This window comes from Panulirus ornatus, chromosome 12, assembly GCF_036320965.1.
Source record: "Panulirus ornatus isolate Po-2019 chromosome 12, ASM3632096v1, whole genome shotgun sequence".
NCBI classification, from domain to species: domain Eukaryota; kingdom Metazoa; phylum Arthropoda; class Malacostraca; order Decapoda; family Palinuridae; genus Panulirus; species Panulirus ornatus.
The window spans coordinates 16,242,855-16,314,943 of NC_092235.1; the positions used below are offsets into that span (position 1 = coordinate 16,242,855).

At 39.9% G+C, this 72,089-nt stretch overlaps 1 protein-coding gene across 1 annotated transcript; it reads left to right on the forward strand.

The window, feature by feature from the left end:
- The first annotated feature begins 27,311 nt into the window (after positions 1-27,311).
- LOC139751798 (uncharacterized) lies at positions 27,312-31,147 on the forward strand. Its single transcript, XM_071667346.1, has 2 exons — positions 27,312-27,411; positions 29,125-31,147. The coding sequence occupies exons 1-2, from the start codon at positions 27,400-27,402 to the stop codon at positions 30,862-30,864; spliced, it is 1,752 nt and encodes a 583-aa protein (XP_071523447.1). The 5' UTR covers positions 27,312-27,399; the 3' UTR covers positions 30,865-31,147.
- The last annotated feature ends 40,942 nt before the right edge of the window (positions 31,148-72,089 follow it).

Sequence of the window (72,089 nt, forward strand, 5' to 3'; positions counted from 1 at the left end):
ATATTGGGTTACAAAAATATCATCCGATTTTTCAAGGATGGGTTAAACTCTGACGAGTGACAGTACATGACAAGTAATGGATTACAATATTTCTATATACTTCAAGGATGGGTTGTGAGAGAAACAATCTTTGGTTAACTGTTATATCCTCATTAAAAAAAAAATTAAAACTAGGCTACGCCCACACACACACACACAACAGCGTCATATTGCTATAATTCTTGTCGAAGTGCAGCCAGACGAACAGCTGATGAATCAAGCTGCAACTATAAGAAGAATGTGGGTACAACGTGCAAGGGGCGTCCATGCTTTTTAGTTGGCTGTTTACTTGGGCTCAAACCCTATCGACTGCCAGGGTCATTAAAGCCGTCAACGTCAAGTTTTAATGAAGCGAAAAATCTTGAACGCCTTTTTACGTTCCAGATAATTCTAAGAAAATACATTCTCTCAAAGAACATACGTCCCTTTTTATGACTCTAATTTCTTAGTTTTTTACGAATGGCATGAATTCTGCCTAAATAGCCTTTAGCTGTAAAGTACGACCACATTTAACACCATATGTTCTACACACGATCACTAACAGAAAGGAGGGAACAATTGCTTGAATCTCAAACACACAAAAGTAGGTTAGGTTGCGTTAAAGCTTCGAAACAGGAAGACGAATTGAAATACGGCTTACGTAAGATTGGTGAACTCAACGCATTCGGTGAGTGAAGCTGCCTCCTTCACGACCTACAAGTTGCGCTCTACAAATGGCTAGGCTACATCCCCACACACACACATATAGACGGGGAACTGGATTCGTTGTGACTAAGCAGGAAGGCAGCTCCGGTTGCGTAAAAGCTTCATCTACAAACACACACACAAACATATATGGCAGGACTTCCGTCCACACAACAGGTGGGTTAAGGACTGCCCAAGAGGGTAAGCCACACACTAGACGAAGGTTATCAATTCGACAAAATGCTGGTATAATGCAGTCAAGTAGCCAATGAAATTTTATAAAGGGAGTGTAAACCTAAAGGTTGGACTATAAGAACTTGTTCCACTAATCATGCTTGACAGAAAAAAGATAACATTGTGAATTACCGTTCCAATATTTCGTTGCATAACAAAAATGCCTCGGAAATCCCAAATATCATTTGAACAGTGCTTGTGGCTGACAGAAAACGTGAGTATTTTCGAAAACGGCTTTGTTTAGAGAAAGGTGCAGAAGACAACGTTGGCTGCCGAGTGCTGAATGTCGTCAGCTCTTAATGTGCAAGTAAAACATAAAGCACAGAGATATATTTTGTCGCCTGCGTCTCTTGAGCCGTACCACGTATAACCTTTATCCTTAAGTACGTTTTAACCTTCTTATCCCCTTAACAACAACGTTGCCGCCCTAAAATTTTGCCCCCCACGGATGGGGTTTTTTTTAAAACTTTTATGGGACGTTTACTAAAAGTCTTAAATCAATAAATCAAAAAGGGATTTATATCAGATTAGCATGGAGGAATATCGAACACCACCACTTAATTTAAATCATAGGTTTGCATTTTAAATTTTTCTCTCAATTTCAACAATACTCGTACTACGAAACAATGTATTCTTAGTATTTCCATATGGCTGTCATAATTTATTGTACTCACTGTTTACCCCTTCCTCTTGTTCGTCCCTTAAAAAAAGTACGTAATATCTATCAGTGAAAAATAAAAAATTTTTAAAACTAAAATTTAGAAAAAAGGCTAGTTTAGTATACAAAAGAAATAGTACAACAAAACAAGAATCATGACGATAACCAGCGAACAAACCCTTCGTTAAAAAGAATATTGCACTTAGTAAACAATGACAGAAAGGGAACACCCACCTGGGGAACCACTGTTCTTGCCCCTTTTCCGCTGGGGGTTAGGTGACCCCCGGGGCTTAGAGCAAATCCCCACCCCGGTGCAGGGTTGTGCACCTAGCAATCCACCCCTGTCCAGGCAAACTAAAACCTATACAATATTAACAATGACTACTGCCCTTTTTTCATGTACCCAAAAATTTTTGCGCTCTCCTATAAGTTAAAAGATCTGTTATTCATGATCCCTTTTTAAACTCAATGCTGCTCCTTAGATCTTTGGCCCAAATTTTTTTTTTTTTTTACGAAACATTTTTTCCCCCCCTGAAGCCTCACGGCTGACAACACACGTGAAAGTTCAAGGCCAAATTTTTTTTCTGAAAAATAAATACCCTGGTATAAACCGCCTTTATCAAGTATTGTAAATCACAATCAAGCCAGTTGTCTTGGGGTTTTGATACTGAGCGATGTGGGGGACACCGCCGTTACAAAGGTTCGGCGGGTCTTCTTCTTCATAAGCCCCCTTCTCCCACGACTTTTTACGTCAACATCTCCCACGGTACTATATATACCCATCCCAATCCAACAGTGCTGGAAGCGTGATGTCTTGTGTGACAAATACACTCTAGAACTTGACTATCTACTCTTTCTGTGTCAGTAACAACAACTTAACCTTCTTAAGTATTCGGTCTTCTTAAGATGAAATTATCAAACACTCCTGGGTAATAACTAATATCAGTATGTCTTCCATACATCGCTCAATCACTCCTAATGTTCCTGCACCTTTCGAATGCTCCCTGGAGGAGTAGTCTCCAATACTTTTTCTACAGTGTATCTCTACTTCCCTTCCCTACTGACATCTATAAATCCTTCTTTTTCAGCTCCAGTATCCTTTTCTTGACCTCCTACTGTTTCCTGTTGAACAACTCACAATTACTCACACTTCTTTCCTGCAGCTATTATCAATGAATCCCTCTTTTCTCTCTAACAAGCAATTCAACTTCGTCTCAACAACCTACTACCTACCTCCCACCTTCCTTATACCACAAACTTCACCCGCACACATAAGCACTACTTCCCTACATGCCCTCCACCCTTCTTATTTAATCACATCCTATGCCACTCTTCAGGCACTCAATCTTGGTATATATGCAAACACGCCTCTTTTTCATTTTTTTTTTTTTTGCTTTGTCGCTGTCTCCCGCGTTTGCGAGGTAGCGCAAGGAAACAGACGAAAGAAATGGCCCAACCCACCCCCATACACATGTATATACATACGTCCACACACGCAAATATACATACCTACACAGCTTTCCATGGTTTACCCCAGACGCTTCACATGCCTTGATTCAATCCACTGACAGCACGTCAACCCCGGTATACCACATCGCTCCAATTCACTCTATTCCTTGCCCTCCTTTCACCCTCCTGCATGTTCAGGCCCCGATCACACAAAATCTTTTTCACTCCATCTTTCCACCTCCAATTTGGTCTCCCTCTTCTCCTCGTTCCCTCCACCTCCGACACATATATCCTCTTGGTCAATCTTTCCTCACTCATTCTCTCCATGTGCCCAAACCATTTCAAAACACCCTCTTCTGCTCTCTCAACCATGCCTTTTTATTTCCCACATCTCTCTTACCCTTACGTTACTTACCGATAAAACCACTCAACCACACATTGTCCTCAAACATCTCATTTCCAGCACATACCCCTCCTGCGAAAACTCCCCATAGCCACGCCTCGAAACCCATAAACATGTTGGAACCATTTTTCCTTTCAAAACATACCCTTTTTGCTTTCCGAATAATGTTCTCGACTTCCCCCAATTTTTCAAGGCTCCAGAATTTTCGCCCCCTCCCCCCCCCTATGACCCACTTCCGCTTCCATGGTTCCATCCGCTGCCAGATCCACTCCCAAATCTAAAACACTTCACTTCCTCCAGTTTTTTTCCATTCAAACTCACCTCCCAATTGACTTGACCCTAACCCTACGTACAAATACCTTCTTTATTCCATTTACTCTTAATTTCTTCATTCCCCCTTTTACCAAACTCAGTCCCCCCTCTGAGTTTTCACATGAATCAGCCCCACGCTGTATCATCAGCGAAAAAACTCTCACTCCCAAGCTTTCCACCCCCAAAGACTTCTACTTGCCCCTCTTTCCAAAACTCTTGCTTTCCCCCCCTTAACCCCCCATCCATAAACAAATTAAAAACCGGGAACATCAACACCCCTGCCGCAAACCACATTCACTGAGAACCAATCATTTCCCTCTTCCTTTAAAAGTAACGCCTTACATCCTCATAAAACTTTTCATGTTCTAAAACTTGCCTCCCCCAAAAAAAATTTTTCTTAATATTTCCACAAGCATCCTATCAACTTACATATGCCTTCTCCGTCCAAAAAATGTAATACAAATCCATTTGCTTTTCTAAGTATTTCCACATACATTCTTCAAAGCAAACACCTGATCCACCCATTTTTCATGATTCACCACGCTCTTTCCCCCTTTTTTTCTAAAAATTCAATAAACTCTCAAACCCCTCCCCAAGAAATGACCTCTAATCCCATTCACTACTTTTATAAGGTATGTGCTTTTTTAAAATAAAGTACTCCTATCAACAATCCTGTCTTGACACATAACTCAACAAGTTTCCCTACTTTTATTCATACGAGTGAACCAAGCCCCCTCAACAGCCACACAACCAGTCTTGCAATCAGATCCCCCAGTTAGAACTAAAATCAAACCCTTTCTCAAACCCCCCCCCCCCCCCCCCCCCCCCCCCCCCCCCCCCCCCCCCCCCCCCCCCCCCCCCCCCCCCCCCCCCCCCCCCAAAAAACTAATAACAGTCCCGAATTCATCCTTTTATAATTTCCACCTGTCCTTTTTGGGGTTTTTTCCTCCCACTATCGCCGACTTTTTCCACTCGAACCTTCCCCTTCAATTGAAGTTTCCTTCACACCCAGATCTCCCGGTTTTTTTCTCACCAAAGCATTTCTCTCTCCCCTTTCCCCATCCTGGTTTATCCCCATACACTAAACGCCTGACTCTTTTATTTTTTTTTTTTTAAAAAAAAAAGGGCCCCCCCCCCCCCCCGTTGGCCACCTCTTTCACACGCAGGAAACGAGTGGATTTCTTGCTTCCCCCCCCCCCACGAATAAAGAAAAAACTGATTCAGAAAAAATAAGCGTTTGAATCATACGTTGTTAAGTGTTGCGGAAAGACGGTCAGTGTTTGTGGACTGGGCTTCAGCAACCCCGGGGTTTTGAGGCGGGATGAGAGGGGAACGTGACAACCTGTATTGGTTTACGCGCTGCTGTCACCACCCCCTTGACGCCCAGGAGAGTGTACCCTCCCTGGTCTGTGCTTGCCCGCCACCCATCGTTAATAATCATATCCAATACATGTCATTTCTACGAATTATATTATTATTAAAATATATATATAAATTTTATATATAATATATATATATAAATTATAAATCTTTCTTTTCTTTCAAACTATTTGCCATTTCCCGCGTTAGCGGGGTTTGCATTAAAAACGAGGACTGGGCCTTTGAGGGAATTCCTCCCCTGGCCCCCCCTTCTCTGTTCCTTTTTTGGAAAATAAAAAAAAAAAAAAAAAAAAAAATAGAGAGAGGGGAGGATTTCACCCCCCCCACAGTCCCCCCCCTTTTGGGTCGCCTTTTTCGACAAGCAGGGAATACGTGGGAAGTATTCTTTCCCCCTTAATCCGGGAAAATTATTTATATATAAAATTTATATATTTAATATATATATAATTTATATTTTTATATATATATATATATATATATGGTTTTGGGGAACATATCTGAGACGCTAGTATGCTTACCATACTGGGACTTCTTTTTTAATTTAATAATGTGAGATTTTTCCGGACTCCTGCTCGAGGTACACCGGGGGAGTGACACTTTTGCTCGGGTTTGGGCTGCATCTTTCAAAATTTCGGTCTAGCAGCAAAGCCTCGTGGTTTCAAAGGCATTTGAAAAAGAGCCCCCGGGTAAACCAAGAAAATTTCCCCTTTCAAAGATGTCCTGAAGAAACCATAAAAAAAATATATAACTTGGACTTTTTCTTTTTCCGAAAATTTTCCTCGATTTGTGCAATAGTTTACACTTTCTTCTGTAACTAAAAAAACCTTTGTAACAAAAAATGTTTAACAATGATTTGTTATTTGTCGGGCGTCATGAAGCACTCCAGCCCTGAATTTCCACTGCAGGGGAAAGGTGGGGCCCAAAAACCTGATGGTGTTCACATTCAAAAAAAAGGGATATGTGGTTGCTGCAACATTAGTGTCATCCTCCATCAGCACACGGGGAAAACCCCTTTCTCTGCGAAAAGTTACGACCCTACAGTATGGTAAGAGGGACCTTTGGGCCCTTTTTCTTGCAGGGGTCAGGTCATAGGCCGAGGCCATCACACACACACACACACCCACCACACCACGAGGATCACAAAATTCGTGTTCAAGGTGTGAACCACTGCCCGTCCTAAAGGAAAGGGGCTTTGGTGGACACTGACGGGGTTTACAGCAGAAATTTGGGGAAAATGAACTAGGTGCTGGAGTAAATCGGGACACTACTGGCAAAACCCGGGTGTTGCAGATCACCATTTCCGTGAGTTGCGTGATCAACAAAGGCTATTTCCCAAACCCCCCTGACCGGGCCAACGCGAGATCCGTCTGGAGACAATTTGACCTCTTGGAGTTACGGGAGGAAAATATAAAGAAGTTGGGATGACGCACGTTTACCCCTGAACTTCGGAAATAACCTCCTCAAAACGCAAATGAACCTGGGGGAAAAAAAAAAAAATAAAAAAAAGGGGGTTTCTTTTCACTTTTTGGAAAAGGGGTTTGGTGGTTTGGCTGTTCTGTGCGTTCAAGTTCAAGTCAAACCATTACATTTTGAAGTCGCCTTTCCCCCACTCACACACACCCCCTTCACTCGCCCCCATGACATTTTAGTTCATTTCCCGACACTCCAAATTTAAAGGTGGGACCCACACCACCGCCAGGAGGGTACCACTACCTACGCGATTTAAAATAACTTTGGAAACTTTAGGATAACAGATGCAGTTTGGGTGAGTGTAGGGGGGAAGATACTTACCGGTGGGTCGGTTTAAATGGGTTTTACGGCCCCCCCCGCCCCAGGGGGATTCATCTATATCCACCAGCCCCTAAGAACCCTTTTAAGGGGGTTGATGATAATTTCCCTAGATCACATTTCCCCTCACAATTTTATATGGTCCGTGACGTCAGCTGGGGCCATTAAGGGAATAAATAGTTTTTTTTTAATTTATAAAGGACTTCCTTTAAACCCCTGTCTGCCACCTTTAAAAATAATTAACTCCCCCAATTGTCCAAATTTTTTGTAGGGTTTCTCCAGGTTTTTGAAGATTGTTGTTTTGGTCTTGACTCTTGTAGCATTAAAAAATTTTGTCATTCTTTTGTGATCATTTTCAAGGTAAATTTCAGAACCCCTAATGTGTGTGATGACAATGAGCCATGTTTCTATCTATACATCGTATGAGACAGAAAAGGTTGTAATTTTTTTTTACCGAAAAATTTTAAAAAGCAGTGGGAAACCGTGAAAAAATATCAACCTCTTTCAAAAGAAAACATATATGTAAAAAAAAACAAAAAACTTCAAAATATCTGTAATCAACAAATTTTCCCTTGTTTTTACGTTTTAAAATGATCTGTTTTAAGTCGCCAAATTTCTTTTTTTGTCGCATTTATTTTTTATTTCATTATTATTATTATTATTTTTATTTTTTATTATTATTATTATTTTTAAACCTTTTTTTTTAAGGGATTGGGCCCAAAAACACATTTACGCAGATAAATAGTGCTCTGGAAAAAATTTTGTAAAAAAAACTTTAGTAACAACTTCACGTTTCTGTAGCAATATGGGGAAAAAAAAAAATTGGCCCAAATTTCACACAACACACACCACAAAACACCACACACACACATATAGGACTGCCCAAGAGGGTAAGCCACACACTAGACGAAGGTTATCAATTCGACAAAATGCTGGTATAATGCAGTCAAGTAGCCAATGAAATTTTATAAAGGGAGTGTAAACCTAAAGGTTGGACTATAAGAACTTGTTCCACTAATCATGCTTGACAGAAAAAAGATAACATTGTGAATTACCGTTCCAATATTTCGTTGCATAACAAAAATGCCTCGGAAATCCCAAATATCATTTGAACAGTGCTTGTGGCTGACAGAAAACGTGAGTATTTTCGAAAACGGCTTTGTTTAGAGAAAGGTGCAGAAGACAACGTTGGCTGCCGAGTGCTGAATGTCGTCAGCTCTTAATGTGCAAGTAAAACATAAAGCACAGAGATATATTTTGTCGCCTGCGTCTCTTGAGCCGTACCACGTATAACCTTTATCCTTAAGTACGTTTTAACCTTCTTATCCCCTTAACAACAACGTTGCCTGCCCTGAACTTTTGCCTCCTCCACGAGATGAGGTTTTTGTTAACAACTTTTATGGGACGTTTACTAGAAAGATCTTAAATCAATAAATCAAAAAGAGGATTTATATCAAGATTAGCAGTGGAGGAATATACGAAGCACCACCACATTAATTTAATCATATGTTTGCACTTTAATTTCATCTACAATTTCAACAATACTCGTACTACGAAACAATGTATATCTTAGTATTTCCATATGGCTGTCATAATTTATCTGTACTCACTGTTTACCACCTTCAGCTCTTGTTCTGTCCCTTAAAAAAGTACTGTATATATCTATCAGTGAAATATCAAAAATGTATCAACTCAAATTAGAAAAAAGGCTAGTTTAGTATACACAAGAAATAGTACGAACAAAACAAGAATACATGACGATAAACCATGCGAACTAACCTTCGTTACAAAAGAACTATTGTCACTTAGTAAACAATGATCAGCAAGGTAACGAGCCCACCTGGGAACACACTGTTCTTGCCCTTTGCCTGCTGGTGGGGTTAGGTGACCCCCGGGTCTTCAGAGCAAATCCCCACACATGGTGCAGGGTTGTAGCACCTAGCAATCCACCCCATGTCCATGGCAACTAAAACCTATGACAATAATAACAATGACTACTGCCTTATCTTCATGTACCAAAATGCTGTTGACGCTCTCCTATAAGTTCAAGAGATCTGTTATTCATGATCCCTTTCAAGCTCAATGCTGACTCACTTAGATCCTATTGGCCTAAATTTCTTTTTTTCTTTTACGAAACACTTTTTCCAATAGCCTGCAGACCTCGACGGCTGACAACACACGTGTAAAGTTCAAGGCCAATTTCTTTTCTGAAAAGTAAATACTACACTGGTACTACAACCGCCTTTCATCAAGTATTGTAATCACAACTCAAGCCAGTCTGTCTTGGGTTTCGATACTGAGCGCATGTGGTGAGACACCAGCCGTTACAAGAGGTTCAGGCGGGTCTATCTTCTTCATAAGCCTCCTACTCCCACGACTTTTGACGTCATACATCTCCCACGGTACTATATATACCCATCCCAATCCAACAGTGCTGGAAGCGTGATGTCTTGTGTGACAAATACACTCTAGAACTTGACTATCTACTCTTTCTGTGTCAGTAACAACAACTTAACCTTCTTAAGTATTCGGTCTTCTTAAGATGAAATTATCAAACACTCCTGGGTAATAACTAATATCAGTATGTCTTCCATACATCGCTCAATCACTCCTAATGTTTCTGCACCTTTCGAATGCTCCCTGGAGGAGTAGTCTCCAATACTTTTTCTACAGTGTATCTCTACTTCCCTTCCCTACTGACATCTATAAATCCTTCTTTTTCAGCTCCAGTATCCTTTTCTTGACCTCCTACTGTTTCCTGTTGAACAACTCACAATTACTCACACTTCTTTCCTGCAGCTATTATCAATGAATCCCTCTTTTCTCTCTAACAAGCAATTCAACTTCGTCTCAACAACCTACTACCTACCTCCCACCTTCCTTATACCACAAACTTCACCCGCACACATAAGCACTACTTCCCTACATGCCCTCCACCCTTCTTATTTAATCACATCCTATGCCACTCTTCAGGCACTCAATCTTGGTATATATGCAAACACGCCTCTTTTTCATTTTTTTTTTTTTTTGCTTTGTCGCTGTCTCCCGCGTTTGCGAGGTAGCGCAAGGAAACAGACGAAAGAAATGGCCCAACCCACCCCCATACACATGTATATACATACGTCCACACACGCAAATATACATACCTACACAGCTTTCCATGGTTTACCCCAGACGCTTCACATGCCTTGATTCAATCCACTGACAGCACGTCAACCCCGGTATACCACATCGCTCCAATTCACTCTATTCCTTGCCCTCCTTTCACCCTCCTGCATGTTCAGGCCCCGATCACACAAAATCTTTTTCACTCCATCTTTCCACCTCCAATTTGGTCTCCCTCTTCTCCTCGTTCCCTCCACCTCCGACACATATATCCTCTTGGTCAATCTTTCCTCACTCATTCTCTCCATGTGCCCAAACCATTTCAAAACACCCTCTTCTGCTCTCTCAACCATGCTCTTTTTATTTCCACACATCTCTCTTACCCTTACGTTACTTACTCGATCAAACCATCTCACACCACACATTGTCCTCAAACATCTCATTTCCAGCACATCCATCCTCCTGCGCACAACTCTATCCATAGCCCACGCCTCGCAACCATACAACATTGTTGGAACCACTATTCCTTCAAACATACCCATTTTTGCTTTCCGAGATAATGTTCTCGACTTCCACACATTCTTCAAGGCTCCCAGAATTTTCGCCCCCTCCCCCACCCTATGATCCACTTCCGCTTCCATGGTTCCATCCGCTGCCAGATCCACTCCCAGATATCTAAAACACTTCACTTCCTCCAGTTTTTCTCCATTCAAACTCACCTCCCAATTGACTTGACCCTCAACCCTACTGTACCTAATAACCTTGCTCTTATTCACATTTACTCTTAACTTTCTTCATTCACACACTTTACCAAACTCAGTCACCAGCCTCTGCAGTTTCTCACATGAATCAGCCACCAGCGCTGTATCATCAGCGAACAACAACTGACTCACTTCCCAAGCTCTCTCATCCCCAACAGACTTCATACTTGCCCCTCTTTCCAAAACTCTTGCATTCACCTCCCTAACCCCCCCATCCATAAACAAATTAAACAACCATGGAGACATCACACACCCCTGCCGCAAACCTACATTCACTGAGAACCAATCACTTTCCTCTCTTCCTACACGTACACATGCCTTACATCCTCGATAAAAACTTTTCACTGCTTCTAACAACTTGCCTCCCACACCATATATTCTTAATACCTTCCACAGAGCATCTCTATCAACTCTATCATATGCCTTCTCCAGATCCATAAATGCTACATACAAATCCATTTGCTTTTCTAAGTATTTCTCACATACATTCTTCAAAGCAAACACCTGATCCAGCCCATTTTCATGACTTCACCACGCGTCATTCCCTCTTTTTCTAAAAATCTCAATAAACTCTCAACACTCTCCTCCACCAAGAAATGACCTCTAATCCCATTCATCTACGTTTACTAAGGTATGTGCTTTCTTTTAAATCAAGTACTACCTATCAACAATCCTGTCTTGACACATAACTCAACAAGCTGTTCCCTACTTCTATTCATACTGAGTGAACCAAGCCCCCTCAACAGCCACATCAACCAGTCTTGCAATCAGATCCCGCAGTTAGTAACTAAGACTCAAACCCTTACATCATACCTCCCAGACCACTCACTCAGCTCCTCCCAGAGAATACCCTTTTCTTACCTTCTCTGACCACCCGGTGCATAAGCACTAATAATCACCCACCTCTCGTCGTCTGCTTTCATTCTTACCTCCATCCCTGACACACACTATAACAGTCCCGAATCTCATCCTTCATAAGTGCCACCTCGTCCTTTGTTCTTATCCTCCCACTATCGCCAGACTTTACCACTCGAACCTTCCCCTTCAATTGAAGTTTCCTTCACACCCAGATCATCCTGGTTCATTTCGTCAACCACACAGCATTTCTCTCTCCCTTCTCATCATCCTGGTTATATCCACATACATCTAAACGCCTGACTCTTTCTACTTTTTTTTTTCTTTAATAAAAGCCCCCTGTTGGCCACCTCTTGCGACACGCAGGAAACGAGTGGATTTCTTGCTTCCCTCACCCCACGAATAAAGGAAATTCGTGATTCAGAACGAATAAGCGTTTGAATCATACGTTGTTAAGTGTTGCGGAAAGACGGTCAGTGTTTGTGGACTGGGCTTCAGCAACCCAGGTGTATTTGAGGCAGATAAGAGACCCTGGATAGAGAGGGGAACGTGACAACCACTGTAGTGCTGGTTTACTGCGCTGCTGTCACCACTCCTCTTGACGCCCAGGTAGCAGTGTACACCTCCCTGGTCTGTGCTTGCCTGCCACCTATCGCTTAATAATCATATCCAATACATGTCATCTAGTCTACGAATATATATATATATATATATATATATATATATATATATATATATATATATATATATATATATCTTTCTTTTCTTTCAAACTATTTGCCATTTCCCGCGTTAGCGAGGTAGCATTAAGAACAGAGGACTGGGCCTTTGAGGGAATATCCTCACCTGGCCCCCTTCTCTGTTCCTTCTTTTGGAAAATCAAAAAAAAAAAAAAAAAAATAGGGGAGGATTTCCAGCCCCCGCTCCCTCCCCTTTTAGTCGCCTTCTACGACAAGCAGGGAATACGTGGGAAGTATTCTTTCTCCCCTATCCCAGGGATAATATATATATATATATATATATATATATATATATATATATATATATATATATATATATATATATATATATATGGTGCTGGGAACATATCTGAGACGCTAGTATGCTTACCATACTGGGACATCTTTCTTAATCTTAATAATGTGAGATGTTACCGGACTCCTGCTCGAGGTCACACCGCGAGTGACACGTTAGCTCTGGTGAGGCTGCATCATTCAGAACACGGTCTCAGCGAAGCCTCGTGGCTACAAAGGCATTTGCAAAGAGACCCTGGGTAATACCAAGATAATTCCCTACAAAGATGTCCTGAAGCAACCATAAATAAATATATAACATGGACGTTTCGTTTACGAAAACTTTCCTACGATTTGTGCAATAGTTTACACTTTCTTCTGTAACTCAAAAACCTGTAACAAAAAATGATAACAATGATTTGTTATTTGTCAGCGTCATGAAGCATCTCCAGCCACTGAATCTTCCACTGCAGGGGCAAGGTGAGGCCGAACCTGATGGTGTTCACATTCTAAAACGGGATATGTGGCCTCTGCTGCAACATCTAGTGTCATCCTCCATCAGCCCACGACGGAATCCTTCTCATGCGTAAAGTTACGACCCTACAGTATGGTAAGATGACCTTTAGGCCTTATCATGACAGGGGTCAGGTCATAGGACCGAGGCCATCACACACACACACACACACACACACACACACGAGGATCACAGAATCGTGTTCAAGGTGCTGACCACTGTCCGTCCTCAAGGAAGACATTGGTGGACACTGACGCGGTACAGCAGAAACGTGTGGAATGAACTGAGGTGCTGGAGTCATCGGGACACTACTGGCAACACCGCAGTGTTGCAGATCACACATTTCCGTGAGTTGCGTGATCAACAATGGCTATCCAATCCCTCCTGACCGACCAACGCGAGATCCGTCTGGAGACAATAGACCTCTTGGAGTTACGGGAGGAAAGTATAACGAAGTTGCATGACGCACAGTTTACACTGAACTTCAGGAAATAACCTCCTCAAAACGCAGTGAACCTGGGGGAAAAAAAAGAATAAAAAAAAGGGTCTGCATCTCACATTTGGAAGGACGTAATGGTGGTAGCTGCTGTTCTGTGCGTTCAAGTTCAAGTCAAACCATTACATTTCTGAAGTCGCCATCCGCCACTCACACACACACCTCCTTCACTCTGCCCCCATGACATTTCAGTCTCATTTCCAGACACTCCAATTAAGGCTGAGGACCCACACCACCGCCAGGAGCTACCACTACCTACGCGATTAATATAACTTTGGAAACTTTAGGATAACAGATGCAGTGGCTGAGTGTAGGGGCAAGATACTTACACGGTGGGTCGGTTTACTGGGTTTACGGCCCACCAGCCACCAGGGTCATTCATCTATATCCACCAGCCGTAAGACCTTCTTCAGGAGTTGATGATAATTCCTAGATCACATTCACTCTCACAATGTATATGGTCCGTGACGTCAGCTGGACCATTAAGGGAATAAATAGTTTCGTGAATCATAAAGGACTTCCTAACCGCTGTCTGCCACTCTAACATAATTAACACCAAACTGTCAATCTGTCATGTAGATCTCCACGGTATGAAGATATGATCCGTATGGTCTAGACTCTAGTAGCATTAAGAAATCTTGTCATTCTTAGTGATCATGCAAGGTACTTGCAGACCCATAATGTGTGTGATGACAATGAGCCATGTTTCTCATCTATACATCTGTATGAGACAGAAAAGGTTGTAATTTGATTTACCGAAAATTAAAGAGCAGTGAAGCCGTGAAAGCATATCAACCTCTTTCAAAAGAAATCATATATGTATAAAACAATAAACTTCAAAATATCTGTAATCAACAATTTCCATTGTGTTACGTTAACATGATCTGTATTAAGTCGCCAAATTTCATTTCTGTCGCATTTATTATCATTATTATTATTATTATTATTATCATTATTATTATTATTATTATTATTATTATTATTATTATCATTATTATTACTGTATGGCCAAATACACATTTACACAGATACGCTAGTGCTCTGGAACATTTTGTGAAATCTCAGTAACAACTTCACGTATCTGTAGCAATATGGGAAAAAGAACATAGGCAATTACACACACACACACACACACATATATATCATCCTTCCTCGTTTTTTTCCACGTTAGCTATGTAGCGCCAGGAAAAGACAAAGCAATGGCCTCATTCACTCACATCCTTGTCTAGCCGTAATGTGTAATCGGTACAGCAGCTTCCATTCTACTGCCAGGCGCAACAAACCTTTCAATGATTTCCCTCGGCTGTTTCGTATGCCTTGGTTCAGTCCACTGACAGCACGTCGCCCCCTGCATACTACATCGCTCCAAATTCACTCTATCCCGTGAACGCCTTTCACCCTCCTACTTATCGAGTCCCCGAACACTCAAAATCTTTTTTACTCCGTACCTGTGTGTGTGTGTGTGTGTGTGTGTGTGTGTGTGTTACTGAACTCTGCCAGCATGTGGTAGGCGTGAGTGAAAAATCATCGGCAAGACTTTACCATGTCAACGGGCGAAAAACAGTACATCCCTGACGAGAAATGTCTCCCTCCACATGATTCTATCATTTCCCTGCTACCGATTGGAGGGCAGCCTTGAAGCTGTCGAAGCCCCATAAAAAGGGTCCAGGATATATATATATATATATATATATATATATATATATATATATATATATATATATATATATCTGGGGATAGGGGAGAAAGAATACTTCCCACGTATTCCCTGCGTGTCGTAGAAGGCGACTAAAAGGGAAGGGAGCGGGGGGCTGTAAATCCTCCCCTCTTTTTTTTTTTTTTCCCCAAAGAAGGAACAGAGAAGGGGGCCAGATGAGGATATTCCCTCAAAGGCCCAGTCCTCTGTTCTTAACCCTACCTCGCTAGCGCGGGAAATGGCGAATAGTATGAAAGAAAAGAAGAATATATATATAATCGTTAATCACATTTGAAAATACTTTTCTACATCAATCGTTTGTAGGTTTTCATCTAAAGGCCTCATATTTTTGTACTTTCATTATTGGAACATCTTCAGAAACCCAAGTTAAAAACAGACTCTCATAAACTACGGATTCTCCAACTCCGAAACAAAGCAGGGTCGCCACTTCCTGAACATCTATGAATTTTGCAGTACTTGACACCCCACTGGAGAACCACACAAGGCCTCCCGTAACCTGGCGATCTTACCTCACGAAACAGACGAAAGGATGAATACATCGCAGCATCATATCCAACAGCAACGAGGAGTGCACATAACCTACTAGGCGACCAACTCAAACGTAAGCTGCTGCAAGAACACGAAAACTAAAGAATTTCACGGCCAGCAACCTCAACCGGAACCATAATCCCACGAATTTAGAATCCACATATCAAGAAGGAGACTGTTAAATCCAGAATACATAAAGAATGTGTCACTATGCACCAACAAGGCGCAACCCACTCACGCATGAGAAACCATGAGGTCAGTTTTACAAGGCAACAAAATTACTCAAGCACACTGGAGACACCAAGAATCTTCACCTTCAGCGGCCCTTCTTTTCCGGGTCAAACGACCTCCAGCTAACCTACAAAGCAACGAGCAGGAGCGAACACATCTCTCCAACAACCTCTCAGACACGAGATCGACGACAGACTGACGGAGTTTCCCGCCAGCCGCGTTCCCCGGCACTGCAACTTTTGCGTCCACTTCTCCCGCACAAAACCTACCTCACTTCTCAACCAGATGGGCCGCCACGGGTAAAGGCCCGTGTAGCACAAGATGTGCCACAATCCTTGCATACAAACAATCAGCCTGACTCAATCCTGACGATCTTGTCATACTGGAAAAGCGTAAAGTAAACAACACTTACAGAGGCCTTCTGTACAAGCTTCCTACAGATATTCTCGAGAAAATGTTTTTAAAATAAACAGTAACCAAAACAAGCATGTCCACGCTATCTAAAGAGACATATCAGATAAAGAAATGCTCTCTCTCTCTCTCTCTCTCTCTCTCTCTCTCTCTCTCTCTCTCTCTCTCTCTCTCTCTCTCTCTCTCTACACACACACACACACACACACACACACACTGTATATATATATATATATATATATATATATATATATATATATATATATATATATATATATATATATATAATAGGTAACATGGCACGGATAAAAACATGCCCCAGTCGTGGCCATTTGGGATGAATGGAAAAATGATGCGAATGAGAAAAAGAATAGGCAAAAAACGTACTTGAGTTTAAAGGTGGAAAGTTATACGAAAAAGGAAAGACAATACAAGGACAAGAGCCCTACACATTTGCTGTTCCAGAAGAGGAGGTATCGTACTAACTTTGCAAAATATATATATATATATATATATATATATATATATATATATATATATATATATATATATATATATATATATATATATATGTATGTATATATAACATTACCTTTACTGATTTTTTCCTATTTACTGTAATTGTATAAAATCAGATATATTCCATATACTTCTACCAACGCCTATCTTCAAAAACGTGACTGCCAGTACCGGTGGCAATATTTGCATCAGGCTCTTATTGTCATTGAATACTTAAACATCATACTGTAAAAACGTGTACGTAATGCAGAGAAATATCAAACATGTTTTATATGATAAATACACATCTATCAATGAATGTCACAGATGACAAGATCAATGTGAAGTTAGGGCATTACAACTTTAAAGTCATATCATTTTTCGCACCTATCTACTGCCAGATGAGAAAATGGAGAGTGGGCTAGGCTTGTACACACTGGCACAAATACAGCGACTCCTACTATGGTTCTGCTTCTACATTCACCGTAAATGTAAAATCAAACTACATACAAACACACATTTTCATCGATTCAGTATAAATAAATTCAGTAGCGTAGATCTTCGTTGTTATAACGCATACTACAACCAATGTCTGCTGATGTGGAGGAGACAGATGAAGTTACAGATCAACTGCGATGCTGAATGAGAGCGGAACCTGCCGTGGTCACTGGATATGGATGACAATGAATGTTTGTTTAGTCGCTCTTATGATGTGAGTAGGAGGAAGGATGTTCAAAGTAAGCACAAGAAAAAGAGTATGATTCTTGCTTTCTTAGACTGAATGTCCTTGAGCATATCATTGTCAGTGATGAGGGCATAATAATCAGAAACTTATAATGGGTTCAGGGTATTTGGTAATGACGCAGAATGAAAGCAACGGACAGAAAACAAAACAAAACTGGAGGAAGAGCGTAGTGTGCAACGGAAGGCTGTTGGTGCAAAGTGTGCAAGAAGCTTTCATGGTAAAATCCTTCTCCCGTCTGTAATGTATTGGGAAAATGTTTTTTCTGGGGCATAAAAAAAAGCAACAAGAAGTGTAGGACAAGTAATATTACTGGAATTATAAAAAAAAAAAAAAACGAAAATGTGCTGAAGATGAGAAAAGAAAAATCAGAAAGGTGTAAGAAAAGCCAGTTAATAGAGCACGTCCATTGAGGAAAATGATGAGACTAGCGAGATAAGGAGGCGATAGTTGGATGTGGGTAAAGGCATAAAAGTTGAGGTAAAACGCGAACGAGATAAACAAATGCAACGATGTCTTTGTGTTTGAATTTTTTCACGTGATGATGCCCAGGGAATAGCTGCTGAGTTTGGTTTTTTTTTTTTTTTTTGTGTGTGTGTGTGAGGATGATGATGGCGGTGCGAACTGAGACGCCGGTCCATGTCGATAAACTAGAGCATTTGGAACAACCAACACCCACTTCCCCGGTTAGACGCCGCTGGTCGAACAACTTCAGGAGATAAATCAAATTCCCCAGCAGGAGTCAACTGGTGTTCATCGTGAGCAACTCAGAACAGATGTTGTATAATGAATGAGATGATCTACGCGTCTGTTCGTCTTTAAGGTTATGATCAACACCTACTATACTAAGTCCGTCTCACCATGTAGCCTGTGTGTCACCAGTGAGGGGAATCGAGGTAGTACTAGGCCTGGTCCTTGTGTAAAGGCCTCTATAAACAACACTCACCTGTCAACCTTGCTAACATTACCAAAGTCTAGTTCTCTTTCCTGTCCCATTATCACTTTTCAATCATCAGAACTGATCTTGTCTAAAGTTTGTTACAGATGTTATCTTTTCATGGTTGATATTCGTGTGATATCTTTCCAATATATATATATATATATATATATATATATATATATATATATATATATATATATATATATATATATATATATATATATATATATCCTAAGTCCACGGGGAAAATGAAACACGATAGGTTCCCAAGTGCACTTCCGTGTAACAATCACATCATCAGGGGAGACACAAGAGAGAAATGTAACAGTCAGTTGATATACAACGAAGAGACGTAGCCAGGACGCCATTTGGTAAAGAAGTGACACACACACACCCACACACACACACACACACACACACATATATATATATATATATATATATATATATATATATATATATATATATATATATATGTCGGTTTCCGGCAGGGGTGCGTGATGTCTCCATGGTTATTTAATTTGTTTATGGATGGGGTGGTTAGGGACGTGAATGCAAGAGTTTTGGAAAGAGAAGGGCAAGTATGCAGTCTGTTGTGGATGAGAGGGCTTGGGAAGTGAGTCACTTGTTCGCTGATGAAACAACGCTAGTGGCTGATTCGGGTGAGAAGCTGCAGAAGCTGGTGACTGAGTTTGGTAAAGTGTGTGAAAGAAGAAAGCTGAGAGTAAATGTGAATAAGAGCAAGGTTATTAGGTTCAGTAGGGTTGAGGGACAAGTAAATTGGGAGGTACGTTTGAATGGAGAAAAACAGGAGGAAGTGAAGTGTTTTAGACATCTGGGAGTGGATTCAGCAGCGGATGGAATCATGGAAGCGGAAGTGAGTCACATGGTGGGGTAGGGGGCGAAGGTTCTGGGAGCGTTGAAGAATGTGTGGAAGGCGAGAACGTTATCTCGGAGAGCAAAAATGAGTATGTTTGAAGGAATAGTTGTTCCAACAATGTTATATAGTTGTGAGGCATGGGCTATAGATAAGGTTGTGCGGAGTAGGGTGGATGTGTGGAAATGAAATGTTGGAGGACAATATGTGGTGTGAGGTGGTTTGATCGAGTAAGTAATGAAAGGGTAAGAGAGATGTGTGGTAATAAAAAGAGAGCAGAAGATGGTGTATTGAAATGGTTTGGTCACATGAAGAGAATGAGAGGAAAGATTGACAAAGACGAAATATGTGTCAGAGGTAGAGGGAACGAGGAGAAGTGGGAGACCAAATTGGAGGTGGAAGGATGGATTGAAAAAGATTTTGAGAGATCGGGGCCTAAACGTTTAATACAGGAGGGTGAAAGGCGTGCAAGGAATAGAGTGAATTGGAACGATGTGAAGCGTTTGGGGTAAACCATGGAAAGTTTTGTGGGGCCTTGATGAGAAAAGGGAGCTGTGGCTTCGGTACATTACACATGACAACTAGAGACTGAGGGTGAACAAATGTAGCCTTTGTTGTCTTTTCCTAGCGCTATCTCGCGCGCGCGCGGGGAGAGGGGGGATGCTGCTTCATGTGTGGCAGGGCGGCGACGAGAATGGATGAAGGCAGCAAGTATGAATATGTACATGTGTATATATGTATATGTCTGTGTATGTATATGTATGTATACGTTGAAATGTATAGGTATGTATATGTGCGTGAATGGGCGTTTATGTATACGCCTAACACGGGAGACAACGACTAAGTATAACAGAAAAAATGATTACAAATATATATATATATATATATATATATATATATATATATATATATATATATATATATATATATATACTTGGGAAAGATATCACAAAGGGATATCAATCGTGAAAGATAATATCTGTAACAAAAAAAAATTAGACAAGATCAATTGTGATAGCTGGTGATAATCATATTATATATATATATATATATACATACTCTACCGTATACACCGTCCACTCGACAACAGAAACTTTCAGTTTTTGGTAATACTACATTTAACTTGATAAAGAAAAAGCGGTGTCTGTATACTCGCACTACTAACTGAAGTCCTTTAAAACTAATGCTAACTTACATGCAACACATTCCTAATACAGTCCAAACTAGAATTTCTACAAAGTGAAAAATAAAGTATACCTCTTGAAAATAAGTTTACGTAGAAGCCAACGTGATGAGAATTGCCCTAAATCTGATACACAGAAGAATATTCTAGTAACTAACAAGACAGGAAAACTTTATTTTTTTCATCCATACGCGGTCAGCTACAGACTGACCAGGGTCAGACATCTATCATCAATGAATGAACCCCTACACATGTCTTCAACTAGGGAACTAGAAGCCACCTGGAACAGCACACATACTAACATCCACCTTAACTTCATTCCTCCTCCTCCTCTTGCCGTTCCTAAAGGACGTGTACCCTTCAAGGTAGGCGGGTTAGGCAGCGCACACACGACAAGTTGAGACTTCAAGTTTCAATTACCTGGATACAAAAAAGTTTACTTTTTTCACATCTCACTTGTAACTACTGGTAATGAAGGCCGTTTATTCCTTCCGTCACTTTTACTGTCACTTTATATAATGCCTCCTAACATGAAAAACTTTCAAACGAGACTACTCATTTATCCTACATTATCTTTAACGAGACCACAACATCAACTGGTTTTACAAATTGCTAGGCAAAGATGGTCGCACACTATCATCTGTATAAATCAGGTGTATACATATCATGCAGATAGTTTGTTTATGTACGAAAGTACAATTTATAAACATGCCTCTTATATAATCATATATCCTTCACCCATATACAAAGAATTTTCTAATCCTGTGTTGATCAGCAGCAAATAACATCAATGCTTGACTCATGAGTCAAAGATCACAGCGTAACGGGGAGTCGATGCTGCCATTACATAGATATATATTACAATAATCACCACGAACTCTATTCCCAAGTTCCATGGGGTGGATGAATGTAGTGCAGGCAGCCTCGGGACGCTCACACATCCTAAACCCAAGCCCATTATGGTAATGTGAAACACGGTATTCCACACATTACGGAAATCCCATTCTATAAACAATACGGGTCAATTCAATCTAAAATGGCCAGAGGCAATGACTGTTTCTCCTCCAGTGCTGACAAGGCAAACGCCTACCTTTTATTAGCACGACAATTCAAAGTGACATTTACAGCCGTTCGTTCCCTACGATCGACCTTGAGGATCAGCATACTGCGACAAGAGATGAAATCAATTTACGTACATTTACAGACATTGTCTGACTTAGTAATAAGAAAGATATATATTATTTTGCATTTTCCGTATGTTGACTGGTAACTGAATAATAATGAGCATAATTCTAAATCTTAAATAGTAGCCGGCTCCCAAAGATTAACGTACCAAAGGTGATAAGAGCCACACTGACTTACATCTTTTAATAATGTTTTTACTAATATAATTATTGTAATACTAAAACGCCCGAAAAAGTAAATAACCTAGAATACCTGCTGACAGAAGGTGTATCGTACGGATTTACCTTTTTCTCTAAATTTTTTTTTTCAAGTAACTCTAAACTTTTAAAAAACCCGAATAATAAAGCAATGTTTACCCCAAAATCAAATAGGCTGCAAGGATCTCATTTTCTGTATCTACTGAGATCCAATCCATTTGTCGGATGACTGGATCAAACTGGAAATCAACTTCACAAGTAATTTTCATATTTTCTCTGAAGTACACTACCCGAGGTAGAACACATCGCACGCCATAAACTCTTTCTAGAGAAAATAAAACCCTCAGATGTCAAGTTGCCGTCTACGATGCAAGGAAACATTTTCAACCTATCAAACGCCACCAGTTGTATCACATTTGATTACAAAACATCTAATTATAGCATTATCAAAGATGGCTATGAATACTTCTAGATATCGCAGAATCCTAATCAAATAACTAGGATTCAAGAGTGAGAGTGTGTGTGTGGTCAAAACCAGTTATACGTGTATTCAGATCAAAGCCACAGCATACGCGGGCCTGCCCAAGTCGACCCTGCTCTCTCTCTCTCTCTCTCTCTCTCTCTCTCTCTCTCTCTCTATGTATATATATATATATATATATATATATATATATATATATATATATATATATATATATATATATACATATATATATATATATATATATATATATATATATATATATATATATATATATTTATATATATTATTTATAGCTACCCCAAAACTAATTTCTCAGAAAGACTCTTGGTGTTACGCAGGACCTTTCAAAAAGGTTCTTGCAGCCCAAGACTGCGCTACTTCCAGTTGCAGGGAATGTAGACTCCTTTGGGGTGAATAAATCATTTCACGAGACAGTGCTCGGAATGATACCGCTCCGCTAAAGACGACTTTTCATTCACTGTACAACCTCGAGCAGGCGGAGTCCTGTAACACAGAGAGAGAGAGAGAGAGAGAGAGAGAGAGAGAGAGAGAGAGAGAGAGAGAGAGAGAGAGAGAGAGACTTAAGACAAAATCTAACCAGAAACACTGAAATTCATTAACCTTAACGTGAAATGATTCCTGTGTAAAGCACATGTAGACGTAGACAAGTATATCACTACTGGAGATCTAATGATTAAAAGGAAAAAAAAAAACATCAAGGCAGTCCAGATAAAATCCTGTAAAATTTGAAGACATTCCAGCAAGCAAGTTTAAAAAAGTCAAATGCCATTTCTTCTTCTTCTCATTATCATAATTATCAAATAATGAGATGAGTTGCCATGTGCAGAAATAACAAAATATGATTTACTGAAAACATGTCCGCAGTAAGTGAGGCCGGCTGGGCAGCGGCGAGCAGAGCAATGTAAAGCAACGAAATCGCGATCGTTGAGTATAAAGACATCACTTGCGTGTGACGGTTGGTGCTAAACTCTCTCGCCAAGAACTCTATGAGCCTCTGAGGTTACTTTTTGGTCTATGATGAGATCATAGCACCAAATGGATGTACCGTGGTGCTCGAGATGTGAAGAGAACTAACCATCCCAGAGGCACGAAGGCCACAGCCTTAGGTGAGCCAAGGTAGTCGGCAGACCCAGCAGCAGGCTGGGTTTAGCGCTATCATCGTCCCTGGTGAACTCGCAACTCGCCTGATCGACCTCGTCTCCTTAGCCAGTGCTCCATAAGAGGACTCTCCTCCTCCTCCTCCTCCCACTTTTTCTTCCAGTTATTACGACGGTCACTAGCCACTTAAGTCCAGTTCTGACCGCCATAACTGTAACGCTACCACTTCTACCACTCTTTACTCTGCCGTTCCACTACCTTCCCCTCTTATATTCCACTACCCTCCACTCCACAAAGTTACCACTCCTCTGACGGGTACTTTCCATCGTTTCACAAGCGAAAGGAATCAGGTGACGAGGGACCAGGAGGCAGGCCTGGGTGGCGTCCTGAAAGAACGGTGTGACGGAGCCGGGAGGATCCTGCCGCTGGACACGCCCGACTGGCTGGCCAACCACGCCCGCCACGTCTTCCCCCGGATGGTCGCTGCCTCCGGCCATCACCCGAGCGAACACCTCGCACGAGGAGGTCGACCACATCATCGACCTCCAAAGCCACACGCCCTGAGGGGAGGGCTGTGACGTACTGATGCACGGGGTGGAAATAAGCAGTAACGGGTCCGCTAGCAACTAAAGCCACAGCGAATACAACTCATAACCTCGCGCGTCTTTGCAAACTTTTGTCGAAATTTTGAAATCAGGTTCTCGCCAACCTTTATGCAGCATTCCTGCTTCAGAAGCCTTGTAAATTCAAACCTCTCTATCTATTCTCAGGGTCCGAGCTAAGACAAAGGGGTCATACACCTTATTCCTACTGACGCTGGAACCATTAAACTACCTTCCACGTACGGATGGCCAGCTCTTCAAGCTATTAACGGTCCTCTCCTTTACGTCTTAAAGGTTAGCTCTTCTACTTATCAACAGCTACATGGCTCCACCTACGTATGAAAAACTACCTCTTATATGTCACTGGCCACCAACGTATCAAAGACCACCTTTTGATAAACACAAACCACGCAAAGTCACACCCGACTGACATCTGTTTGGACCAGATGCATTTTCTGTGTCTAATCACACATCTCTATCCATCTGCTAATTGCCTGCTTTTATATCATTCCTCCCGATTCCGATCTCTCCGCCACTACACAGTTGACAGCCATTATACCCAGAAAACATCAAACCTTTCCAGTGTGCATCAGTTGATAGCTACTACAGCCAACATACAAGAGCACCGTGATAGCCTCCTTCTTGTTACGCCTAGTGCTTCAAAAACTCAAGGTTTAACAAATCAAATGTTTTTCAGCTGCTAATCTTTGGGGCCAATAACAACACTCGTTAGTGACGACCATGCTTGGGTTAACCTATAATATATACCATCTTCCTTGGAATCAACACTGGCTGGATCAAAATGCCTCTAAGTACAGCTTTAGGTTTACAAGTGTCCACACCCCAAACATGGAATCATGTTTCCATGCTTTGAAATATGCCATCATGCAAACTTTCCAAGCCCTTCTATACCCAAATAAATTTTTCTTCATAAGCACGACGACTTAACCCCTACCGTGCGAACAGTCATGGTGCTGGAGCGTTAAGTCGTCACACTCTTGAAGTTCGATGGTCGTACTCTATGGGGTTAAGGCTGCGCGAGAGATCAGCTTGCCGGCTCTCACTTCCAGCCTAACCTTCCCGCCCGCCTCACATGCCCTTCATCCTCAACCTTCCCGACGTCAATGCTAATCTCACGGCCATGGCTCTCCCCAAGATAAGACTTCTTATCTCCCTTCGTCATCAAAATCCAACCGTCGTTGTTCTTCATTAAACCACTTCTTGTCTACAAAATTCAAAACTAATAAACAATTTCCACTCATTCATTTTACGCACCTCGTGTGTGCACAACGCCATTCGTGATTTTTTTTTTTTTTCCGAAATCAGAAACAATGAGTTAAATATGGAGGCATCTGTCAGCTCATCCCCCCCCTCGGGGGGGGGGGGGGGGGGGAATGTTTGGGTGTTATTGGGTGGGTTTTGTTGCCATGCACATCTTCATTTGTGACTGCATAAAAAAAAAAAGACCCATACCCCCAAAGCCGACAGGCAAGGCAACAGTGCACTGCAGAGGACAAGTGCAATGTTGGGGTAGGAAGTCGGTTTAAAGAGTGGTATGAGGGAGGCTTAAGGTGAAGGATGAAAGGAGTTAACAGTGTAGTGAGAAAGGTTAGGAGCTGTGCTGTGAAGAGGTTTAAGGTGGTGTTGCTACGTTTAATGTACGGGGAACGTTTAAAGTGGAGAGAAAGAGACTGTCGAGCAGGGCTTACATGGAGATGAGGCCAGAGTTCAGCAGACCGAGTCTGGGAAAGGTTTCTGGTGAATAATGTTAGAGGTCTAACGCCGAATGTGGGATGGATTCTTTGACCAAGAGGTATGAAATAAATTCTAAAGCAGACAGGCAAAGTCTTCAGTGGGTCAGAAGCATAAAGCTGGAGATGGCTCGTCGTGGACAGAGGAAGTTTAAAGTCGGGTTGTGGATAAGATGGAGATAATGGGGAGCTGCGGTAGTGTATGTGGGAAACCGCCTCACTAAACCAGCCTAGTACGAATGTTGCCACCTGCCAGGCACTACATACACCATAAAGGCCTTTACTTAAGGCTTATTGACTGGGGTGGGTGGAGACTCATTTCGGAGCCTAGCAAGGTCTTAATAAATCAATGTTAACGATTACATCCACAATCGCTGTGAAATAAGTTTGAAAAGTTAAAAGAACAAGGACTGTACCTTACCTTCCGATGGGCCGAAACCGCGGAAGAAGGTGCCCTTAAAAATGAAAGCTTGGACCTCCAATTTGAATGTAAAAAAAACAAAAAAAGTCCGGATGAGCAAGCCACTTCATTCATAAACCATATCCTGCCCATCACTTGCAAACACACACAATGTTCACATTATATCAACGTTGCATAATCACCCATGATTATGTTTTAGTGATGAACGTTGGAGAAAAAGCAGAAAGTTACGGAAACAAAGAGTACATAATGACCAATTTTCAAGGCATATCGATGGGTTCATCGCCCTTTTTGAGGAAAGGCGATGAGCTGAACGTCGCCCGTTTCAAAAATCGACCCACCCCACCAGGTGGACAAGCATGTATTTCCTCATGAGTTTCCCGAGCAGGTGGGTGGGTTTTGCTTCTGATTACAAACTGAGCGCCAGACTAGTAGACCTTAGAACTGGATCTGTTTTTTTCTATTATCCTTCACTCCCTACGACAACCTTTAACATTAAGGTGAGCCACAAGAGAATTAATGCTTGGAGGATTATACGATCGTTACCACCACGTCTGCTGATAAAGAACGTTGAATCTTCTTTTCATAACACACGACCTGGGCAATACCAAGCAAGAACATCCAGTAAAAACTATCATAAACTTGTCGAGAGACTGCTTTGGCGTCCGGGGAGCAAATCCTCTCTTGCACGTCGCGTAACTTTTGATCTTCAACACCAGAAGTTGGTTCGCACGCGCGGGAAAGGTGAAGGTCTCGCCCGCTAATATAAACAAGGATCCGCCGGTCAGAACCCAGTGACCCTACAGCAACCACGGCGAGAACATGCTGGCCATAGTGAGTATCATCTGATCCATACTTTTAACCACAACTTGTCTAAATCATTTGTAAACGCGACCAGAGGAAACTATTTCGAACATCACGCGTGCGCGCTTGTTATGGCTTGTATGAATTTTGGATTCAGAGTAAGAACTTGAAAATATGTTTATTGCAAGATAATTTTTTGCCAACGATTTATTTTGAAATTTAACGTCTAAGCCTCGTCTCCATCAAACCAAGATGAAATACATGGAAATCTACATGTCAAAACGAATTGTTGGATATAATTGCTTCAGCAAGTCTTCTCTCTGAAAAGTCTTGATCTGTTGACTCCTTGAGGTTGAAGGGACAGCCTTGGGCTTCACAAGAACCCGTTATAGTGACAGTATATGTGCTCCTTACTACCCAGAGGAGGAGCGAAAGACTTCTCAGTTAGTGGATGTAGCCTGACGCTGACAGGACTCAAGCCCAAACGACCATACCTTGGATACACTGACCATGCCTCTGACCCAGCAATTTCGGAAGAGTCCAATAGTCAGCTGCTATTTGAATTTCTTATAGGACAGGTCAAAGGACTGCCTATTGTACCCATGAACACGCCAGCGGAGCTAAGAATATATTTTGGGGATAACATTAACTGGATAATTTCACTATGTAATCAATAATTTCCTAACACTGGCTAGAACGATAAGCTGAAATGGGAAAATATTTATCAAAACAAAACCCCTTAAATCTAAAGCAACACCAAACTTGTAGAGCAAAGTTGTCACAGGCTTCTCCTGACGGTCGTAATGATGCAAGTTCCTTTTCCATGGTATACTGTATATTGTTCATGACCAGGATACATTATGCATAACCAAAAAAAAAAAAAGACTTTTTGCATGAGGAGTGTGAGACTAACTGAACCTATAACTATCTCCTTTCACTAAAGAATCATACGACACTAAATCTCGCACCAAAAACGAGCAAAATGAAAACAGAAATCATCTCTGTTTGCTGAATCATAAAGCAATATTCACCTGCTGCTTATAACGTTAAGCAGTTTAAGTAGTTTAACTGGATGTCAAAACACTGGTGGACCGAATTGTAGAAATGCTGTAGAGACAGTGAATCAATGTTGCCAATTTCTATAGATACACTGCCCCAAGCCCCAATGACTGGCGAGGATCACCTCGTTGGGTGGTCATGGCCTCTGAACGTATACCTCCTTTTATTCTAGCATCAGGTGGGGATGGAGGGGGGGGGGTGACTGCCAAGGGGCCGAGGTGCAAGATGGTGAAGTGTGTCTTGGTTAAGGAAGTGTCAGTTGGTAGAGGTAGTACGTCCACTGGTGAGGATGTGTTTGGCGTTGGTGGTACTGGTACTGGTAGGGTAGGCTTTGATGTTTTCGTTGCCTGTGTTACACCGCTGTGTCGATCTTGACGTCACGATGACCTGTAAATCTGACATATTGTTTCTTGGCCAATTAATCTGCCATCTGCGACCATCTCGCCCTTCCACCTCAGTCTAGATATGTGACCTTATACACTTTCTAAAACTTAAGGTTTCCATGTTATTGCTATAATGAACGTTCATTACGTCAGAGCTACTACAAAGATAACAAAGACAAAGTTGCAGGTCACATAACAAATGTGTTTTACTGGCAAGGGGTGTCTGCTCACGTACAATTATGACATATGAGATACTGCTATAAGTGATGATCTTAGACTGATAAATTTTCCTTCTCTGCAGGTGGTGCTAGCGGTGGTAGCCACCTTGCAGGTGGAGTGCGCACCCAATCCATTTTGGCCTGGATTCTCCCACGCCCCAGCCTTCTCCCAGCCGGTGAAAAAATCACACTACACATACGACACCATCAAGACCCAATGGAAACCTACAACATACTACCACAGCGGGAAAGTCCAAGACCCAGTCGAGATCCAGCGAGCCCGCGAGGAATTCCTGGACACGTGGCTTCAGCAGGCTAGGCTGACGCTCGACATCCACTCCCCAAGCACAGCGGCGGAGACCGACGCGTTGGTTGATGAGTTGGCTCTAGATTATTTGGATGAAGAGCCACTGCTCGACGAGGTGGCCCTCGACGCCGCCCCTGCTGACGCAGATCAACCTATCCCCGATCCCGATTACGTCGCCCTGGAGCCCGAGACAACAGCCCTAGACCAACCCATGGATTATGACCCGGCAGTTGACGAAGTTGCACAGCAACCAGAATTCTCCGACGCACTACCAGCCGAGGCTGACCAACAGCCTGAGGTCGTGGACACGCTGCCAGCTGACGCTGAAGCGCAACCAGACTACTTCGATCCACTGTTTGTTGAAGATGAGGCACAGGCCAGAGACGTCGTGCCGATTGCCGACGAAGAGGAGTTTGTGGCTGAGGACTTGGCTCCTACAGCTACTGGGGCAGAGGAGGTGGTTCCTGAGGTTGTTGAGGCGGAAGCCGTTCCGACGCTCGTTGAACAGGACACCACCGTCGTTCTGCAACCAGAGCCCGAGGTGGTTCCCGAACCCATACCCGTAATTCGCAGACAACCCGCAAGGCGACCTATGAGGAGGAGGAAACCTGTTGTGAAATCCTTTGTAGAGTATAGCTTTGAGCACCCTACTTTCGAACCTGTTGCAGATTATGACGTGCGGCCCAAGGAAACAATCACAGAACCTGAAGTACCTTACGTGGAGCCCGATGTACAACCATTCGTGGAACCCGATGTACAACCATTCGTGGAGCCTGATGTACAACCATTCGCGGAACCCGATGTACCATACACGGAACCTGATGTACAACCATTCGTGGAACCTGATGTACCACACACGGAGCCTGATGTACAAACATTTAAGGAACCCGAGGTACAGCCATACAGGGAACCCACTACGGAGAGTATCTGGGAAGTCACTGCAGAGACCATTACGGATCCCATCGCGGAACCTACTACAGATACGGTCCAGGAGCATACCACGGAAACCACCGAGCCTGTGGAAGAACCAGTTGAGGAATCTACCACACAAACCAACGAAGAGCTTCCTGTGGATCCCGGAGTAGACGCTGTCACAGAGCACATCGAAGAACCCGTCGAAGACACCCAGACACGACGCACTTCAAAACCCACTGAAAATCCCGAAGTGGAGTCACCCACGCGAAGGCGACGCCCTTCAAGCCCAAGAAACAAACCCTCAACTGAGGACAAGCCCCAGTCAACAAGAAGGGCTAGGCCTAAATCAGCCGCCGCATCCAGCGGAAGGAGTATCAGTGCGGCGAGGCCGAGGACGAGGCCCGCGGCCCAAAGAAGACCAGCCGGTAACCGCCAGCGGAACTCTGGAGCAAGCTCCCGCCCCAGGCCCCCTGCGCATCGACCGATCTATTCTCCCTTCAACGGTGAAGGTCTAGACTACACCCTCCAGTACTTCCCTAACCATGGGTTCTCACATTACTATGTCTCCACGCCAATTGGTGGAGGCAGGGGACATTATTAGGGGAGGGGGGGAAGAAGGGTCACGGAAAGTAATTTAGATATGTAAATATGTTTCTCTTCTACTACTGTCATTTGGTTTCTCTGTAGCCTCCTTCTCCAAATTTGTTCTCACGTGTAAATACTTTTCATTTATTTGTATATATCTGCTGTTTCCCCATGTGCCTTACAGCATCCTTTACTTAAAAAAAAAAAATCAATATCGATAATTACCAACAAGAGGCACAGAGTTCCAAGTTCCATGATTTTTTATAAGTATTGTGCACAATAAAGTGCCCGGAAATAAAGTGTGCGTATTAATGACAGATCCCCACTAAAACAACCCCGACGCATTCACAGGCCGCCATGGGTCATGCCCGCAGAGGTCTGAATCCTGGTCGCGGCAGCAGACCCAGCTGTTCATCTTCCCTTTGGGATGGTCCATAAACTGGGCACCTGGCTTTGGCTACGGCGCGCACACACACACACACACACACACATATATATATATATATATATATATATATATATATATATATATGGGAGGGAAGGAGTTGGCATTAAAGGGATAGCTTTAATTAGGGTATTCAGCTGCGCAAGTCGTCAGAAAAAAATCCAGAATATCTATAAAGAACTATAATCAGCTTCAAGTAATAGTTTATGTATATTTCTGTACGTGTATGGAATCTATCTGCGCACATAAAGTATACTTCGATGTTGATTTATATACGGCGTGGTGTACGTCTTGGAGTTCTGAGCTCCCACCAACTCTAACCCTTGGCATCTTAGCAAGACGGCGACAGGACAGCCTTTAATGAAACATTGAGGGGGTGGCCAAAGGTAAAACCAAATGACAAGATGTACTTGAACTGGACGTCCCAAACAGCAGCAAGAGTCAAGGATAAATTCCCGGACTTATAAGTCCAGTGCGTGGTGGGTAGGTCACTTGTTTGCATTTAATTACCTTTGGCCTAAAGTGTAAGGTCGACCTCGGGCCTGGGGGGGACGGCCAGGGTGCAGGAAAAAAGGGAGGCAGGAGCAACAGCTCCCAGTGGCATAATATCTAATGTCAAACAACAGTCCCTCCATAAGTGTACTGGTTGGATATAATTTTTCTGTAAAGTTCATTTACGAGATGCAGGTGTTGCGAGGCCCGGGTCCAGCCACGGAGGGTTGAGTTCTTACTGCATCACCGTTAGCTCCTGTAGTCCAACTGGTAGCGAGTGTAGCCGCATATATATATATAAAAAAAAAAAAAATTCCAACGATACAACCATTAACGTGGGTGGGTTACGTTAGTGTTTTGGGATGTGGCCCGAATGATGCCGTGAGCCAATTGACGGGGGCAGCTGGGTTGTGACATCGGGTAAAAGCTGTAGCTGGAACAATGAAGACAGCCACAGCCTGCGGCGGCTGCCACACGCACTACTAAAGCGGACAATCTGCCCAGAAATAAACCCAGGAGGAGAGTAACTGGTCAGGTCGGGGCCCGGCAGGCCCACCTTCAGCACCCGTCTGACGTCGCCATCTTGCATCGCCAAGATCCGGAAGGCAATGCTGCAACATTTTCCTGAACTTGCTCAGATCAACTTTTTCTTACAGAAGATATGCAGAGCAACACTATTATTATTTTCTTCTTTTTTTTATCGAAAGCTCCAGTTACGGATTCAAGTCCTTATCAAGGCCAGATATGAAAAGAATGATAATCTGACAACTGTTTAAGATACAAAACCTGCCTTTCACAGAGAGGTAGGTCGTAGTTTTAAGATAGATTTCCAGTACTCTGCTACTGTACGGGGTAAAGACAATCACAACGGTTTACCCAGGACTTCCCTAGGGCCATACGATAATCATGTGACGCAGTAGCTTATCCAGTAACGTACAAGGTCTAGCTCATGGCGGAACCACACAAGAAACTAGCTCTCAGGAGCAAGAACCACTCTAGAAACCATTCAAGACACCAGTGTTCAGGAGCAGAAACCAAAATAATGCATAGAAACAATCCTACGACCCTCAATGGAATATAAACATGACAGCAAAAGCCGTAGGCAAAATATATACTGGTACAAAGCCGTTGGGATATGCTCGTTAAAAAAAAGGAGCAAATCGTCAGCTCCTAAACTGCCACTTTGAAAAAAGGGGAAAACTACCTTAAAATGAACCTGGGTGTGCAGTGTGTTGAGAACAAGTCGTTCCAACTGTGAGTCCAACCCACAAGGGAACAGAACCACCAACCCATCGTGTGGCAGTCACCGCCATACCGCAGCAAGAGATACATTTATTTCCTGGACTTTTGGAGTTAAGGCTCCGTGTAGGTCAGCTTCCTTTTCCCCAGTATTGCCACTGGCCTCAATATTATGCCTTCCACTTTCACTCACTCACACACACACACACACACACACACATATATATATATATATATATATATATATATATATATATATATATATATATATATATATATATATATATTCAATCAAGTATTCCTAGGAGTCCACGGGGAAAATGAAACACGAAAAGTTCCCAAGTGCACTTTTGTGTAACAATCACATCATCAGGGGAGACACAAGAGAGAAATATAACAGTCAGTTGATATACATCGAAGAGACGAAGCTAGGACGCCATTTGGTAAACATGTGATTGTCCACATGTCTACATGGACAATCACATGTTTACCAAATGGCGTCCTAACTTCGTCTCTTCGATGTATATCAACTGACTGTTATATTTCTCTCTTGTGTCTCCCCTGATGATGTGATTATTACACGAAAGTGCACTTGGGGACTTTTCGTGTTTCATTTTCCCCGTGGACTCATAGGAGTATCTTGATCACGCGCAAAATTGTGATCCTTTTCATCAATCAAGTATATATAAACCAAGCTCAAAAGCTTCATCCTACCCAGTTCCCTACCCTTTCATCGTGCCATTTCACACATTACAAATCAGGCCAGCAATAAGAATATACACCAAAGGCAAAGAAAGCAATATAACCCAAACTTCTTCCCGTAAATTGCAGACCTCATAGAGGGGAGTAACACGCTTCAGCAAACCCACTATCCTTTACCAGAGACCATAAACAAGATTCAGACTAAACAATACAGTAGCTACCTTAATTATTGCCAAATAGACAGCAATCTGTCTTTACCCTCAAGTTTTGTTTCATTCAGAACCAGGGTATTCAGGGTTCTCTTAACTACCAATCTCTCCTTTCTTCTCAACTTGGCTATATCCACAAACATTCATACACCCCTGCCTGAGCCTTCAAAGGAGGCTGAGTAATCTTCGCTAGGCTCCTTCGTCTGTTCCATCTTTTAGAAAATGAAATACAAAAAGGGAGGCTTGGGGGGATTCCCCCCCCCCACCTCTTAGTCGCAGGGAAAACGGAGGTAGAACTCTTTCTCCTCCATTACAGTTACGTAAACACACACAGTACTTGAAAATAAGGTTTGGATACAGCCGTTTTCGTTCGGAGGTGAAGCCTATCTACAACTATGTTCGGAGTCGTCAGAGGTAAAGCCTGTCTACAACTATGTTCGGAATCGTTCAAAGGTAAAGCGTGTCTACAACTATGTTCGGAATCGTTCAGAGGGAAAGCCTAGAATCAAAATGTTCGGAATCGTTCGGAAGTTATGTCTATCTACAACTATGTTCGGAATCGTTCAGAGGTAAAGCCTGTCTACAACTATGTTCGGAATCGTTCAGAGGCAAAGCCTGTCTACAACTATGTTCGGAATCGTTCAAAGGTAAAGCCTGTCTACAACTATGTTCGGAATCGTTCAGAGGCAAAGCCTGTCTACAACTATGTTCGAAATCATTCAAAGGTAAAGCCTGTCTACAACTATGTTCGGAATCGTTCAGAGGTAAAGCGTGTCTACAACTATGTTCGGAATCGTTCAGAGGGAAAGCGTGTCTACAACTATGTTCGGAATCGTTCAGAGGGAAAGCCTAGAATCAAAATGTTCGGAATCGTTCGGAGGTAATGTCTATCTACAACTACGTTCGGAATCATTCGGAGGTGAAGCCTATCTACAATATTTTCGGAATCGTTCGGAGGTGAAGCCAACTACCCAAAACAATGTTCGGAAATAAGACTAAATAATACAAGTAATGTTTAGCTAATGTTTAGTAATCATAACTACTCTACTCATGCTCAGTTTGGAAATATCATCCACTAACGCCAATGATGTTTAAAACAAACTCAACCAGCAACGATTATATCTGCAAATGTATTTAGAAATAAAGTTAACCTGCACCACCGCGATTAAACAATATGGTCCATTAGTAACACATTTGTAAATAACTAACGCTACAGATATTCCGAAATTATCCAGTGGGACCACCTGTCGTCGGAAAAAGTTACTTAACTATTGGAAAGGATCACAATTTTGCGCGTGATCAAGATATTCCTATGGTTCCACGGGGAAAATGAAACACGAAAAGTTCCCAAGTGCACTTTCGTTAACAATCACATCATCAGGGGAAACACAAGAGAGAAATATAACAGTCAGTTGATATACATCGAAGAGACGAAGTTAGGACGCCATTTGGTAAACATTCGGTAAACATGTTTACCAAATGGCGTCCTAGCTTCGTCTCTTCGATGTATATCAACTGACTGTTATATTTCTCTCTTGTGTCTCCCCTGATGATGTGATTATTACACGAAAGTGCACTTGGGAACTTTTCGTGTTTCATTATCCCCGTGGACTCATAGGAGTTACTTAACTATATATATTTCAGGAAATAAGGTCAACTAGCAACAAAAATATTCGGGAAGAGGGCGAACTAGGCCACCAATGTTAGGAAGTAAAACAGCCAATCCACACTATTAACAAAATACTAAATATACGGAATTAGAAATATAAGTGTTCAAAAGATGGGTCATTCTCCTTTCATATTAAAAAAGAAGCACTTCAATATCTAACTGTAGTACCAGGAGGGAAGACTTTCCTTCCCTATATGTTATCTCGAGTTTCCAAAATGGACCAATTAATGCTAATGACACAACTACATATCATCCGAAAGTTAACATATTAATATACAATTGACATCTGAATATATTTCTCAAAGTCTATCCTAGACTATCCAAATTTAACCAAACTCGACCAACAGGGAGACATGATTATATCTATACTGTACGTCTTGAATACTGTACATCTTGAAAAGTTACACTGATCAATGATCTAAAATATGTCAGGCAAACGAAATGCACATGCACTAATACAAATGTAATTCGTGAATGTCTGGGAAGGAAGCACCTCATTAAAAAGCCTCCAGTGCTTAAAAAAAAGAAGTAACCACCAACATGTCTTCTGGAACAGGTAAACTACCGTCTTAACTATTAGCAATTTTCTTTCAATCACCCTCCCAGGAAAATTGATTTCATATCAGAAATGAAAAATGTAAGATAGCAGAATAATCTCCACATCCTATAGGTGCATTACTTCTCCACCATACTGCAATCTTTAGCGAATCCTGCCATGCAGGGAGGACGCTGAAGATTAAGGAAAATGTACAGCTAAATACATGTTTTGAAAATGACATCCAAGCCAAACTTGGTTTAGCCAAGCCATGGTTAGGTTTGGTTTGGACTGACTGACACACCAAACTGAATGTTCTTACCTTTCTCTGGGGAGGGTTGAGGATGCACACAGCAAGAAACTTGTGAAAAAAATAGTCACATTACAAGCATTCACGTTCAAGCGACAACGATACACTGGTGGCCTTTTCTTCATTCAAAATAACGAAATCGAGCAATTTTGTAGCAGTGGCATTTCTCCTACAAACACACACTTGAGAATTAATCAAATCTTGCTCAAAACTCCCAGTAAGGATCTTAGGTAGCAACAATTCGTGATATTTCCAAGAAGTTCACAATCACAACACACTAAACACAAGGCGGCATCTATCGCGAATGAAATGAATGTGGGAGCAAAACCATAACTGAAACACTGCATGCGCAAAACCACCAAGAACCAAAAAAAACTAGAATTCAAAATATACTTGAAATGTCAATCGTAAGAAAAGAGCATAAGTATAAAAACATATAATAAAAAAAGTCCTTATCGAAGTCTCTTGTGCAATCACAGAAAATTAGTGGAATGTAAAACGCACACTGACGCGCTTGCCTCATTCTTCTCCCAGTGCAAACTTGATAAATCACTTTCCCTCACACACTTCTCCCAGTGCAAACTTGATATATTACTTTCCTTTTCACACAAAGTTGACCGTTTCTCGATAAATGAAAACTACTTCGGGTGGGAAAAGTCTGGAAATACACAAATTTAGCGTAATGTAAATGATCACCTTTCGAAAATAGTCAACCAGCCTGAATAATTCTGAAATGTCAAGAAAACTATATTAAGATCAACGAGAACATTACTCGTGAGATGGAAGGACAACAAGCGGCACTTGTTCAGAACTACCGCTATAAGCAGGCCCGATAAGATTGGGAGGGATGATTGGGGGTACAAGGTGGTCGCTGCCCCACCAAGGCCCGAGCCAGAGCTCTTTTTCTTCATATTCCACGTAAAACTATGTAAAATCTATGACGAAAACCCGCATCCTTCCTCAGTTATCGTTACATTTTGCCAAGTTTCTTAGCTCACTACAGTCCACATTCAGGATCTTATTATAGTGAGCTCTTGGAAAAGTTAAAAAGAAGAGAGAAAGCACACCTAGGAACATACCCCTCCCCCTCTTTCAGTGAGCGGGTCATTTGCATCGGGGCTCGTGCTGGTTCTCGACGACACACCATAAGCCCCTTAAATAAGACAATTCCACTCGAGCACAACCCTTGAACACGATAAGATGACTCGGCCCTGCAGATGACCCTTGATGATCAGGTCAAGGAATATGTCATAATACGAAAAGGTTGTACAGTCGTGTTCAAAAGTCGCATCGTCATTTTCGAGACGGATAAATACAAAAAGGAGACTCTTTGGAATTAAAGAGAATGCAAGCTCCATAAAATCGTGCCATGACATTTTCCTCTCCTAAATTTCTGAGAGCTTAGTACAGATCTCAAATAACAACGAAACTTCAGCAATTACTGGGTATGCACAAGATGTTCTCGACAGTCTACGTTACTACGCCTTCATCAGTTATCTTTTTGACAATTTATTTGATTTAATGCCAAAAGATTGTTTGAATTAAAAAGATATAATGCAATCGACTACAGAACCCAACATAGACGCATAACGGTAATCTAAGGGAAAGTCGTGATAGCCTAACAGAAAATGTTGAACAGGCAGCATGGAGTCGAGGTAATCTTCTACGTGTGTAGTCATGGACAGATAATTTGGGTACGTGTTGAACTACCCAACTTTTTTCTTTAGGTCGAAAGATCATAGGTGATTTATAGGTGATCTAAAACTGAACAGAGTGCAGCGAACGCGGATATGTTCGAAGTGATTTAAAGCATTCGATTTACGAAATTGTAATTGTCCAGTCAAGTGCAATATAAATTACCCCTACACAAACACAGTTGATAGCGTTATATATCCTTTTTACAGACTGCTTCCGTGTAAAACATGCAGAACAAAATCTAGTCTTCTATTTCGGCCCAGTCTTCAATTACAAGGAAATAAACTGAAAGTTGACATAAGCCATTAATAAAACAGCCGTTCAAAGCTTAACCAACAAACAGATGCATACGCCATACAACAGAGCCAAAGACGACAATAAAAGAGGTATTCTACAGCTGACCTTCACAGAAGCTTCGTCAGAATAGAAAGCTCTATTAACTTGACGGCCATGAAACTGATAAACAGTCAGTCGGGCCTGTTTTGCCCATCTCGTTTCATCAGCAGCTGCCAGGAGCAAACCATGAAAAGTTACCACCCAAACACTTCAAGTCATCTGCGTTCAAGGATGTCCTTTGAGAGACCATATTGTGTTCTTCATTCGATAACCAGCAAATAAAATATCAAATTTGCCACTTTATGCTGAAAGATATCATTTAGATATTGGTTGCTGGTTGCAGGATAAGAGGATGGGAAGAGTATGGGTGAATCAATTTATGTTTTTGGATATCATGTATTAATCTCCACAATTCACAATAAAAAAGTTACCACACAATGCCCCCATAAGCGCAAATCTCCTTCCGTATACAAAACAGGTAATGACACACATACCTGACTTTGTAAACATACCTTGTGTGGTATGTTCAGACAGACAAACAGTGGTACTATCAAATTCCCGAGTGAAAGGCAATTGGAAAAACTGTGGCTTCCAAGTGACGACGTTCTCCAAGATTGCAGCGTGTGCAACTACGAACGCCGGAAGGTGAAAGCTATTAGTTTCTTTCGGGTTTGTTACTAATACAAGAAAGTGTTCTGCAGTTGACAGATGGCAGTAAATAAAATGTGTGGCTTCCTAAGCCAGCTTCAACCCATTTCATCATATGCCCACAATTTGCAAAACTGAGGAGTAGGGCACAAACAAGTGCTCTGAGCTGGTTGGGCTGGCAACATTAACAAATGAATTATTAGTCTGCTGAAAATAATGACCTAAGCTTACAGTGCTGGGAATAATGAACAAACCATCCAGTGGGGGACAATAATCGACTAGTCTTGTTGTGTAGTAAAGAGAAGCAAGATCAACTAGGCTACTGGCACATATATACAATGATTCACAAGCCTTGCTTTGTAGCAACGATGAAAAAAGACACAAGGAGTAATTCATACGTAACATTCGGCAAAGTAGAATGGGTATGATACTATGAGACACTTGAGAGCCAAGAAACAATACGAGAATGCACCTATGTTGTTGATTTAACGTCTCTCAACAACTAGTTACCAAGCCAGAAATCGTATCGTACGTCAAATAACGATGCGAGCTTTAAAAACAAAGCAAAATCTGAAATATTTGTAATTATAAACAAAGCTCAATATATGTTTTCAATTAATACATGTTCATCAAAGTCGCTGATGATTGCTTTTCATATGTCAACAGCAACTATCATGGAAGACATAATGGAAGTTTTTTCTACGATATTCATTTCCCATAGTAGGAAGGTTGCGTCAAGAACAAATGACAACCTCGAAGGGAAAAATCCTCGCTTGGCCCGCGTCTCCGTTCCTTCTTTTGGAAAAGCAGAACACGGGGGAAGGATTTCCAGTCCCCGCTCCCACCCCATTAAGTCGCCTCTTACGACGAGCAAGGAATACGTGGGAAGTATTCTTTCTACCAGGGATAATAATGAGATACACACACAAAGTTTTAAAAATCGTTTTCTTAAACGTACTTTGCTGTTCCTATCTTAGGTATAGAGCAAGGCATCTAAATCAACAATCCTGTATTGGAAATATGCCTAGATGCACTGTCTTCCGCAAAATCTTTAAATGGTTTTAATCCGGCTTTCAATTAAATGTACTCAGAATATTAACGTGGTGACCTTGACGTCTAGATCCGAACCAACCAACCAATACCCTACTAACACACTTCCGGCAACAAATCGGTAGTAATTTCATCTTTTCAATTCACATATCAATACTAAAACGTGCATTTAACTACAAACCTAATTATAAAATCCATTTCAAGATAGTTTGCTGTATTATCGTCCTGGTTAAAACATTAACAGCCATAGATTCAACTAACATGCCGGTATGTACTGAATGGAAATGCCGCAAACTTTACTTACAGCATATCAGTAAAAGCAGGAGCTTTCCCTGGTAGGGTTTCCAGATACGCAACTCGTTCCCATTTCTAGGTGAATGGTCTATTGGCGTGCATATTTTGTACAGAGACAGCCAGTCTCAACATCATTCAGCCTCTGTTTCTGCTCCAACTAATAAAAACTTGCTTTTGATGTTCTATAATCACATGTCAGCTGTGAACACTATCGTACAGACCGTTCTATCAATTTCAGTATTTTATTCCTGGATAGAATACGAACAATTCCAGAAAGACAACAATGACATGTTACTACAAGCTAAAATACTGACAATATCAGTAACTGTAACTTCTTTTACTGAATGCTCAACTGTAGCGCAATCTCTGGTATCTCAAAGGTAACGTGCAATCGACAATTCTACAAAGTAAGAGCACACTCAGACGTCGAGATCATATGCGAGATGATATAACGAAAGTTACCAAAATAATCTAATCTAACCTACCTGTAAGTTCATATACACGAAGATGACTTTTAAACAACAATATTTACCCAAAACAAGCTTAGTTTATGTGGTTTCCAATGTTAAACACAAATGGCACTGATTTTACCTTAAATGATATATGTCTACACTTATCCAAACATGAGGAAGATATACCTGCACTTTGGGAAAGTCCAACTCCACATCATGATCCTCCCTCCCCATTGTTTACGTGTGTGATACTTTCATCCGCTTATACCGCTGACAATGGTCAAAGAATTCGTTATATATCACACAAGGAAAAGCTTATGCTTCCTACTAGTTACGTTTTTTAATAGCTTATGGATTACACTCGGCTATAAGTTTCAAATCTCACAAAAAACGTTTTATTAAGATTAAATTAAACAAGGCAAGTGTGTTTCCGTGACAAATTACAGATGAACAGACAGATTTATCCGCAGTTGTTGGTAAATAAGGATTACGAGCAGATATTTAAATTCTCAGACAAAAGACATACAAAAGTGTACCTAACAACTGCCATTTTCTCTCAAGCATATTATAACCGTTTTCTTCTACAAATCTATGATAAACTGTTATACATGAATAAAATCGTGCAAGTGCTTTCTCACAAAAAATAAATAAACAGTTTTCAGTCACCTATATGCAAATTCATAAATCACACACAAAAGGTAAAACAGTGCGAAAACGATAAATAAAACTGCTCATAATTCATTCGCATTTACCAATCTTTACCAAGCGCTTACCATCTACGAAGACCTTACCACCGTTGTGGAGTTCATATCATAAGGACGAGAACAAAATATACAGATTTATTTCACCTGTATTTCTAATACTAATACCTACAATCTAAAAAAAAAAAAATCAGTCACTTGTATTAGCAGAATATTTCACAGCCGAGTTGAATTTGAAATAAAATGCTTTTAAACATTAAGAAAATAAAGTTAAAAAAAACTTAGTGTAATCTATGAAGACCTCACTAAGTTTCCGTTGTAGTAGACCGAGTTTTTTTTTTTTTCTTTAAAAGTCGATGATAAACTCGTCCACTTGCTGCGGCTGAGCGTCTGAAGTTGTTCACAGTGAATGATCGTTTTCATCTGAGAGTTAAAGAAAATTCTGTCTTTGAAGATACGCAAATGTACGAAAAAAGAAAAAAACATTTCATGAAATTTCAGACTAATATGCTTTAAAAAATCTGAACGCACACATTTACTTACAATTCAAATTGCCGGGAACGTACGACATTTTACCCATTCTTATACAAGCATATACATATATTAAGTCAGCTATTCAATTTTCGTTGTTATACACATGATTCAGCAATCCTGATACTCTCCAACTTTTAATGCAACGGCGAGACGTTGTGTTAAACCCACCTTGGCCTGCACACACTCACCTTATGCCGGAAGATGTTTAAACCATCTTGAGGATTTGGGCCTTCCTATTATAGCCTGCAAAGCACTTGTAACACGGCGTGCATGAGAGTAGCTGAAGCAAAGATGGAAGTAACTCTTTCTTGGCGTTGACAGAGGTTTAAACACAAAAAAATGGACCACTTTCCCTACAAACGAGAGTTGAACAACACACAATCAGCGTCACGGCCAAGTGCCTATGTCTCGGTCGTTTACGGTGAAGAATTTAGATTCAGGGCTCTTCGGATACAAGTGTTCGTTTAAAACTATAATTTGCAAGAGTTTTCAGATTTATCGTGTAACTAAACGAACGTAAATAAAGTATTTTTGCGCTAATATATGCCATATATATATATATATATATATATATATATATATATATATATTTTTTTTTTTTTTTTTTTTTTTTTCTTATACTTTGTCGCTGTCTCCCGCGCTTGCGAGGTAGCGCAAGGAAACAGACGAAAAGAAATGGCCCAACCCCCCCCCATACACATGTACATACACACGTCCACACACGCAAATATACATACCTACACAGCTTTCCATGGTTTACCCCAGACGCTTCACATGCCTTGATTCAATCCACTGACAGCAAGTCAACCCCTGTATACCACATCGCTCCAATTCACTCTATTCCTTGCCCTCCTTTCACCCTCCTGCATGTTCAGGCCCCGATCACACAAAATCTTTTTCACTCCATCTTTCCACCTCCAATTTGGTCTCCCTCTTCTCCTCGTTCCCTCCACCTCCGACACATATATCCTCTTGGTCAATCTTTCCTCACTCATTCTCTCCATGTGCCCAAACCATTTCAAAACACCCTCTTCTGCTCTCTCAACCACGCTCTTTTTATTTCCACACATCTCTCTTACCCTTACGTTACTTACTCGATCAAACCACCTCACACCACACATTGTCCTCAAACATCTCATTTCCAGCACATCCATCCTCCTGCGCACAACTCTATCCATAGCCCACGCCTCGCAACCATACAACATTGTTGGAACCACTATTCCTTCAAACATACCCATTTTTGCTTTCCGAGATAATGTTCTCGACTTCCACACATTTTTCAAGGCTCCCAAAATTTTCGCCCCCTCCCCCACCCTATGATCCACTTCCGCTTCCATGGTTCCATCCGCTGACAGATCCACTCCCAGATATCTAAAACACTTCACTTCCTCCAGTTTTTCTCCATTCAAACTCACCTCCCAATTGACTTGACCCTCAACCCTACTGTACCTAATAACCTTGCTCTTATTCACATTTACTCTTAACTTTCTTCTTCCACACACTTTCCCAAACTCAGTCACCAGCTTCTGCAGTTTCTCACATGAATCAGCCACCAGCGCTGTATCATCAGCGAACAACAACTGACTCACTTCCCAAGCTCTCTCATCCCCAACAGACTTCATACTTGCCCCTCTTTCCAGGACTCTTGCATTTACCTCCCTAACAACCCCATCCATAAACAAATTAAACAACCATGGAGACATCACACACCCCTGCCGCAAACCTACATTCACTGAGAACCAATCACTTTCCTCTCTTCCTACACGTACACATGCCTTACATCCTCGATAAAAACTTTTCACTGCTTCTAACAACTTGCCTCCCACACCATATATTCTTAATACCTTCCACAGAGCATCTCTATCAACTCTATCATATGCCTTCTCCAGATCCATAAATGCTACATACAAATCCATTTGCTTTTCTAAGTATTTCTCACATACATTCTTCAAAGCAAACACCTGATCCACACATCCTCTACCACTTCTGAAACCGCACTGCTCTTCCCCAATCTGATGCTCTGTACATGCCTTCACCCTCTCAATCAATACCCTCCCATATAATTTACCAGGAATACTCAACAAACTTATACCTCTGTAATTTGAGCACTCACTCTTATCCCCTTTGCCTTTGTACAATGGCACTATGCACGCATTCCGCCAATCCTCAGGCACCTCACCATGAGTCATACATACATTAAATAACCTTACCAACCAGTCAACAATACAGTCACCCCCTTTTTTAATAAATTCCACTGCAATACTATCCAAACCTGCTGCCTTGCCGGCTTTCATCTTCCGCAAAGCTTTTACTACCTCTTCTCTGTTTACCAAATCATTTTCCCTAACCCTCTCACTTTGCACACCACCTCGACCAAAACACCCTATATCTGCCACTCTGTCATCAGACACATTCAACAAACCTTCAAAATACTCATTCCATCTCCTTCTCACATCACCACTACTTGTTATCACCTCCCCATTTACGCCCTTCACTGACTGAAGGAATGACTGAAGGAGGCTTTGGGGTACTGGGGCCTAAACATTCAGGAAAATGAAGGGCATGCATAGGATAGAATGAACTGGATTCTTGTGAAATATAGGATCAACAAGATGGTAATGGACTGATCCAGAGCATATGAAGGAATCTAAAAGACCTGGTTGTGGATGGTAAGTGCTGGTTTCAGTAAATCATACTTGACAGCTGGAGAGTGGAGATGTGTAAGTGAGGCCAGTATTATCACGTTCCTGATGTTTCCTTTACAAAGTTGGAAAAAGCAATTACATATGAAAAAAATCTAAAATGTTATTATCTACTAAAAAACTCCTTACATTTGTAGTAGATAATAACATTTTAGATTTTTTTTTCATATGTAATTGCTTTTTCCAACTTTGTATAGGAAACATCAGGAACGTGATAATACTGGCCTCACTTACACATCTCCACTCTCCAGCTGTCAAGTATGATTTACTGAAACCAGCACTTACCATCCACAACCAGGTCTTTTAGATTCCTTCATATGCTCTGGATCAGTCCATTACCATCTTGTTGATCCTATATTTCACAAGAATCCAGTTCATTCTATCCTATGCATGCCCTTCATTTTCCTGAATGTTTAGGCCCCAGTACCCCAAAGCCTCCTTAAGTCATTCCTTTCATCTCCTTCTAGGTCTCCCTATTCCCATTTGTTTCATCTACTTTTAATATTCAGATCCTCTTAGTCTTTCTTTGCTCATCTTTGTTATATATATATATATATATATATATATATATATATATATATATATATATATATATATATATGCTTAATATATTCCCTGGGGATAGGGGAAAAAGAATACTTCCCACATATTCCCTGCGTGTCGTAGAAGGTGACTAAAATGGTAGGGAGCGGGGGGGCTGGAAATCCTCCCCTCTCGTTTTTTTTTATTTTCCAAAAGAAGGAACAGAGAAGAGGGCCAGGAGAGAATATTCCCTCAAAGGCCCAGTCCTCTGTTCTTAATGCTACCTCGCTATCGCGGGAAATAGCGAATAGTATGAAAAAAAGAAAAAGAAAAAAAAATATATATATATATATATATATATATCCCTGGGGATAGGGGAGAAAGAATACTTCCCACGTATTCCCTGCGTGTCGTAGAAGGCGACTAAAAGGGGAGGGAGCGGGGGGCTGGAAATCCTCCCCTCTCTTTTTTTTTTCAATTTCCAAAAGAAGGAACAGTGAAGGGGGCCAGGTGAGGATATTCCCTCAGAGGCCCAGTCCTCTGTTCTTAACACTACCTCGCTAATGCGGGAAATGGTGAATAGTATGAAAAAAAAATATATATATATATATATATATATATATATATATATATATCCCTGGGGATATGGGAGAAAGAATACTTCCCACGTATTCCCTGCGTGTCGTAGAAGGCGACTAAAAGGGGAGGGAGCGGGGGGCTGGAAATGCTCCCCTCACTTTTTTTTTTTAATTTTTCAAAAGAGGGAACAGAGAAGGGGCCCAGGTGAGGATATTCCCTCAAGGGCCCAGTCCTCTGTTCTCAACGCTACCTCGCTAATGTGGGAAATGGCGAATAGTGTGAAAGAAATATGTGTATGTGTTTGGTAAAGTGTGTGGAAGAAGAAAGTTAAGAGTAAATGTGAATAAGAGCAAGGTTATTAGGTACAGTAGGGTTGAGGGTCAAGTAAATTGGGAGGTGAGTTTGAATGGAGAAAAACTGGAGGAAGTGAAGTGTTTTAGATATCTGGGAGTGGATCTGGCAGCGGATGGAACCATGGAAGCGGAAGTGGATCATAGGGTGGGGGAGGGGGCGAAAATTCTGGGGGCCTTGAAGAATGTGTGGAAGTCGAGAACATTATCTCGGAAAGCAAAAATGGGTATGTTTGAAGGAATAGTGGTTCCAACAATGTTGTATGGTTGTGAGGCGTGGGCTATGGATAGAGCTGTGCGCAGGAGGATGGATGTGCTGGAAATGAGATGTTTGAGGACAATGTGTGGTGTGAGGTGGTTTGATCGAGTTAGTAACGTAAGGGTAAGAGAGATGTGTGGAAATAAAAAGAGCGTGGTTGAGAGAGCAGAAGAGGGTGTTTTGAAGTGGTTTGGGCACATGGAGAGAATGAGTGAGGAAAGATTGACCAAGAGGATATATGTGTCGGAGGTGGAGGGAACGAGGAGAAGAGGGAGACCAAATTGGAGGTGGAAAGATGGAGTGAAAAAGATTTTGTGTGATCGGGGCCTGAACATGCAGGAGGGTGAAAGGAGGGCAAGGAATAGAGTGAATTGGAGCGATGTGGTATACCGGGTTTGACGTGTTGTCAGTGGATTGAATCAAGGCATGTGAAGCGTCTGGGGTAAACCATGGAAAGCTGTGTAGGTATGTATATTTGCGTGTGTGGACGTATGTATATACATGTGTATGGGGGGGGGTTGGGCCATTTCTTTCGTCTGTTTCCTTGCTCTACCTCGCAAACGCGGGAGACAGCGACAAAGTATAATAAAATAAATATAAATAAATATATATATATATATATATATATTTATTTTATTTATTTTGCTTTGTCGCTGTCTCCCGCGTTAGTGAGGTAGCGCAAGGAAACAGACGAAAGAATGGCCCAACCCGCCCACATACACATGTATAAACATATACGTCCACACACGCAAATATACATACCTATACATCTCAATGTACACATATATATATATACACACACAGACATATACATATATACACATGTACGTAATTCATAGTCTGCCTTTATTTGTTCCCATCGCCACCTCGCCACACATGGAATAACAACCCCCTCCCCCCTCATGTGTGTGAGGTAGCGCTAGGAAAAGACAACAAAGGCCGCATTCGTTCACACTCAGTCTCTAGGTGTCATGTAATAATGCACCGAAACCACAGCTCCCTTTTCACATCCAGGCCCCACACACTTTCCATGGTTTACCCCAGACGCTTCACATGCCCTGGTTCAATCCATTGACAGCACGTCGACCCCGGTATACCACATCGTTCCAATTCACTCTATTCCTTGCACGCCTTTCACCCTCCTGCATCTTCAGGCCCCGATCACTCAAAATCTTTTTCACTCCATCTTTCCACCTCCAATTTGGTCTCCCACTTCTCCTCGTTCCCTCCACCTCTGACACATATATCCTCTTGGTCAAGCTTTCCTCACTCATTCTCTCCATGTGACCAAACCATTTCAAAACACCCTCTTCTGCTCTCTCAACCACACTTTTTATTTCCACACAGCTCTCTTACCCTTACATTACTTACTCGATCAAGCCACCTCACACCACACATTGTCCTCAAACATCTCATTTCCAGCACATCCACCCTCCTGCGCACAACTCTATCCATAGCCCACGCCTCGCAACCATACAACATTGTTGGAACCACTATTCCTTCAAACATACCCATTTATGCTTTCCAAGATAATGCTGTCGACTTCCAAACATTCTTCAAGGCTCCCAGAATTTTCGCCCCCTCCCCCACCCTATGATTCACTTCCGCTTCCATGGTTCCATCCGCTGCCAAATCCACTCCCAGATATCTAAAACACTTTACTTCCTCCAGTTTTTCTCCATTCAAACTTACCTCCTAATTGACTCGACCCTCAACCCTACTGTACCTAATAACCTTGCTCATATTCACATTCACTCTTAACTTTCTTCTTTCACACACTTTACCAAACTCAGTCACCAGCTTCTGCAGTTTCTTACATGAATCAGCCACCATCGCTGTATCATCAGCGAACAACAACTGACTCACTTCCCAAGCTCTCTCATCCACGACAGACTTCATACTAGCCCCTCTTTCCAAAACTCTTGCATTCACCTCCCTAAAAACCCCATCCATAAACAAATTAAACAACCATGGAGACATCACACACCCCTGCCGCAAACTTACATTCACTGAGAACCAATCACTTTCCTCTCTTCCTACATGTACACATGCCTTACATCCTCGATAAAATCTTTTCACTGCTTCTAACAACTTGCCTCCCACACCATATATTCTTAAAACCTTCCACAGAGCATCTCTATCAACTCTATCATATGCCTTCTCCAGATCCATAAATGCTACATACAAATCCATTTGTTTTTCTAAGTATTTCTCACATACATTCTTCAAAGCAAACACCTGATCCACAAATCCTCTACCACTTCTGAAACCACACTGCTCTTCCCAATCTGATGTTCTGTACATGCCTTCACCCTCTCAATCAATACCCTCCCCTATAATTTACCAGGAACACTCAACAAACTTATACCTCTATAATTTGAGCACTCACTCTTATCCCCTTTGCCTTTGTACAATGGCACTATGCAAGCATTCCGCCAATCCTCAGGCACCTCACCATGGATCATACATACATTAAATAACTTTACCAACCAGTCAACAATACAGTAACCCCCCCTTTTTTTTTTTTAATAAATTCCACTGTAATACCATCCAAACCTGCTGCCTTGCCGGCTTTCACCTTCCGTAGAGCTTTTACTACCTCTTCTCTATTTACCAAATAGAGGAGAATGAATACTTCCCACGCATTCCTCACGTGTCGTAGAAGGCGACTAAAGGGGACGGGAGCGGGGGGCCAGAAACCCTCCACTCCTTGTATTTCAACTTTCTAAAAGGGGAAACAGAAGAAGGAGTCACGCGAGGAGTGCTCATCCTCCTCGAAGGCTCAGATTGGGGTGTCTAAATGTGTGTGGATGTAACCAAGATGAGAAAAAAGGAGAGATAGGTAGTATGTTTGAGGAAAGGAACCTGGATGTTTTGGCTCTGAGTGAAACGAAGCTAAAGGGTAAAGGGGAAGAGTGGTTTGGGAATGTCTTGGGAGTAAAGTCAGGGGTTAGTGAGAGGACAAGAGTAAGGGAAGGAGTAGCACTACTCCTGAATCAAGAGTTGTGGGAGTATGTGATAGAGTCTAAGAAAGTAAATTCTAGATTGATATGGGTAAAACTGAAAGTTGATGGAGAGAGATAGGTGATTATTGGTGCATATGCACCTGGGCATGATAAGAAAGATCATGAGAGGCAAGTGTTTTGGGAGCAGCTGAATGAGTGTGTTAGTGGTTTTGATGCACAAGACCGGGTTATAGTGATGGGTGATTTGAATGCAAAGGTGAGTAATGTGGCAGTTGAGGGAATAATTGGTATACATGGAGTGTTCAGTGTTGTAAATGGAAATGGTGAAGAGCTTGTAGATTTATGTGCTGAAAAAGAACTGGTGATTGGGAATACCTGGTTTAAAAAGCGAGATATACATAAGTATACGTATGTAAGTAGGAGAGATGGCCAGAGAGCGTTATTGGATTACGTGTTAATTGATAGACGCACGAAAGAGAGACTTTTGGATGTTAATGTGCTGAGAGGTGCAACTGGAGGGATGTCTGATCATTATCTTGTGGAGGCGAAGGTGAAGATTTGTGGGGGTTTACAGAAAAGAAGAGAGAATGTTGGGGTGAAGAGAGTAGTGAGAGTAAGTGAGCTTGGGAAGGAGACTTGTGTGAGGAAGTACCAGGAGAGACTGAGTACAGAATGGAAAAAGGTGAGAACAAAGGACATAAGGGGAGTGGGGGAGGAATGGGATGTATTTAGAGAAGCAGTGATGGCTTGCGCAAAAGATGCTTGTGGCATGAGAAGCGTGGGAGGTGGGTTGATTAGAAGGGGTAGTGAGTGGTGGGATGAAGAAGTAAGATTATTAGTGAAAGAGAAGAGAGAGGCATTTGGACGATTTTTGCAGGGAAAAAATGCAAAAGAGTGGGAGAGGTATAAAAGAAACAGGCAGGAGGTCAAGAGAAAGGTGCAAGAGGTGAAAAAGAGGACAGTTGAGAGTTGGGGTATGAGAGTATCATTAAATTTCAGGGAGAATAAAACGATGTTTTGGAAGGAGGTAAATAAAGTGCATAAGACAAGGGAGCAAATGGGAACTTCAGTCAAGGGGGCTAATGGGGAGGTGATAACATGTAGTGGTGATGTGAGAAGGAGATGGAGTGAGTATTTTGAAGGTTTGTTGAATGTGTTTGATGATAGAGTGGCAGATATAGGGTGTTTTGGTCGAGGTGGTGTGCAAAGTGAGAGGGCTGTCAGTGGATTGAATCAGGGCATGTGAAGCGTCTGGGGTAAACCATGGAAAGTTGTGTGGGGCCTGGATGTGGAAAGGGACCTGTGGTTTCGGGCATGACAGCTAGAGACTGAGTGTGAACGAATGGGGCCTTTGTTGTCTTTTCCTAGTGCTACCTCGCACACATGAGGGGGGAGGGGGATGGTATTCCATGTGTGGCGAGGTGGCGATGGGAATGAATAAAGGCAGACAATGTGAATTGTGTGCATGGATATATATGTATGTGTCTGTGTGTGTATATATATGTGTACATTGAGATGTATAGGTATGTATATTTGCGTGTGTGGATGTGTATGTATCTACATATGTATGGGGGTGGGTTGGGCCATTTCTTTCGTCTGTTTCCTTGCACTACCTCGCAAACGCGGGAGACAGCAACAAAGTGTGCAAAGTGAGAGGGTTAGGGAAAATGATTTGGTAAACAGAGAAGAGGTAGTGAAAGCTTTGCGGAAGATGAAAGCCGGCAAGGCAGCAGGTTTGGATGGTATTGCAGTGGAATTTATTAAAAAAGGGGGTGACTGTATTGTTGACTGGTTGGTAAGGTTATTTTATGTATGTATGACTCATGGTGAGGTGCCTGAGGATTGGCGGAATGCGTGCATAGTGCCATTGTACAAAGGCAAAGGGGATAAGAGTGAGTGCTCAAATTACAGAGGTATAAGTTTGTTGAGTATTCCTGGTAAATTATATGGGAGGGTATTGATTGAGAGGGTGAAGGCATGTACAGAGCATCAGATTGGGGAAGAGCAGTGTGGTTTCAGAAGTGGTAGAGGATGTGTGGATCAGGTGTTTGCTTTGAATAATGTATGTGAGAAATACTTAGAAAAGCAAATGGATTTGTATGTAGCATTTATGGATCTGGAGAAGGCATATGATAGAGTTGATAGAGATGCTCTGTGGAAGGTATTAAGAATATATGGTGTGGGAGGAAAGTTGTTAGAAGCAGTGAAAAGTTTTTATCGAGGATGTAAGGCATGTGTACGTGTAGGAAGAGAGGAAAGTGATTGGTTCTCAGTGAATGTAGGTTTGCGGCAGGGGTGTGTGATGTCTCCATGGTTGTTTAATTTGTTTATGGATGGGGTTGTTAGGGAGGTAAATGCAAGAGTTTTGGAAAGAGGGGCAAGTATGAAGTCTGTTGGGGATGAGAGAGCTTGGGAAGTGAGTCAGTCGTTGTTCGCTGATGATACAGCGCTGGTGGCTGATTCATGTGAGAAACTGCAGAAGCTGGTGACTGAGTTTGGTAAAGTGTGTGGAAGAAGAAAGTTAAGGGTAAATGTGAATAAGAGCAAGGTTATTAGGTACAGTAGGGTTGAGGGTCAAGTCAATTGGGAGGTGAGTTTGAATGGAGAAAAACTGGAGGAAGTGAAGTGTTTTAGATATCTGGAAGTGGATCTGGCAGCGGATGGAACCATGGAAGCAGAAGTGGATCATAGGGTGGGGGAGGGGGCGAAAATTCTGGGGGCCTTGAAGAATGTGTGGAAGTCGAGAACATTATCTCGGAAAGCAAAAATGGGTATGTTTGAAGGAATAGTGGTTCCAACAATGTTGTATGGTTGCGAGGCGTGGGCTATGGATAGAGTTGTGCGCAGGAGGATGGATGTGCTGGAAATGAGATGTTTGAGGACAATGTGTGGTGTGAGGTGGTTTGATCGAGTGAGTAACGTAAGGATAAGAGAGATGTGTGGAAATAAAAAGAGCGTGGTTGAGAGAGCAGAAGAGGGTGTTTTGAAGTGGTTTGGGCACATGGAGAGCATGAGTGAGGAAAGATTGACCAAGAGGATATATGTGTCGGAGGTGGAGGGAGCAAGGAGAAGAGGGAGACCAAATTGGAGGTGGAAAGATGGAGTGAAAAAGATTTTGTGTGATCGGGGCCTGAACATGCAGGAGGGTGAAAGGAGGGCAAGGAATAGAGTGAATTGGAGCGATGTGGTATACCGGGGTTGACGTGCTGTCAGTGGATTGAATCAAGGCATGTGAAGCGTCTGGGGTAAACCATGGAAAGCTGTGTAGGTATGTATATTTGCGTGTGTGAACGTATGTATATACATGTGTATGGGGGTGGGTTGGGCCATTTCTTTCGTCTGTTTCCTTGCGCTACCTCGCAAACGCGGGAGACAGCGACAAAGTAAAAAAAAAAAAAAAAAATATATATATATATATATATATATATATATATATATATATATATATATATATATATATATATATATATATATATCCCTGGGGATAGGAGATTAAGAATACTTCCCACGTATTCCCTGCGTGTTGTAGAAGGCGACTAAAAGGGGAGGGAGCGGGGGGCTGGAAATCCTCCCCTCTGGTTTTTTTTTTTTTTTTCAAAAAGAAGGAACAGAGGGGGCCAGGTGAGGATATTCCAAAAAAGGCCCAGTCCTCTGTTCTTAACGCTACCTCGCTAACGCGGGAAATGGCGAATAGTTTAAAAGAAAGAAAATATATATATATATATATATATATATATATATATATATATATATATATATATATATATATATATATCTTTTTTCTTTCTTTCATACTATTCGCTATTTCCCGCATTAGCGAGGTAGCGTTGAGAACAGAGGACTGGGCCTTTGAGGGAATATCCTCACCTGGCCCCCTACTCTGTTCCCTCTTTTGGAAAATTAAAAAAAAAAAAAAAAAAAAGAGAGGGGAGGATTTCCAGCCCCCACTCCCTCCCCTTTTAGTCGCCTTCTACGACACGCAGGGAATATGTGGGAAGTATTCTTTCTCCCCTATCCCCAGGGATATATATATATATATATATATATATATATATATATATATATATATATATATATATATATATATATATATATTTTTTTGCTTTGTCACTGTCTCCCGCATTTGCGAGGTAGCGCAAGGAAACAGACGAAAGACATGGCACAATCCACCCCCATACACATACCTCCACACACGAAAATATACATACCTACACAGCTTTTCATGGTTTACCCCAGACGCTTCACATGCCCTGATTCAATCCACTGACAGCACGTCAACCCCGGTATACCACATCGATCCAATTCACTCTATTCCTTGCCCTTCTTTCACCCTCCTGCATGTTCAGGCCCCAATCACACAAAATCTTTTTCACTCCATCTTTCCACCTCCAATTTGGTCTCCCACTTCTCCTCGTTCCCTCCACCTCTGACACATATATCCTCTTGGTCAATCTTTCCTCACTCATTCTCTCCATGTGCCCAAATGGGCAAAACACCCTCTTCTGCTCTCTCAACCACGCTCTTTTTATTTCCACACATCTCTCTTACCCTTACGTTACTTACTTGATCAAACCACCTCACACCACACATTGTCCTCAAACATCTCATTTCCAGCACATCCATCCTCCTGCGCACAACTCTATCCATAGCCCACGCCTCGCAACCATACAACATTGTTGGAACCACTATTCCTTCAAACATACCCATTTTTGCTTTCCGAGATAATGTTCTCGACTTCCAAACATTCTTCAAGGCTCCCAGAATTTTCGCCCCCTCCCCCACCCTATGATCCACTTCCGCTTCCATGGTTCCATCCGCTGCCAGATCCACTCCCAGATATCTAAAACACTTCACTTCCTCCAGTTTTTCTCCATTCAAACTCACCTCCCAATTGACTTGACCCTCAACCCTACTGTACCTAATGACCTTGCTCTTATTCACATTTACTCTTAACTTTCTTCTTTCACACACTTTACCAAACTCAGTCACCAGCTTCTGCAGTTTCTCACATGAATTAGCCACCAGCGCTGTATCATCAGCGAACAACAACTGACTCACTTCCCAAGCTCTCTCATCCCCAACAGACTTCATACTTGCCCCTCTTTCCAAAACTCTTGCATTCACCTCCCTAACAACCCCATCCATAAACAAATTAAACAACCATGGAGACATCACACACCCCTGCCGCAAACCTACATTCACTGAGAACCAATCACTTTCCTCTCTTCTTACACGCACACATGCCTTACATCCTCGATAAAAACTTTTCACTGCTTCTAACAACTTGCCTCCCACACCATATATTCTTAATACCTTCCACAGAGCATCTCTATCAACTCTATCATATGCCTTCTCCAGATCCATAAATGCTACATACAAATCCATTTGTTTTTCTAAGTATTTCTCACATACATTCTTCAAAGCAAACACCTGATCCACACATCCTCTACCACTTCTGAAAGCACACTGCTCTTCCCCAATCTGATGCTCTGTACCTGCCTTCACCCTCTCAATCAATACCCTCCCATATAATTTACCAGGAATACTCAACAAACTTATACCTCTTTAATTTGAGCAATCACTCTTATCCCCTTTGTCTTTGTACAATGGCACTATGCAAGCATTCCGCCAATCCTCAGGCACCTCATCATGAGTCATACATACATTAAATAACCTTACCAACCAGTCAATAATACAGTCACCCCCTTTTTTAATAAATTCCACTGCAATACCATCCAAACCTGCTGCCTTGCCGGCTTTCATCTTCCGCAAAGCTTTTACTACCTCTTCTCTGTTTACCAAATCATTTTCCCTAACCCTCTCACTTTGCACACCACCTCGACCAAAACACCCTACCTCTGCCACTCTATCATCAAACATATTGAACCTTCAAAATACTCACTCCGTCTCCTCACATCACCACTACTTGTTATCACCTCCCCATTAGCCCCCTTCACTGAAGTTCCTATTTGCTCTCTTGTCTTACGCACTTTATTTACCTCCTTCCAAAACATCTTTTTATTCTCCCTAAAATTTAATGATACTCTCTCACCCCAACTCTCATTTGCCCTCTTTTTCACCACTTGCATCTTTGTCTTGAACTCCTGTCTCTTTCTTTTATACATCTCCCTCTCATTTGCATTTTTTCCTTGCAAAAATCGTCCAAATGCCTCTCTCTTCTCTTTCACTAATAATCTTACTTCTTCATCCCACCACTCACTACCCTTTCTAATCAACCCACCTCCCACGCTTCTCATGCCACAAGCATCTTTTGCGCAAGCCATCACTGCTTCCCTAAATACATCCCATTCCTCCCCCACTCCCCTTACTTCCTTTGTTCTCACCTACATATATATATATATATATATATATATATATATATATATATATATATATATATATAGGAACTGAGTGTATTGGAATGATGTGGTAAATTGAGATCGACATGCTCTCAATGGATTGTACCAGGGCATGTGAAGCATCTGGGGTAAACCATGGAAAGTTTTGTGGGTCTGGATGTGAAAAGGGAGCTGTGGTTTCAGTGCATTATACATGACAGCGAGAGACTGAATGTGAATGAATGCGGCCTTTGTTGTCTTTTCCTAGCGCTACCTTGCATGCGTGCAGGGGGAGGGGATTGTCATTTCATGTGTGGTGGGGTGGCGATGGGAATGAATAAAGACAGTAAGTGTGAATTATGTACATGTGTATATATGTATATGTGTATGTATATATATGTATACGTTGAAATGTATAGGTATGTATATGTGCATGTGTGGATGTGTATGTATATACATGTGTATGTGGGTGGGTTGGGCCATTATTTCGTCTGTTTCCTTACACTAGTTCACTAACGCGAGAGACAGCGACAAGGTATAATAATAAATAAATGAAATATATATATACAAGTGACTACTAAAGGCAGTCAAGTTACATTGCCTATCACTCAATAAAGTTATTCAATTCATTTTACCGAACTTTTCAATTTGATAGCCAGGAATGGTGGTAAATAAGGGAGAATGTTAAGATCAGGCAATTGTGACAAAATCCACAAAAAAGAAGCAAGAGGAACAGATAAAATATGTTAACAACAGAGACCAAAAGTTTGGATATTTTTGGTTGAAGTAATAAACACACAGAGCCAGAGATTAATGCAAACAGAGATGGAAGTACAGAACTCAAAAGTCAATTCGAAGATCATTAGAGGTGTCATGGACTGAAAGAAAAACACAAGGAATTAAAAATCAAGAATAAAGATCATGAGCACAGATTGGCATCAACTGATGGCGTTGATAAAGTATTTAAGTAGGGAATGATGCAGAATAATTAAAGAGCAGGAGAAGCCAGAAGGGGCCATTCTAGATGACCCAGAGGCTGTCAAACAAGAGAAAATGCCTATTACATCGAGTAAAGATATTTTTGAAAATAGAGGGGAGGGTGGTGCAGCTTTTAGGGCTGGACAACAGACTTGGGGCATGTTGACTGATGCACCGGGACAGGAAACTCTGGGACACAGAAACTGAGGTGCCCTGGGCACTGAGTGAAGCTGTAGATAGAATAATATGTATTGAAAAAGAGAGAACAATTATCAAAATTCATGGTCTATAGATGAGAATTTCAGAAAAGTGCAGAGCACATAGGACCAATGTTTATCAATAAATAAGTACATTATACCAGGGGTAAAAAGGTTGATGAATCAAAACTGATGGACTTCTCTGCAAGGTGGGTGGCACCTAAATTAGTCAGACCTTTCTGCAAGGTTGATGGCACCTAAATTAGAAAGATAACTTAACTTGGAGCATGACATCATGTAAATCTCTGATCATTTTTGGACTGGATGGAGAACATACACCATACTAAGAGGAAAGGGGGAAGAAAAACAGAAATGCTTATTCGAGGGGTACTAAAGGCAATAGAATTACTAGATGCAATCTCAGTGATAATGGAAAGATGAAGAACTGGCAGTTATAGTAAGACATATGGGATGAACAACCAATTATGGTTATGTTTGGTTTGGAGCTATCTAGCCAGCAAGTAATAAGAAAGGCTATCTATCTACATCTCCAATGCCCGTTCCCTCCTGAAACTCCCTCAAGGGGGTGCCCATGGCAAAAGTCTCCATAACTGGTGAACTCAAGAGATGCTTCTTAGCCTTTAGTGCCCTACCCTTAAAAGGCCAACGCCAGAGGGCGGTGTCTCCAAAGGTTCCTACCAACTATTTCTACCTAATGTTCCAACCTACTACTTCTACCAAATGTTCCTATGTACTACTTTTACCTTATGTTTCTACCTGGTGCTCCTACCTACTACTTTATTCTATCGTTCCAACTCTCTTTCCAAATAGCAGGGTTAGCCAATAGCACTCTCAATGCAGGAAATCTAGATTAAAAAGTAATGAGTTTTGAGTGTCAAGTTTTGTCGAGTGTTATGTGTGACAAGAAGAGATTGCATATTTGTGGACAGAATGCCAGCAGTCTATGTGTGGGTGGGGCAGAAAGAAAAGACAGCCACCTTGGTCACAGAAAGAAAAGACAGCCACCTTGGTCAAAGTAGTGCAACTCCACAACCACTGAAGTGTTGGCTGACAATACAGCCATCACTATCCCTACTGATACCCAGGTGGGTAGTACCAGTAATGTAGCTCCCTGGTCGGTGACTGCCTACTGATTGCTACCTACCCAAGATAGAGTTCAGTAGAGTATTCATCAAACTAAACAAGGGAAGAGAGGGAATAATGCAAAAAATATATTTAGATTGCAAAAAATAGAAAATGCTAAATGAGGCAAGAGAACAGATCATCTGCAACAATGCTGCAGAGAGGTCAGGAATATCAGGCAATGGATTAGTAGCACAGGCAAGGAGCAAGAGTCAACGATTGTATAAAATGCATCTGATATTGTTGGAATTGTGGTAATAAAGCTTACTATAAAGACAACATCACATCTTTTTTGTTCAGAGGGATATATGAGAGCAAGGAGGGAAAGAGAAGACAAAGTTTCAGGAAACAGCAGTAGATGGCCCACTCAGACAATATAAAATGCACAGTCGTGTTGATGATATATAATCCTCTAAAGAATTTTAATGATCCAGAAATGTACAGTGACAACAACTCCCAAAAAATTACTATAATACATGAAGTGTAAAGCTTGTGCTTTGTAGAGAAGGTAAAGCATTGATAATTAGGGATTTCAATGAGGAGAAAGACTAGTGGGATTTGGATTCTTATAGTGAGAGGGAATCAGAGAGAAATTCTGAGTGTGTGTACAGGAAAATTTTCTATAACAGCAAATAAGTGAAAAAAATTGAATAAGAGGGATAAATTCATCCTCATTACCTGATGAGCCTGGATAAAGAAAATATCTTATATGATACACCGCTAGGAAAAAGTGATCAGTGTAAAGCTTAAATTTGATTATCTGGTGAATGAGGTGAAAAGAAAATAGATGAGGCTGAACTTGATGAGTAGATATATATTTGGAAACTACAATGCACTTAATTTCTGTGGTACCATAGGTAAGGAAATGGAGTCCAGTATCTAAGAACTAAGAGGTGAAAGATTCTGAAAAATTTAGAATGGAGTGGGGACATGTATACCTCTAACCTTAGATTACACAGGAATGATTAAGATGGAAGAATGGCTTCATCAAATTCATCAACAAGCAAGGAAATTTTGAGATGTACAGTGGTGGAGATACAGGCGACTCTGCAGCCAGCCAGCTACCTACTGCAAGGGATGAGTATAGAAGAGTAAGAAAAGGAGGAAAAGAGAAAATTCTGAAGAGTATTGTGGATAAGGAGAGTAAAAATCCAAAACTTTTCCATGTATTCATCAGAAGTATATTGTCAGTTAAAAAACAGCTAATCAGATTAAGGGCTTCATATGGAAAAATACTGAGGATGATATAAGAATATGCAAGTAACTGAATAACAAGTTCAAAAAGATTCTCACAGTGGAAGACACCAAACTAATGAGATGGGATGGGGAGGAGGCTCTACAAAATACTGAGATACTGAGAAAAGACATTAACAAAATACTAATCTTCATCCATACAGATATAATGGTCCTGATGAAATTTCACCATATGTGCTGAAGATGTGTGAAGATATACCAGACAGGCCTTTCGAAATACTGTTTAAGATGTCGCTAGAGAAAGGCAAATTCCCAAGGGAGTGGAAAAATGCAAACATCATACATATAAACATCATACCCACCTGTGAGAAAGAAGACTGAGAAGAAGAGCTGAATTACATACCAATCTCTTGACAAGTGTGGTCTGTAACGTACTGGAAAATTTCATGAGAATACAATTGGATGACTTCTACAAAGGAGAAATTACCAAAGTGAAAGGCAACATGGTTTCAGGGAAAGGAGGTCGACACATGTAAAGGAAGGACTCTCCTCATATTGTACAAAATAGGTGATTTCTTACCACTAACAAGAAAATAATCATAATCTTATCATTACACTTAATCACCATTTCCCATGCTAGTGAGGTAGTGCCAGGAAACAGACAAGAAAGACCCATCCACTCATATACACATATATATACATACAAGCACATACATGTACATATACATATCAATATTTTTTTTTTTCTTATTATACTTTGTCGCTGTCTCCCGCGTTTGCGAGGTAGCGCAAGGAAACAGACGAAAGAAATGGCCCAACCACCCCCCATACACATGTATATACATACGTCCACACACGCAAATATACATACCTACACAGCTTTCCATGGTTTACCCCAGACGCTTCACATGCCCTGCTTCAATCCACTGACAGCACGTCAACCCCGGTATACCACATCGCTCCAATTCACTCTATTCCTTGCCCTCCTTTCACCCTCCTGCATGTTCAGGCCCCGATCACACAAAATCTTCTTCACTCCATCTTTCCACCTCCAATTTGGTCTCCCTCTTCTCCTTGTTCCCTCCACCTCCGACACATATATCCTCTTGGTCAATCTTTCCTCACTCATCCTCTCCATGTGCCCAAACCACTTCAAAACACCCTCTTCTGCTCTCTCAACCACGCTCTTTTTATTTCCACACATCTCTCTCACCCTTACGTTACTCACTCGATCAAACCACCTCACACCACACATTGTCCTCAAACATCTCATCTCCAGCACATCCATCCTCCTGCGCACAACTCCATCCATAGCCCATGCCTCGCAACCATACAACATTGTTGGAACCACTATTCCTTCAAACATACCCATTTTTGCTTTCCGAGATAATGTTCTCGACTTCCACACATTCTTCAAGGCCCCCAGGATTTTCGCCCCCTCCCCCACCCTATGATCCACTTCCGCTTCCATGGTTCCATCCGCTGCCATCCGCTACACACATATACATCTTCTTTTACTGTTTGCCATTTCCCACTTTAGCGAGGTAGGGTTAAGAACAGAGGAGTGAGCCTTTGAGGGAATATCCTCACTTGGCTCCTTTCTCAGTTCCTTATTTTGGAAAATTAAAGACAAAGGGAAGGATTTCCAGCCCCTCGCTCCCTTCCCTTTTAGTCGCCTTGTATGACACGCAGGGAATACGTGGGAAGTATTCTTTCTCCCCTATCCCCAGGGATAACACACATACATACACAGACATATACATATGTACACACAAGTACATATTCCTGGTGCCACCCTGCCCCACGGGAAACATCACCACCACCCCGTGTCAGCAAGGTAACACCAGGAAAAGAGACAAAAAAAGGCCACGCTCGTTCATACTCAGTCTCTTTCTGTCATGTGTAATGCACCACAACCACAGCTCCCTATCTGCATCCAGGCCCCACAGACTTTCCATGGTTTACCCTTGAAGTTTCACATGTATAGGTATGTATATTTGTGTGTGTGGACGTGTATGTGGGTGGGTTGGGCCATTCTTTCGTCTGTTTCCTTGCGCTACCTCGCTAACGCGGGAGACAGCGACAAAGCAAAATAAAATATAAATATATAACTCTTACACATTTTATTTATTTATTTAATTTGCTTTGTCGCTGTCTCCCGCATTTGCGAGGTAGCGCAAGGAAACAGAAGAAAGAAATGGCCCAACCCACCCCCATACACATGTACATACACACACGTCCACACACGCAAATATACACACCTATACCTCTCAATGTACATATATATATATACACACACAGACACATACATATATACCCATGCACACAATTCACACTGTCTGCCTTTATTCATTCCCATCGCCACCTCGCCACACATGGAATACCATCCCCCTCCCCCCTCATGTGTGCAAGGTAGCGCCAGGAAAAGACAACAAAGGCCACACTCGTTCACACTCAGTCTCTAGCTGTCATATAATAATGCACCGAAACCACAGCTCCCTTTCCACATCCAGGCCCCACAGAACTTTCCGTAGTTTACCCCAGACGCTTCACATGCCCTGATTCAATCCCCTGACAGCACGTCAACCCCAGTATACCACATCGATCCAATTCACTCTATTCCTTGCATGCCTTTCACCCTCCTGCATGTTCAGGCCCCGATCACTCAAAATCTTTTTCACTCCATCTTTCCACCTCCAATTTGGTCTCCCACTTCTCCTCGTTCCCTCCATCTCCGACACATATATCCTCTTGGTCAATATTTCCTCCTCTTCTCTCCATGTGCCCAAACCATTTCAAAACACCCTCTTCTGCTCTCTCAACCATGCTCTTTTTATTTCCACACATCTCTCTTACCCTTACATTACTTACTCGATCAAACCACCTCACACCACACATTGTCCTCAAACATCTCATTTCCAGCACATCCACCCTCCTGCGCACAACTCTATCCATAGCCCACGCCTCGCAACCATACAACATTGTTGGAACCACTATTCCTTCAAACATAGCCATTTTTGCTTTCCGAGATAATGTTCTCGACTTCCACACATTCTTCAATGCTCCCAGAATTTTCGCCCCCTCCCTCACCCTATGATTCACTTCCGCTTCCATGGTTCCATCCGCTGCCAGATCCACTCCCACATACTACAACAATAATTCCTGATACAAATGTTTCCATTCAGAGATTGGATGATTTACAATGAACAACAAAGACAGAATTCATGTACCCTGGGCAAAATCAAACTCCCAATCTTCTTGGACGTACTTTATTACGAACTAGATGCTGTACAAAGGTTGAAATTGTTTGTATACAACAAATGAAAGAATGAACGATGCGAGGCCAATAAAACAGGCCCCTTTTCTGCCCTCCATATAAACAATATTGACTGACATAAAGTCAACTTATTACATAATAATGGACAATGGCCATCCTTTAGTGATTTCCCTGCATTTCGTGCTAGAATTTTAGCATTTTCAAATATTTCTAAAGTGTGTATTTACCCCAAGAAAAAAAGAAGACTTAAAAACATAACGTTCTGTACTTGACAACATTACCTTTCAAACTTAAATAACCGTTATGTACACTATCTAAAACTGAGTACATACATACACATCCACTGACTGTACATAAAATATAAATTAACAAATACAATTGCAATTGCCCTCAAAATGTAAACGTAAGATAATTTCTTAATTCCTAATCCTGCTATTCTTTGCACTGGAACTATTTTTGTGTTTCTTTATTTAATCTGGTCTTTAAAGTCTATTTCTTTACTGTCACAAAGGAGAAGTGAAAAGAAACCAACTTTAATGATTGTTGAATTCTTGTCTGCAACAAGTATACACACTGTACAAATATGTAATGAATTATGAAGGTAACACATACAAAAAAATTGACAATAACTGAGAAAAATAAATAAGTAGGGCAATGGGCTAACTGTCGGTAAGTCAACTGAACTGGCAATCCTTTTCCCTAAATTTGTGCTCCCTGCTTGCTATCTTTAGGTGATAAAATGGAGAAAAAACCGTGAGGTCAAGGACTATAAACTGCATGCTCTATTTCTCTGCAGCAGTTCACAATTGTGACCAAAATTTCTTTGTTTAATCCAATAACCACCATTATCAAAACATACAGGAAAAACAGTTTCACTCAAAGAAACACTTTTACATTCAAGTCAGCTAAGAGGGTAGAACACATTTTATGGCCAAATTGTAGTTTACATATCTTGAGTCACACTATGTTAGGAATGGCAAGCTGTTGCAAATGTTTATCAGTTGTTGAGAACTTGGATTAGAATGAACTGCACTGTTCAAATTGAGACAAAAATTACCTTTTCTGTGTATTGAATATGAAATGAGTCACTAAGATCCAAAGTTGGCTTGGTGTCATTTACTTAACACAGCACAATAAAATACACACTGAAAGAGGGAGGGGATGAGAGGCCTAAACTTTTAGTCACCACCTGAGTACCCATAACTACTAGAGGGTCAGAACTTGGTAGCCAACATTACTTCACGGCCACCGAACACTCAACAACCAATAAACATACAAGATGCTAGCACACGTAGCAGCTCCCACAAGGCAACCTAAGAATGTTCAACATTGGTTGCACAAAATATAAATTAGTAAGGTGGGTGTTTAGTTACCTCTTGTAGCAACTAATAATTTGGCCAGTACACTTAATACATATTATACAGAGCTGCTGACACTCGAGACTGGAAGAAAACCAGGCTCGTATCACGAAAATAATATCTTATTCATAAAGTATCTAAAAATATTATTCTAATTACACAGAAGACTATATTTTTCTTGTATTTCCAGATTCACTGCATAGCCTCTACACTAAATGTAAATAAATATTTGCATTAATCTCTACTTCGGCTACTACACAGCACATATGTACAGAGTTTATCCCTGCCAAATCATACCCATGAGAAATTAGGGAAAGGGCCTTTCGCACCTGTGACTAAAGAGCCATTTTTGCACCCACCAAAATGATCCTCAAGACTCACAATATCAAACCACCAATACAACCATGAAACAATTATGGTGTATCATGTAAAACTGGATCTGAATATACAAAAAATTAAACAAAGGTAATACAGAACTTTCACAATTCATAAACATAAAATCCTGTCAGTTACTTTTTTGTCAGTTAATTATCTCCTGTCTAAACACACTCTTCATTGTTATGAACTAAATGCCTCTATATCAGACAAATACTCCAACTGTTATACTGTCCATTGCTAATACACACACACACACACACACACACACACACACACACACACACACACACACAAACACACACACACAAACAAACACACATACACACATATATATATATATATATATATATATATATATATATATATATATATATATATATATATATATATATTCATACATTTGCTTTATAATACTCCTGAACGTAATACAAACGGAGCAGACAACCTTCCAAGATTCAACAAATTATTAATATTCAAAAGAAAAAAGTAACTGCATAGGGGCTATGACTGGACAGTGATGGAAGGGATTTGGGCCTGAATTCATTAAAACAACTAGTGTTCTAAGCTAGTCCTCCTGGAATATTTAGGTAACTTGGTTAATATATCCACCTTTACAGGGTTACCTGATGAATTCGGCCCAGGAGTTAAGAGTAAGGCAGGTGGTGGTTTTGGGCTCGGTCTTGTCATGCTGATGCATAAACTACCTTGATTAGCCAGATCTGCACCTTGTAACTAATTGATGGATTTCAGGCATGTTAATACTGCATATGCCATTAGAATGAGGTATAGATACAGAATCATCATTAAAATAAAAGCCTAATATACTTCTGATTTTTCACTCCATTATTTAGGAAGAGTGAGGCAGGATAATATTTTTCAAAAGCCAGTATGTATAAAAGGAAAAGTACTTTGAAATATAAATAAAACCAATACATCTCTCTACATTTCTAGAGATGAACACAGCTGATTTCAAGTTTTGTCTAAATCTTAAGCTATTTGAGACATTTCTTTGTGATTTTCTTTGAATAAGTAATAAGAGCAGAAATCTAACATACTTCAGCTTGATACAGATGACTCATAATTATCATCAGGTCTGAATAAAAATACTTGAGATAATATTTCTGGCACCACCTTTCTTTGAACACAAAAAGGTAACATGACAAGGACAGATATGTATCTCTCCCAAAAAGACACAAAAAGAAAACTACATCAAACTCTAATAGCTAATTTGGCATTGCTTAGCCATAAAATGCAAGAAATTATAAGAAAAAGCTATAAGGCATGGGGCTACTATTCTGGATCCACATCATATAAATCCTGGACTCAACTTTCTGATGTTCAGTATTATTCACTTTGTTATATGAAAGCCTCATGGTGAACTACTTACCCAGAGATTGACACCTAACACAGTAAGAGACACTACAAATCAATATGCATGCAAGCAAATCTGAATTTACACTAGACTTCCTTTAAAATGTGTGTATGTGTCTGTGTGTGTGTGTGTGTGTGTAATCACCTCTCTGTAAAGCATGGGAAGAGAGTTCATCACCCATGGGGTGCTGTTTCTTGAACATTTTAATGACTGAGTGATCTTTTGAATATCTTTATACTGCTGGCATTCATAGTTTCACTTTTCATTCCATTCTTATCATCCATTAAAATGTTACTTTCTAGTAAGCTGCTTCCCTACTATATTGCTGTGGCCTCTGGTTAGTCTGATACTGCACCTCACAGAGAACTCTTCACTGTCAATGTCAACGAAATGATTGAGAAACATGAAGGCTGTAATCAGGTAACATATTTGTCTTCTTTACTTCATGGTGAGCAAATTCTGTAACCATCACTCTCTCTGCTGCTGAGCTCTCTTGATTCAGGTACCATCTTAGCTAACCTTCTTGGGACCCTCTGAATTAGATCTTTGTGCTTCTTTAAGAGTGGTAACCAGAATGAGAGGCATAATGCAACTAAGTCTAATGTATGTTGTTAACAGTTTATCAAGCACATCCTTATCCATAACAGTAAATGCAATTCTGAAGCATAGTTCTAGAGACACATTAAGCATACTGTTGACCTCTAAATCTCTTTCAAACACAAACATGTAGCTTATTTCTCATGCAGTAATAATCACAGCAAGGCTTCCTTCTATCAACTGTCTTATCCTCAATGTTCTGCACTTTCCAGGACTGAATTTCATCATCCATTTATCCAAAGAACACTGAGTATGTGCAAGTCCCCATATGAAGTGAAGCAATCATCATTCTCTTCTTTCCTCATGACTTAGGCATCATCCACAAAAACATTCAGGTTATGTTCCAGTCCAGTGCATTATATAACACAGCTTGAGGTGGATGTGAGAAAAAGGGGCCATTCTTTGTCTGTTCCTAGCATGGGAAACAGCTAACAAAAGAAAAAATATATATTTCTAGGCTTTCTAAGAACTTGTTACCATTCCTAGTATTGAAGGTATACTATCTTCCAGTGTGAAAACACTTCTGAACTAGTCATTCAGCTACTCTCACATCTTTACATCATCTTCTACAATTCTTCCCAGTGAATATCCCTTTATCAGCTGCTCTTTAAATGACAATTTACTTCTCATGAATTTATGCAAAAAATATTTTTCATTTTCCCTAACCTTTCTCACAACATTCTTTTCAAAGTTTCTTTGTTCCTCCCTTCTTATCATAGTACACTCATTTCTTGTTCCCTTATACCTTTCAAGTACTGGCTGGCTGGGGTGATACCAGTACCTATTCCAAACACATCACTAAATTCCTTCAATTCTTTATGTCTTTTACAGAGCCACACCACCTTTTTGCCTCTGTATTCGAAGCTAAAGGTACTTATTTCCCTCCTCCATCAGTGGAATTTCAAAGAACCTTCCATCACAATACCCTGGTTCCTGAAATCTACTCCCAATTTCTGTTACCACAATAAATGACGAGTTCCATGTAATTTCCACAATCATCTCTACTCCGAATTTGGTTTCATCTCTACTCTTTTTACATCCCCATTTACCACAGAATCAAATTCATGCATTACATGATCACACTTTCAAACTGAAACATCATACATGATATTTTCATGTGTGAAGATAAGACACAGTAATAATGGTGTATAAGTCCCTTTGATCTTATTGTGCACAAAGACATGCTGGTATAGAAAGGTTTCTAAATAAACTTTTATCTCCAAGACTTTGTGTCTCAATGAATATCCAAATTACCATAGTCCATCTTATCTTAACAATCTATCAATTATCAGGAGTTTACTTTATCTGGGTAGTGTGCATGTTACTACTTCAAGTACCTTCCTGATTGTTACTCCATTATCAATGTATATTTGTTCCAGGTAATTAATATTCTCAGGAGGATCATATATTATCAACACTAATGCACAAGTCTTTCTTACAATCACTCTTTCATTATGTACTGTCTAAATAGACCATTTGCCATCATTCCATGAAACTTGATAGTATCATATTAAGAGAACCCATCCTCCCCGTCTTCTCATTCCCCCCTTGCTATAATGTACTACTCTGGAGAGGAGAGGCCCCCGTCTTTCTAATTCCCTCCTTACTATAATGTTCTACTCTGGAGAGAAGAGGTGAGACCTTATCTCTATTATGTCTTATCTCTATAACTCAGGTGCATTTTCCCTAATAAAATTCTTTTCAGTATCTGACATTTGCTCCCAGTCTACCTACATTTGTATATATAATTTTTCGCTAAGACATTTCCATCACTTAACATTCTTGACCTCTACGTAGTATTTCTAAGTCTGTCTCTTCCATCCTCTTGCCTCATAATGTTATATTTTTTGCCTGCTAACAATATTCTTTGCTTCTCTCTTTTCCTTTGGTTCATCACCTCTGATGAGGCTGAATTCTTTCTTGCTTATACTAATTTTCTTAACCTGCCTAAGTATCTCCTAGCTACATAACTAAAAATCAAAAGTAGCAATTTTAATAGTTCCACCAATTCTCCACTTTTCTTTTATCAAAGAAACTGTTTGTTATGCCTACAGCCTCTAGTACCTTATAATCAACATTCCTTCCTTCTCCACCCTTTTCTCTTTGTCTGGAATATGGTCTTCCTCTAGTTAACAAAATCATCAGTAATCTACATCTATCTCCCTTCAGTTTCACAAACAGTCCTAATTTTGGTGCAACCTACTTATCTGCTAAATCCTTCGCTGATGATTTGTCAACTTCTTTATCTCTGGTGTTCTCTAAAACCTCCTTTTTTACCAAAAAGAAGCACTGATCCTGTATACTTTGCACTTTTTTAAACATTCCATTTCCCTCACCATAAATTTCCCTAGCTCTTGTCTCTAACAATGCATGTTATTTCCTCTAAAGTTTCACTTAAATTTCTTTGTTTCAAGATCCCCACATTGACATTACATTGCATAGGTGCTTAACCTCTGATTATGCTAAGAAGTTCAAGAAATTGCTCCTGCTCCCCCTCCCCACTCACTATTATCAATGGTCTCTGTACTCTGTGTCATGGGCATTTCCTTTACTCAAATAGTTTCTAAGTTGTCCAGAAAAGACCCTGCTGACCTTTGTCCCTTTTCATTCATTGCACTTTCCTTTACTGCTCTTGCTCTTGCCCACTTGCCTACATTTTTTAATTCATTAACATGCTTTAACATGCTTTCTTGATCTTTGATTGAATTCCTGTTTCTTTGGCTTCTCTTCCCACTGTATTAACTTCTGATTGTGTTTCTCAATAATTTCAAATAATTTCCCTAGCCTTATAGGTTCAACAAAAGATTAATCCCAAATTTTTTCAACCTTTTGTAAGACCCACATATCCTCTTCCCCTGACCTCCACAGATTGAATTTAGTAACAACTGTTTGGACATGGTACTTTCCCTTGTTTGAATATAAAAATCAAATTCAAAATTCTTCCCTAGCCTGGCAGTTTGTACTATCAAGCTTATCCATACCTGGCATATTCGCTGGCTTAATGTCCTTTGCCTTGGTGTATGAACCCCTATTTGCCTAATTCTAATGGTCTCAATTTGTTCTATCAATTGTCTAGGAATATCAGTTGGTTGTTATATATGTTCAAAGTAGAATCTATCCAAAAAAACAAAGTTTTTTTCTGAAGCTAGCTGGTTGGCTGGCAAATCAGACGACAATGTTGTCTATTAGTAAAAAATACTTTTACATTTTCATTTACTGTTCCTACTCTGTGAGTGTGTGTGTGTGTGTGTGTGTGTGTGTGTGTGGGTGTGTGTGTGTGTGTAATTACCGATTTGTACTGCATGGGAAGGGAGGTATACACTCATGGGGCCCCACCTCTTCTGCGTGTATGTATATATGAATATCAATATGAAAAAAAATGCATACACAACCCTTTCCTACTTGCAAATTATGATTAATTTCAAGACAAACTTAACATTGGTTTCCTAAAGAAACTTGTAAATTGAATAAACATCCTATTTAGCAGCCTCGATGACTTGTTACTCAAAGGAAAAACAATTTAATTAAGGAAAAAGATATGCATTGAGAATCTATATATATATAAATTTTTATATTTTTATTTATATATATTAATTATATTTATATTTTAAAATATTTATTTATATATAAAATATATATATAAAATATATATTTATATTTATATATTTTTAAATATTTATATATATATATATAATTTTATATAAATATTAATTTTATATTATATTTATATATTTATATTTTATATATTTATTTATATATATTTATATATATATAAAATATATTTAAATAAATATATTATATTAAAATATATTTAATAAATTAATTAAATATATATATATATATATAATTAAATTTTAAAATATTTAAATTAAAATATTATTATATATATAATATAATATATATTATTTAAAATATATATATATATATATATTATATATATAAAATATATTATATTATAATTTATATTATTTTATATTTATATATAATATATATTTAATAATTATATATTTTTTATTATAATATATATATATTATTTATAAATTATATTAATATATATATTTTAAAATATTATATTATAATATATATATATATTTAAATATATTTTATATATATTATATAATATATATTTTATATATATATATATATATAATATATATATATATAATTTTAATAAAATATATTTAATATATTATATTTTATTATATAAAATTTATTTTTTAAAATATATATTTTTAATATATATATATATAATTATTTATTTTTAAAATATATATTTTTAAAATTTAAATATTTTTTTATATAAAATATATTTATTTTATTTTTATATATATATAAATTTATTAATATATTATATTAATATTTTTATATATATTATATTTATTTTAAAATATATATATTATTAATTTTATATAATAAATATATATATTTTATATATATATAATATTATTTTTAAATATATATATATTTTTAAAATATTTATTATTATATTTAAAATATTTTTTTAAAATATATAATTAATATATTATATATTATATATAAATATATATATATATAATATATATTATATATATAAATTTATATATATTTAATTTTTTTAATATAATAATTTTTTTAAAATATATATATATATATATATATAATATATTTATATATATTATTTATATATAAAAATATATTAAATATATAAAATTTTATATTAATTTTAATAATATATATATTATAAATATATATATAAAAAAATAATATATATATATATAAATATTTAATATATTTTTTATATTTTTATTTTTTTAAAATATATATTTTAAAATATATATATATATATTAAATATAATAAATATTTTATTTAAATTTATTTTATATATATAAATATATTTTATTTATATAATTATATTATATTATATAATATATAAAATATTTATAATATATTTATTAAATAATATTTTATATATATAATAAATAATAATATAAAATATTATATATATAAAATATATTTTTTTTTATTTATATAAATATATATATTTATTATATTTATATATATAAAATTTATATATATAATTTTTATATATATTATTTTATTTATAATAAAATATATATTTATATATATATATAAAATATTTTATATATAATTTTATATAATATATTTTATTATATTTATTTATTATTTTTTTATTTTATATTTATATATAAAATATTATATATATTAATAATAATTAAATATAAAATTTAATAAATATATATTATTATTAAAATATATAATAATTAATATATATATATATATATATTAATATATATATATATAAAAAATAATTTTTATTTTTAAAATATATATTTAATAAATTTATAATAAATTTTTTTTAATTATATATATATATTTTAATATATAATATATATATATAAAATTATTATATTATAAAAATATATATATATATTTATATTATTTTATAATTAAATATATTATTAAAAATTATATATATATATTAAAATATTAAAATATTTTATATTTATAAATTTATTTTTATATATATTTTATATTTTTTATTAAAATTATATATAATTTATTATTATTTATATATATATATTAATTATATATATAAAAATGTTATTACCAGTCTGTTGTGCAGGGGAGGGAGTTTTATATCTTGTGGCCCCATCTATCACACAACTTCTGAAATATAAGTATGCTGTCTTCTGACATGATGAAAGACACTATCTAAATT